Raw genomic sequence first — 72,089 nt, 5'->3', positions numbered from 1 at the left:
CTGTGGATTAGACCAATCTACATCCACAGTAGTGTTTTGTACGCGTGGTATGAACTAATCCACACCATACTTTTTTGGTTCCATATATTTTAGATACATTTTATGAATGATCTACATAATTAATCATAAATATCTAATTTTTGTATTTTATATGATAAATATATTAAAAAAGGCATCAATAAATTAATATTAATAAAAAAATATTAATTTTAATAAATCAATAGTAAAATAAATAAAAAATATATTTCTTAATATTTAAAAACATTATTTTATTGATAAAAACATAAAAAAATAAGAAAAACTAATTAATAGTTTATTAATAAAAATATTAAAATAATATATTTAAACAAACGATAAAATAAATTATTGCAAGATAAACATAGCATCGAAATGATTTATGCATAATAATCCATTTATTCCTGTACTACTTGTAAGACAAGCATAACATCAAAATAGTGGTCAATTAGTTTCCTGAAATGTGAAGTAGAGAGCCAAAGATAGGGTTCTCCAAGGAGCATGTGAAGCAAGACATCAAAGTTAAACTGTGGATGAACCCCTTCTACGAGAAAATGCCGTGGCCAATAATATGGAATGTGAACAAGACCAGTCCACGATATAGTATGAACCGGTTTCATCCACGACCTGCCAAACACCCTGTTCATCCTGTGGCATGGATCGAAACGATCCACCCATAAGATGAACATGGAACCAAATGCCGCCTAAGTCAAGATCCAGCTTGATTGTCGTAAACCAATATTACCGTTCATGGGGTTGTTACATTTTTTGGCAAGAATGGGATCGTCACATGAAACTGGATGGTGACAAAAGTAAATTTATGTATAAACACGACAAAACTAAGGCTGTGTTTGGTTTGAAAAAAATGTAGGAAAAGGTAGGAAGATCCATACAAACCAATTTCATTTGCACTGTTAAGATGCATGGGAATGCAAATTCTAGTACTTCAAATTCTATTTTACTTCATCTCACCACAAAGTGCAAACAATGGAAGCGAAGTAAAACCCAAAGCAGAATTTGCACTCAATCCATTTACGCAGCACAGATGAAATGCACTGCCTACAAACTATGGCTGTATTTGGTATCATTGTCATTTCAAGCTCAAACGTATAGAGAAATAATTTCACAAGAATTATGCAGATCTAATGCTTCAAGAAACATAAAACCCAAAAAATTAACCTAAATGTTTGAGTTAAAACAGTTATCCGCCTTTACACTTCTGTGATGCACAAGTATATATTTATACTGCAGGGTGCCAAGTAAGAGCCAGGTCATTCGATTGTTTCTTCAAATGGATAATTGATGTTTCCCCATTAACCCTTGGCTTATGTTTCTAGAAATGCTTAATAACTGTTTTAACTCAAAACAGTCTCAACCAAACAGAAAATTAATGTTTAAACTCAATACCTAATGGAATTGATGCGGCGGCGTTTAATACAAACAACCATGGTACAAATCACCAACAATGTCTACACTACAAACAAGTCTGACCAATGCAACACCATGCTCCTATCAAATAAAGGAATTATCAAACTATTACGCAAGGCAAACAATGTCCAGTGGTCAAACCCAAAAAATAAATGGCAAAGGGGAAAAAGGAACGACAAAATCCTTGGAGCTAATTTAGATTTCCAGCTACAAAACACAGAAAGCAACCTACCAAGCTGAATTATGGCTCTAGCAAAGGTGTTATTGCTCCAATTCAGGGATAACATTTTATTAGGAAACTAATTTAGGCCCCGTCTGGTTCACGGGAATAGGGGTCTGAAATCAGAATTGAAATGGGCTATTCCGATTTCAACTGTTTGGTTAAATAAAATCAGAATCCTATTCCCATTCTTGCTAAAATGGCATTCCCCCATTTGAGGAAATGGCCATTCCCTACCCCTCCCTTGGAAATGAAATCCCCCATTCCTGCTGATTTCAATTCCCATTCCCATTCCTCTCTGAACCAACCAGACAAGAATAGACCATTCTAATTCCAATTCCAACTGTATACCAAACGGACCCTTAATCAATCCACAAAACTGAAATGGAAATAGCTCAGTTAGGAAATAGGAGATAAGAATTGACCCAAAATGACTTGGTTATCACACAGTCCCAACTCCCAAGGGTCGAAGCTCGAAAGATAATCAGAAAATTGCCCAGCTCTCCAGCAGAAAGGAGAGGGGGGGGGGGGACCCTGACTGGCTGACTCGATGAGAAGACAACTCTATAATAAATACCTTGAACGGCAGCAAACAGGGCAACATGGGAAGCATTAATGTGGGAGAACAACACCTGAACAGACAACTGTAAATCGAAAGCAAAAATTAAAAGAATGGCAGAAGACTGCCACAAGAAGATAGTCATTACATAAAGTCCACCTTTCAAGAGCAACAATTTATTTAGGCTGTGAATGCCATTAACTCAACTGGTGCAGTGCACCATAAACAAACATTCAGGTCACAACAGGTTTTCACCAGTCCAGAGCCCGAGGGCTGAAGCCACTGAACCACCAGCAACAATTAAAGCCCTACTTGGACCATATGACATCTGAAACAGAATCCAATTAACCCCTTGTGGTTGTGGCCAATTCTGAAATTCAAAAAATCAAAATATTTGATGCATGTAATGCACAGGGAGAAAAATGCAACCTGAGATTTTCACATAATATGAAGTTATGAACTCTATATTTAAGTCGAAAAACATAAAAGAATATGACATCATAGAACATAGCTTATCCTACCGCAGCAGGCCCTGGGCAGTTCCGGTCCCCCATACAAGGGGATCATCAAAGCCGTTGCCTACCATTTCCCCCCTTGTACAAAGCTGAAACTAAGTTTTTCTAACTACAATACTACCAGATCATTTTAATAGTTTGAGTCAACACCACGCAGTGGTACTGAACCAGGAAATTAAAAAAAAAAAAAAAGTGGTTCTTTGTATAGCTATAATATGTAGCCAGATATATGGCTTAATAGTTTAATTTTTAGGGCCAATGTCCTTGAGAGCGCAGATCTGCTCCTCGCCCATTGCAGACATGACCGTCACTACGAGATCCTTTCCTTCAGCAAACCCATCCTTAATCTGTATACAAAAAGTAAAGTAAATATGAAAGTTAAGAACTTCAGGCCAGCCTTGGTCAATAAAAAATGCATCAGAAATTTCATTGAGTTGGGTTCAAGGGAGCTGGCTACGAACCTGGGTCAGCAGATTCTCGTCAGTGGGAAGCCTCAAATCATCCTTAGTGTTCCCATTTTCAGTCAGAAGGCTCACCTACACAAGCCCAATCAACCACGGTTGGTTTGATAACCAAGAACATATAAACTAAAACCCAAATAGCAGAACTTGCAAATAAGTAACTTACAAAACCATCTTCAGAAATATCAATCAGCTGATAATCAGTACGATTAACATGGGGAACCTGCAAAAGACAATACGAATAAACGACTAAACCAACAAGATTCTATAGCATCACTGACAAAGTGAGAATGATGCCCCTAAAAATGAAAGCCAAGAGGGAAAAACTTAAGAAAAAAAGAAAACATGGGCGATGTTTTACATCACAGTTGTGGGACGAAGGCACAATATCTTCAAGCTTCTTGCCGTTAAATATATCAATCCCCACAAAGTGACACTTGGCATGACCATGCTTCCCTGTTTTGGAGGTAGAGACCTCAACAACCTGCATGCAGAAAAAGAAAATGAGAAAAAGGCCAGGTGTTGGGAAGGACCATGAAGTTCAATGTTACCCCTTGTACATGAATGGGTTAAATGTGTTAAAACCATCTACAGCTCCATTTCCCACTATAGCAAGGAACGAAAACAGTAAGAATCATTACTGGTATAAAATGTACAGTCAGCACGTAACAAGCATACCTACGAGATGAGAGTGTGATTGCTAGCACGACAAGTAGATTTCAAAAGCCACATGAAGGTGTGTGACATGCACCAAACATCACATTAGAATCAAGTTTATTACAATGGATGGAACAAGTAGACGCATCATACGATGCCCTCAAAGCAAAAGGACCGATCACCACATACATCGACATATACAAGTATGATTGCAATGAAATAATAGATAAAAGCATCCTTACACGAGATGCAGTAATCCTGCAGGGACTTCTCAACAGATGCAGAGCAACCTGAGGAGCTGGATTGCTTCAAATCTGGCTTAGCATACATGGGAGCATCCTTACACGAGATGTAGTAATCCTGCAGGGACTTCTCAACAGATGCAGAGCAACCTGAGGAGCTGGATTGCTTCAAATCTGGCTTAGCATACATGAAACCACTTCAGGATAAGCAAGAGCATAATAGCCAGGATATAAGCAAGAAATGCCCGCTAACTTCCAATTTCTGAAGGCAACCCATCATCTTCATGGTAATTAACAAATGTCAGCTATCTACCCATTTCTGAAGGCAAACCCATCCTCTTCAAGGTAACTTCATAATACCTACAAAGCTAAGATAGAAGTATGACCAACCCATTCATACACCACTTCGAAATTTCCCAAAAATGAGCACCTCCATGGCTCCACAGTCCACCCCCCCACCCACCAAACACCTAATTTGGATCATGTATCTTGCAGACAATTCGTCATAAATCCTCTTATACCTTGCCAAGAAAACTTCCCAGTTCCCACTAAAGGAGATAGAAAACTATCAATAATAAGAAATCCCATAATTAACGAACTTTAACAAGTATTGGCAATAAAAATACCAATATATTTCATTTGCCAAAATACCAGAAAATCAAGCACATTATGAAGTACTGTTCTGGTGGAAACAGGGAGAACTTCAACTGAAATCCCATAAATCGATGGATAAATGCATAATTTTGTACCTGAGGCTTGGGATCTAATCCAGCCTTCACCAGGGATTGGGGGAGGAATACCCCCATAGTATAGCCCATTTGCCTACCAAAATACCAATAGCATAGCATCCATGCCCCGCATATCAACCTCAGGCATAATACATAATTACATACTTGACTAAACACCAGATACAGCATCGATATACTGGATGGCATTAACACAACTAATATCTGATGGGATGTTTTAAATACATTCTTTTGGTTGAAAATTTAACTAATGTGTCAAGAGAAAAGCATTAACAAATTCAACTGATGTGCACTTGGCTTTTGCGCCCAAAGTGCAGGGTACAAAATTTAAACAAAACAAAATCAAAATTAAAATAGTATTAATTAAAAAATACAAATATAAATTTTAAAAGAAACTAAATGTTTTAAAAAGCCTATTGGCTCAAATTAAAATAAATAAACATAGCATAAAAAAACATATTTAAATTGAAAATGTAAACATAAAATCAAACATGATATAAAACATATTCAATCACTCATTGGAGAATCTTGCATTCCTACTTCAAATAACTAACGTGATGTTAAACATCCTGCATTCCTATTTCTACAAGATCAACCCTCCACCTCTCTACCAAGCCCCTTGAAACAAGTTCATGTGATGCCCTAAATTCTGGTTTGGACTTCCCTCAAGAAGCTTGGTCAAAGGTATAGGGGCAAAGCCCCCAGATCAGTCATTATGCTTGAAAAGGCGCAGAACTAGGCTGAAGTGCACATATGGGCTCAGGCACAAGGCATACCAGGCATATGCATTTTCAAATGGGCAGCACCTAGGCCTAGGTGAGGGATGCAGCATACCTTTTAAAATTTCTGTAACAATTAGCTTCAAAAAATAGATAAGAAAGCACAATATAAGCTCATTAAACAGGTCAGTCCTAACTGCATCTAGGATATTAGGAAATGGAGAGTCATGTCCCCATTTCCCATGTAGCCAAGCCAAATATCTAGCTATTCGAGCTTGACTCACCAAAACAATGTTAGACTCAAGCTTGAACTCGATTCGCACTAGACACTTGAGCTAGACTCCGGCTCAACTCAAAAGCTCGTATATTCGAGCTCGGCGAGCTCAACTATGAGCCAAGCTTCCTATAAAAAATAAAAATTACACATAAAAATTATTTATTATCATATATATAAAAAATAAAATATATATAAAATATCATTATACATATAATAAAAAGTATTACTATACATATGTATGTATGTATGCATAAAGCTCGATTAGGCTCATGAGCCTCAAGTAGAGCTTCAACGGGCTCGAGCTCGGCTTGAAGCTTGATTTAAACTAAGCCGAATTGAGCTTTTCAAGAGCTGAACTCGAAATAGCTCGTGAAAAGCTCGATTCATTTCCACCCCTATTCTGTGCTAGTATTTGGAAAAAATAGGAGGTTCCTAAATCAATGGCTCTATTTATAAAAAAAAAATTATGATTTTTCATTAAAAGATAAATACAAGAATAATATCAAAGCCTCCACAACCCCCAACCCCACCCAAAGACAAAAGCACCTAGATACCAACTAAGAAGGTCAAAAGGTACAAGCCATGCACAGAAATACATAAAGTTTGCATTCCAATATGGAAGAATTTAATCCAAAGCACATCCCTCCTCATTGGTGGGTGTGTACTCTTTCCCTTTTTCCTCTATGGCCTTTTTCACATTGAACAATAATTTCTTTAGTTAAAAACAATCATAACTGATATAAATATGAAGACTAGAAGTTCTCTTCTAGAACGTAGCCCTTCAGAACAGAACATGACATCAATAGTGAAACCAGACCAAACGAGGCCAAATTAAATATAAACATCAAGAAGTGTTCTTCTAGAATGGATCCTTTAGAATAGAACACAATTCCAATACCAACACCATGCCCCTTGGAAGAGTCAACACAAAATTGGTCAAGGAAAAGACTTAACCGAGCAAACTTGCAATTCCACAAAGTCCAAGCAACCTGCCCAACCTCCATGTTTACTGATAGATGACCCAGAACAATTTTCTGGAGTAGAACATATCCTTCATTGACATGTCAAACCATGTCAGCTTTGCATTCAAATAACTATATACTTCACCTTAGAAAACATTTTCAACCCACTGGGACAAGTTTTAAAATTTTAATCATCCACCATCAATCATTTCCTAAAAGACATAACTAAAACCCCTGAAGGATAACCACCCAAAAATTAATGTATATCAAGTTACAGTCAGTGCTGCAAGGACATGGACACAAGAATTAAAATCTGACATGTTTCCAGGAATCTGACACACAAGAAGAAAATAAAGGACTCAGAGACATCCAATAGAAAAATATAATATATTAAAATAGGCTTTTCTTTTTTGAATTCTGGCATTTTACACCTAGGGAAAATGGTTTAGAACTGTGTCTTGGCTACTTAATAACAAAAATAAAGCTCATTTTGTACTTTAGCTGTTCATTTAAGCCAACTAAGCAAGGAGAAATTTGGAGAGTCTCAAGAATTCATCAAGTGTCAAAATCCAACAGAGACACTTCATCAATTTGGAGAATCCATGCAACACTGCTTACTACCAAATGAGGGCCATATTCAGAAGAGAAATCTTATAATTTACGCCTTCAACAGAGATTTCTCATTGCCCTCAATCTCAAAAGATGGAATGTAAACTTTCAGACTTTGTCATAGATCTTGGATGAGTTGATCTATACTGTGCAAGAACACACATTAGTCCTAGAAAAAGATAATACATAAAGGTAAGACCATTCTATCAACATGACTTCATTTTTTTTTCCATTTACTCTGAGTTGTCTAATCTGTATCAAATCCAAAACCATCAAACTTGGAGATTTTAGACGAAGTATTAAAACGAGATAAAGTTAATCTGAGAAACAAAAACAATAGGACTTCTAACAACCAAGGGAACTGGATTAGCCACATCCAGTGCTACTGTGAAGCAAAATCAACTCCTACAAAATAATACCATCCTCAATTATGAGTTTCCCTAATAGAAGAACTCAATTTCTTAAGTGAAACAAGACTTTTAAGGTGCCACCAAGATCATAAAACCCTCAATTCAACTCAGCCTCAAAACCAACTATTTAGAGTTGGCTCAAGATCATAAAAACCTAACCAACCCAAACATAATCTCCAAAGAACCAAGAAAGGAAACCTAATTCCTATAAGAATATTTATATAAAGAAAATTTGTTGCAGATATCTTGGATGTAACATAAATTTACTATACCCCTGAAGATCACTGAGCAATAACCAGGAGGAAACAGCAAAAAAAAAAAAAAAGTTATCCCTATTGATCCGCTTGATATAGTAGAGGGATTCCCATATGATATTGTACAGAACCAGAAAAAATTAAAAAACAAATCACAGAAAACCAACTAAAAATAGGGGGAAAAGTGCATGGGAAAGAACAAATCATATTAGGTGAAACACCAAAAACTGGAAAAAACAAAATAAAAGAATAACTATCCGGGACAAATGCATAGTCTAAATGGAACTTAAAAAATTAAAAAGGAAAAAAGGGGGAAAATGAAAAGAAGCATCTATCCATTAATTACACAAAAATCAACCAAAAACACGAAACCAAAATCCAAAAGGAATGAAATCCAGCAGGCAATCAGACGGTAATAAGAACCAAACAAACCACAGCGATCTTGTGGAAACCCATTATACAAAATCAAACTTTTTTCCAGATGAAAAATTAAGAACACAACAAGCAAACAAAGACGTGAACAGAGGGATTCATACATAAAGGATTGATATTCGATACCTTGCATGGCCTGGCCTTGATCACGATGTATCCGTTCTTACGGATGGTTCCAGCTTGCTGAGGGTAGGTCTTGGACGCGCCAGCATCGGCCTTGGACTCAAAGTGATGGTCGTCGTCCGACATCTCTCACTCCCACTCTCCTTTCTCTCCCTCTCTTCTCTCTAGCCTGAACACTCTTCTCTCACCTTCTCTCACCCAGCTGAACGGGAAAAAGGAAATCAAAAGAAGAGGAGGACATCAACAAGGCATCTGCACTTTTTATATATGTCTCTCTCACTCTTCCCTATTCTCTGAAAATTCTTTCAAAGCTTTAACCCTTCACACTCTCACTAGGGTTTCATTTCATCCTCACTACCTTAACCCTAGTTAAGAACTTTTAATCATGACCCTTAATGCCTCAGCCCCCCTTCAATCAACGGCCCAAATTCCTCGCACAAAAGGGCCTCTAAAGGCATTAGATGCTTCGGGGTTGATAGAATAAACTTTTTAGGGGATTAGGGTGGAGAATTGGTAGACGGGCCGCCGTGTAGGAAAACTGTTTAGATAAACTAAAAATCTATATCTTACACGTGGCAACTAACTTCTCAAATGCATGACAAGTTTCAGCCCCAATTGACTTCCTTCCACGTGGCAAAACAAAGCTGCTTTTAAGTGTTTTTAAATAAAACTTACGCAAACTACACGAGCTCTCCGTCCAAGAAAATTGACAAAAGATAAGGTTCATTCCAAGCTCTATTAAGTAAAAGGACTAAAGATCGAATTGGAGGTTCATTCCTTCTTTTGATATTTGTTCGTAGTTGGCAATATGACTAAAGGGGAGAATGTTGGAATACGCTAGATGCATGTATCAATTCCCTTTGGACGCCTGTGCTAAAAAAAAATAAAAATAACTAAAAACATTTGAACGGCTGAAATTGTCCGTTGGTTGGCAAAAAAAAAAAAAATTGAATGACTTATAAGATTATTAACGTTCAGTTTGGGAGGAGTATAAAACATTATATTTTGTATTAGTTTGTATGTATTTATATTGTATATATTTATATTTGTATTTATATTTATATTGTACATATTAATATTTGTATTCCTTCTAAACTGAGTTTGGAAAGAGTATAAATGCAAAAAATATATATATTTACACAATACATATTTGCATTTGTACTCTTTCCAAACTAAGCCTTAATAACAAACCATTTGACCGGTAATGATCAACCCGATTTTCACCTTAAGCAGTGAAGGAATTCATCACCTCCTTAATGATCTATTCACTAAAAGAGATAAATAATAAGTCATTCAATTCAGCCATTTCAGTTATTATTAGAAGTTCTGTATAATCGAATTGAATTCGAAGAATTGGAATATGATAATTGATCAAATTAGATATGACCCAATTTAATTTGATGAATATGTGACTTTTCTTCTTTCTATTTTGGTTATGTAAATAGAACTTTGAACATCATGGCCCATGACCTGGCTAGCCGGGCCAAAGCTTTTGATGAGAAGAGGTTCTGATTCTAATAGTTAACTTTTTTGTTAATTCTAGACCTTTCCTTGTTTAACTTTTTTGTTAATTCTAATAGTTAATGTTATGGTTTATCAAAATAACATAATTTATATAAAATATTTAAATAATTTTTATATTTTTATATAATTAAAACTATTTATATTGTATATAAACTTAAAATAAAATATAAATTGGTCAAATTTAAATCAAATCAAATATTCAATTGAATTCAAAATTCAAATATTATTTTTTAATATTCTTCTGATATCAAATCAAATTCAAATTTTAATTTTTTAATTCAATTCGAATTTGAATATTACTTGATTCAATTTCAATCTATTTACACCTCTATGTGTTATCATGAGAGGCAAATTAGATAGAAATTAGTGTTATTTTGATAGAATAATTATTTAAATAAAACCCTATTTTGACAATGAGGCAATGTAAAGGGTTGGTAAAAGATTATAGGGAGAATGACGGCTCAACTTAGGGTTAGAATTTGTAAGCTTAAAGTACTGTTGGGGTAGGTGCTAGCTCAGAATTGATGTCAATTCACAGGCAGACATTGGTGCATAGTATGAATTGTTGACATTTTGAATGTTTATAGCTCTGCAATAGTGAAAATCAGAAATTTGCATTGGGCGATTCTGTACTTTTCCCAAGATATATAAGGCAATATAGGATCTCCTCCCAAAAAAAGATACATTACAAAGACCCCTTGTATTATGGGATCAGTGACAATGAACCCCCCTGCACTTTTGTTTGCCACAAAAGACACCCCTCCATCAGTGTTCCGTTAACTTCGAAAAAAATTCTCACCTGACTATTTAAAGTTTTCTAAATGCCCAAATTATTCTTTTCTAATTTATTTTACATTTTTCTTTAATTTATGAAATCATTAATTTATTTTACCTTTTTCATTAATTTATTTTACCTTTGATGGACAAAGGAACTCAAAATTGAAGGTCTGGTTCTTGAACCACCCTCGTGATCACAATGTTGTTTCTTTGGTATGTCCTAGTTGGTAAGAGGCTGATGCTTTGACGCAGCAGCATATCACCACCACTCGTAATTGTTGAAAGCGAATGTTTAAGAATCTTTAATCACTAAATTTGAAGGACAAACCCCAGGCTGCAATATTTAATCTTATATTAGAGGAAGCCTATGAAGTAACAACAAAGGCAATAAGGATGACATACAAATTAGACAAAGTCACTTTGTATTGCAATAAGGATGACATACAAATTAGACAAATTCAACACAAAATGACTTTGTGTCGAAGGGACCTCATGCTTAACTTTTACATGTTCTTAGTTCACTCGACTACCTACCTCCCTTCAAAGAATAGCTTGAGCTTTTGGAGGAGTGATAGAAGGAAACATCATAGGTGTTGAAAAATTATACTGATAATTACAATACTGCCATGGATAGTCCCCTACATACAAAATACACATATAGCCCACCCAAGACACACACAAAGACACTTGATTGGCATGCTGGTGGCAGTGGCGTGGTTAAAAGCTTCACTTGTGACAGTCTCCCCCACTTAATTCAATCTATGTCCTCAGAGATCGACTTCAAGTTGTTCAACTACTTTGTCAACAAGAGAAGATTCTATGGATGCTCCACGAACATCAAACTTCCCAAGGCTTGGGTGGATGTTGATAGTTTGGGGGTCCTACAACTAAAGTTTGGATTAAGTGCTATGCGGGTTGCTTGAAGGTAGAACATTGGAAGGTCCAGCTGGATTGTTGAAGTGGTAAGTTGAGTGTTGGTTCAGAACAAAAGAGGATTTGGATTGTTGGAATGTTGGTTCTCAGAAGGTTTTCCCCAAGGGTGGCTTCACCAGGTGCTAATTAAGGTGGTTGGTTTGAGGCGATGAATGAAAGTGGTCCCTATTTGGTTTGGGTTGCACTCACTCTCCGTGATTGGCATGATAGTAGCATGGCCGATGTTGGAGTCAGCCTTGGATCTTCTATTGGTCTTGATTATTGACAGCGAGATAGGAGACTAGGGGTGCAACTTGGGCGGGCCTAGCTCGAGCCCAAACTCGCCCAACTCAGAATTTTACACAGGCTAGGCTTGGATTTTTAGTCCTTGGGCCCAAAAAGTCAGGCTTTTTATTTTTCAAGCTAGGCACAGGCCTAGCCCTTAGGTAGCCTAAACCCGGCCCAAGCCCAGCCCAACTATATACATTTATAGTTTTATACATACATATGTGTATATATGTAAATTTTATATACATATTTACCTATATTTATATATACATATTTGTATATATAAATGAATATATATATGTATAATTTTAAAGTGGGTTCATTGACCAACCCGACCCTGGCCCAAGCCCGAGCCCACCCGAGTGCATCAAATTGTAGGTACTAGATTGACATGTTTTAAAAGTTCGGATACTAAACTATCGCGTTTTAAAGTTCGGATACTAAACTGTCGCGTTTTAAAATTCGGAGACCAAAGTGGCATTAGACCCAGAGTACATGGTACTAGTCTGGAATTTTCCCTTAGAGTTACCTTCCTTAGTTAGGAAAACATATTGATGATCTTTAGATTCTATGGTTTTAGTTTAAATGGTATGTTTTCAAGCCATTTCCATTCCAATAAAAAATTACATCAACCCAAGTGTATTTACCCCCCCCCCCCCCACCCACTCTTTTTTTTTAATATGAATAACATTATATTAGAGTGTTTGGTTACAAAGTTCATACCATGGGCCTCATTCTTTTAAAATGAAAAATGAGCCCATAACACAAAATTGAAGTTGCTTGCAATATGAAAAATAATCATGCCCCATCTTGTTCATTTTCATTCTTTGAAGTAATTATATGCTTTAATATGAATAACATTATATTAGAGTGTTTGGTTACAAAGTTCATACCATGGGCCTCATTCTTTTAGAATGAAAAATGAGCCCATAACACAAAATTGAAGTTGCTTGCAATATGAAAAATAATCATGCCCCATCTTGTTCATTTTCATTCTTTGAAGTAATTATATGCTTTAATATGAATAACATTATATTAGAGTGTTTGGTTACAAAGTTCATACCATGGGCCTCATTCTTTTAGAATGAAAAATGAGCCCATAACACAAAATTGAAGTTGCTTGCAATATGAAAAGTATTCATGCCCCATCTTGTTCATTTTCATTCTTTAAAGTAATTATATGTCAACAGTTATAAACTATCGGTCTAGGTCTACAAAACCACCAGCATAAATGTTTATTGGTGAACTGCCTTGAAAACTTATTCCAATGACATCGATCACTAGCCATCCACTGGTAAACATCTATGTCAATAATTTTGGAGACCTAGGTCGATGTTGTATGATTACTAGGTCAGGTGTATCATATAAATATGTTTTAAAGAAAAAAAGTAATTTAATCATTTTGAACCAAAACAATAATGAAATGACAATTGAAGATAGTATAATTTCTTTCAAAGAAACCTAAACCAATTGAGATTTTGCCCTGCTATACAATAAGCATATATTACCAAATAAGAGTAGTCCAGTCACAAAAAGCAACTAGAAGCATTAATGGAATTTTTTTTCATTATTAGTTATTAGTTACTATTTTGGTTAAGTATTAGTTATTATTTATAATGCATGATCAAACCATTGCCTCTTTATGATTTTACACATAATAAAATAAAACCGAATTAACATATAGGATATTTTAGCCACAAAGACGTGAAGAAATTCAAAGACAGATTCACACTTAGGTTGTGGACCAAACTAGTTTAAATTTACATGAAAGTGTTATTACACTTAGGTTGTGTTTAGTTTGAAGAAAAGGGTAGGGAAAGGTGGGGAAACCTTAGCCAACTTGCCCTTCCCTACCATTTCCTTTAAATCCCATACTGCTATAGGGTCCGTTTGGTTCATGGTGAAGACCAGAATTGAAATTGGAATTAAAATCCCCTATAATCAGAATAAAAATTACCTATTCCTAGTGACTGTTTGGTTTAGACGAGAATCAGAGTTGGATTCTGATCATTAATTTTTGGTTCATTTGGAAGCAATAATTAGAATCAGTTGAAGTTTTCCAGTTTTTTATTAGATTATTAAATAAAAAACTGGGGGTAATTTTTCATAAATTTCTTCAAAATTTTGGAGGCCAATCTTTCAAAAAGTTACCCAAACATTTTAAGGCTAATCTTTTACAAATTTCTTTAGAATTTTGGGGGTTAATCTTTAAAGAAAAAAATTCCTTAGACATTTGGATGCTAAACTTTCATAAATCTTTTCAGAATTTTGGGAGTTAACTTTTTAGAAAAGTTTTTAGATATTTGGAGGCTAATCTTTCATAAATTTCTTTAGAATATTGGGGGATAATCTTTCAAAAATTCCTCAAACATTTGGGGGTTAATCTTTCACAAATCTCTTTAGAAATTTGGGGGCTAATCTTTTAGAAAATTCTTTAAATATTTGTGAGCTAATATTTCATAAAATTCTTTAGATTTTTAGGGGATAATCTTTCAAAAATTATTAAGATATTTGGAGGCTAATCTTTTACAAAACTCTTCAATATTTTTGGGGGATAATCTTTCAAAAATTCTTCAAAGTTAAATTGTTTTAGAATTTTGGGGGCTTACCTTGTAACAGAAATTCTTTAACAAATATTCAATTTTGGAAGCATCGTTCTACAACTTCACTCCCAAAATGAGGGCTAATACCTGAGTAGAATAGTTAAAACACCTGACCCAACTTCTACTTAACTAAGGCCTTTACCTATTGTTAAGCAATGGGATAAAGTGAGACAATGGATTTATACAAGTATATCAACTCGACCAGTCGGGCATAAATCTAAGTCAAATCGGACTAGGTCAGACCAATTATCTACTAATTATTTACAAATGATTCAAGAATTAGAATATTATAGAATAATATTTAAGAACACTGGGAATAGCAAATAAATACATGTGCATTAATTAAGGGCAAAATGGGAAAAATAAATATAAGACATTTTTAAAAGATGGAGGTCCAAAACACTATAAATAGGCCCCATACCCATTGGAGACCCATTAACACCATATGCATTAAACCTGTTAAGGGGAGAGGAGATCCAGATTCTCTTTCTTAGTCTTTCCTCCTCTCTTCATTCGACCTAATCACCACCACCAATCTCAATTTTTAGAGTCAAACCATTTAGCATTGCCTTATTAGAGTTGATTGACTTAGCCCCTGTTTAATATCACTTATAAGAAGTATTTCTTTTAAGAGTTAGGGCCACACATTAAGTGGTTTTATGTGTTTGGTAAAAAAGTGGGTAAGAAGTACTTTTTGTTAAAAGAAGTACTTATTAAAAAGTAATATGAAGTTGCCTTTTTTTTCAACACTTCTTCAAAAAGTACTTCTCCAATAAAATGGGACGAACCAATCCCTAATATTTTCTTGTAATTCCTAAACTACCCCCACACGATGGTTATACCTCCATCTCCTCTCTTTCGAACATATCTACTAGGTAGTGGCGCACCTAGTTACAGGTCCACTGGCGACGATCGGTGGTGAGGAAAAGTGGTCGGCGGACATGTCGTTTTGCCACTTTCTTCTATTTTCTGAAGTTATTCCTTTCATTGAATCATCTTTTTTGTTTTTTTTTAAACTTGAACTCCCTATTGTTTGCAGATCTGCACTTTGGAAGAGAAGAGTCTAACGGCGATAGTCTCACCGTCCAACCATCGACGACAAGAGGTTAGTTCACCAAACTCCTCTCCTCCAAGTTTTTTCTTCTTGGGTTTTCTTAAAACTTGAAACTCCCTTGTTTTTTCTTGATTTTTGTATATTTTTTGACAATGTTTGAATTATTTTTGATGTAAACAATGATGTTGAAATCTAGTATGTAGTCTTTGCCGAGAAGACTCCCATAACTTCTTACTCTACTATGGAGTCTATTTTTGTAATCCCATCATTGAAGAGAGAGTCTATTTCTGTGAAGCATGGAAAGCCAAGGTTGGTATCAATGAGCGACATCTCAATATGAGGAATCAGAGAGTTTAGCACTGATTTTACGATCTTTGCTGAGAAGCTCAACTGCTCCACCTCCAAGAATGCTTCATCCCTTGGCACATAAACAGTGTTGCTACGTTGCTCTGAATTTGGGTATGCATCATTTGTTACATGTTAGACTGAATCTAGAGAAATACCAGAGCAAACAAGTTTCCCTCCATCTACCTTCTTACTTTCGACTTAACATTGATGGTGGAATCTGTTGGGTTTACTCATACCATTGATTTAAGTATTTAATGAATTATAGCTTGTTACTTCTAATACCAAGTTTTCTTGTGAAGCCCTGCTGTGAATTGAAGTACTTTGAGCTGTGAGACTAGCAATAGGATGGTGTGGCTATAATAAAAAAAGGGGGTAAGTAAATAAATATGCTACAAGAGATTGTTATGTATAGGATTTTAACCATTGTCTTTATGCAATGGTGATTGCATGCTAAACCAACTTCTTTAATATTATAGAGCACCACAAGAAAAATGCAGAGTTTCATTATTGAAAACATCACATAGTACTAGTAACAAAAGAGTGTATCTAAATGGAGATCTTGTTTCTCTCAAGTAATTGTGATGGCAGTGCCTATATCATTTGTTACTCTGGTGAGTGGCCCATTGTAACTGGGTGATGTTGCTCACCGTGAATGACTAGGCCTATTCCAGCCACTTGAAGTGATCATGGCAGGATTCCTCTCAGTGTCTGTGGCAGTCTCTCACTTCGTCCATAGGAGCCATCAACTGTGGCTGATGTATGGTGTTGCCACTTGGTCTATTCCACTGATTGGCTCTATTGTCACCATATCCACCATAGCCACTGGTTCCACAGTGATCATCAGGTTTTGTGTCTGATGCCAATACTTGCTGCTCACTAGGTTTTGTGTAAACTTTCAGTTCTTTGGTTTCATTTTTTATGTCAGGTTTTGTGCAGGAAATCACCTCCCTTCTTTTATTATTATTATTATTATTATTATTATTATTATTATTATTATTATTATTATTATTATTATTATTATTATTATTATTATTATTATTATTATTATTATTATTAATTGGGTCCACATGGCGATTCATGTGTGGATCCATATGGGCTCTTAGTTGTCATGATGTGAGGTCTGCATGGGTTCTCAGTTGAAATGTATAATATAACATGTGAAAAGCATTGTATATATGTATGAGTGAAGTGAGGGCTGAAATTGTTATTTGTATCAATATAAGCACTTATGGGGAAAGTACCTTACCAAACATCTCCACTCCAATAAGTGCTTAAAAACATAATAAGTGATTTGGCAAGTGGGTTACCAAATAACCTTAAGTGGTTTTTAAAATAAGTACTTCTAAGAAGTAAACAAGTACTTCTTTTAACAATTACTTAATCATCAAACAAGGCCTTACACAAAGAAGTAATCTCGCAAAAAAATTTTGGTGGGGTTTGTGGGGTCACAAAATGTGATCTTGTTAGGCTCGAGTGAGGTCTGATTGAAGAAAACTTTGGGCATAATATGATGAGGCAAGCTCACTAGCATGTGAGGTTTGGTTATGTAAAACTTTACAAAATGAGGATCTTATAAATGCAAAACGTTTCACTCGGGGTAAGCTTGGGTGTAATGTAAAACTCAGAGTTTGAATTCAAACTTTACTATAGCTTCAAGAGTACACTCGGGGTAAGCTCAAGGAAACCCTATTTGTTTGGTAAATAATGTATTACATATTTTGTTTTAACGTACCCTACTAAGAGTTTGGTCTACCCACCATTAGATCAAAATCTCATTCCACTTGAATAGTTATTTGTCTCTGAAACAAGAGACTATATATTGAGACCCATCTTATTTGATCAATCCAGGTTTTATAATGGAAAAATCCAAAAATCTGTTGATTTGAGATCTCTTTTTTACTTTTTCATAAAGAAAGCCTTTTTTTGAACTCTTAGCTTAGTGTGCCATGTCACTTCTCTCCCTACCCCTGGCCTATTTCTGAATTGCTCATCTTCTTCCCATTGTAGTTCCAGCCAAGCTTCTTGCAAGTCGTTGCAACATCTTCTTGCAATTGTTGTTCTAGCTTTTTTTTTTTTTTGCAGTTCTAGCATCTTCCATATCTTATATCTCAGCCATGAAGATAGAAATATGTTGATGATCTAGGTATGCAAGCTTTGGAAAAATTTTCTTCATCTTGTAGCGAAAATCCCCAACTCATTTAGATTTTTTTGGTAGGCGAAGGAGATAAGTGCAGCCAAGAGCCCATGACTCTGAGACCATCAAATCAAGTTTTAGAGCAAAGGTTCCCAAAAAATGATACATGGTAAGAAGAAGAAGAAGAAGTAGAAGAAGAGACGGAGGGTTTTATTGACTATGATGCTTAAGTATTTGGTATGTGTAATAGATTAAAAAATCTACGCGATTGTTTTTTGAGCTTTGCTTCAATTTTTGAACATGTTGCCTTTTTTATAGGTATTTTTTACAGATCTTTGCATTAGATCAGTGACGTTTCCGATTACTCACTCTATTCTGTATTGTTTTTAATTTTCTGTTTTCAGGCAAGAATGCATATATTTATCAATCAAATTCGAATAAAACTGAATATTTGATTTCCTAATCGAATTCAAATTCAGTTTTTATTTTTAAACATCCATTGAATTCAAATCACCATACCTCTAATCGAATTCAAATTCAAAAATTGAATGTTTCATTTCAAATTTGATCCATTTACACCCCTAGTTCCAAGCCCCTATCAACTAGATCTAATACCACATATCTCATCGAGAGACTGAGAAACACCATAAAAGTGGGACCCACCATGTATGAGATGTGTGATGTCAGATGGTGTTGGTAGGCTGTTGGAATGTATTTTTTGGTTGGTGATCCAGACACATAGGATTTAACCTAATACCAAACCAACCTATGTCACAGTCTTTCAATTGTATTTTTTGACACATTTTAAAAATTCAAGAGCCATTAATTTAAGTTGGAAATTGATTAATGGTTATTGGGTTGACATCCTTATTCTCCTATGCTCTATGTTTATTATGTGTGGGCTTTTTTGAGGAAAAAAAAAGGAAGTACAAAGAGCCTTATGACTTTCTTAATTAGGTGTGATCATGGGCCATGTTTGGCTTAGGCTTATTATAAAGCTTTGTTAAAGTAACTATTTTAAACAAAATTTAAATTAATAAAAATTAGTTTTAAAATTAATAAATTTTCTCATAGAAAAATTAATTCCATAACATTACTATTTTTGTTAATTTTATTTATAATATTACTAATTTAATTGTTCTTTTAATTAATAAAAAGTATTATCATTATATTAACACATTTTAATTAATTATTGCAATTTTTTAATATGACTTAAATGGATTAATATTAGTAATAACAATTAATAATTATGCTATCTAATTAAGTCAATTAGTATTTGTTAACCAAATATATAAGTTACCTAATTAAATATGTAACTTAAAGCATGGGCTTGTTAAATAATTTGTACATACAACTGTTGTATAACATATGGAGCCATGTTGGTCAAACTAATGTTTGGAGCTTGAGTCCAAACTGACCTCACCCGCAAATTTACATGGGCTGGGCTAGGTTTTTAGTCATTGGATTGGGCCTAGGCCTAAATGTTTGGGGTTTCTTAATTTTTTGGGGTTGGGCCTAATCCTAGCCATTGGGTAATGTGAGTCCAACCCGATCTTATCCCAACTCTAGCCTTCGAACTATGTATATGCATACGGCGCACATATAGACATATTGCATGCATACACATGTGCGTATGCACACATACACACACACACACAAGCATACATGTATGTTTAGGTTAAATTTTAGTTTGTGCTTATTTACTAACCCAAGCTTGGCGAGCAAAGCTTAGAGTAAGCTGCACTCGAGTTGGACAAATCTGGCTTGACCTTGGGCCTTAAATTTAATTATTGTGAAATAAGGGTTGGGCTTGGGTTGAACTTAATTACTGTTATTTTAGTTATTGTGAAATTATTTTACTTAATTAAATAAATAAATGTGAAATTATTTTAACTATTGTGATATTTTACTAAAATAATCTAGTAATTTACTTAATTATTTTAATTAACAAAATTATGGTAAGTTCACTAATTTAATAGTAATTTACTATTAAATTATTGTTTTTTAATTACAAATATTTTACTTTTTCAATAATAAGTAACATAAATTATGGTAGATTTTTACAAAGTTTAGTATTTAATTAACTATAATTACTTATTAGTTATCAAGAGTATTTTTAGCATTAATTAATTAATAATAATTAAATATCAACTTTACTTAATTAATTAACTATAATTTTTAATGAATAATAATAATTATTGAGAGTAATTAAATCTATATAATTAATTAATTGTATTTAATTTTGTAATTTTATTATTTATAATTATAATAAGATATTTAATTAATTATTAAATTTTTACTTTACTCTTATTATTTGTCTTTTTGTATTATCTATTTTTCCTTAGGCTCAATTTGGAAAGATTACAAATACAAATACATATAAAAAATACAAGGTTTTGCACTTTACATATTTGTATCTATACTCCTTCCTAACAGAGCATTATTAATAGTTTAGATAATTTTTTATTCATCTTATTTTAATATTTAAGTTTTAACTTAAATTATTTTAAAAAACTTTACTTAAACTACTTTCACAAAAAGTTTTAACTTAAATATTACTATTTTAAAACATTAACGAGAAATTAAATGCATGTATTTGTAAGGTGGATAGAGGTAGAAATGGAAACAGGGGTGGAACTAGGAACTTTTTTATGAGGGGGCCCAATATCTAAGCGGGTTAGGGGGGAGGGGGAAAATATACATGAAGAGTAGGGATTTTCTTGACCATAGGGGGGCCATGGCTCCCTTGGATCCCCCCTCGATGGAAATAAACAGAGAGATATAGGGGGAGGTAACAGACGATATTAGGAGACGTTTTAAGTGGCGGGAAATTTAAGAGAAATTTTACGAAAAGAGATGATTTAGGTGAAGAGAGAGAGAGAGAGATTTTAAGAAAATAGGGGTGTTGAAGTAGCAAGCTAAGAGAGAGAGAGGCCATTTTTGTTTTAATATCAAGTACAAGCTTTATCCTTTAATTTTATTTTACAATTTAGTCTAGCCAGGATGTCTTACAAGTTCATAGATTAGTTTGGGTGAATAGATCTCAATAAGATCTTTCTTCTATAATATATTTGCTCCAATTAATAAGCTGTCCGTATGTTTAGTCTTGATTAATATCAAGTCAAATTAAAGATGATTCACCTTTGTTTCCTACCATTTCATTAGGCTAATGTGTTTTGCCTTCTTGTGTTTCACGTGTTGTCACGTGGTAAATCTTGACTAACATATAACATAGGTAAGAAAGGAATGTAGTTGGTAATTGTTGTGTTCTCTTCTATTTTTTTTAATGTTTATCCTGTTTTTCTTAGATTTCTTATATATTGATACACATCTTATTTACTTTTCATAAGTTTCATAAATTATTAGCAGAAATCAATTGGCCCAATTTCTTTTTATTTTTTATCTTTTATCTGATACCCCTCACTTTATTATTTGTAAATTATTTTCGTAAATTCATTATCTCTATGACTATTATTTTCATTTATTTAATACAAACCATTAGAATAGATCAATAAGTCATTTTCTTTCATTTATTAATCCATTCATTAATTATGTAAGTTATTAACTTAAATTAACCACTCATTCTTTCGTTTCATTCTTCTTGGATTTAGTTATGTATTGATTAATTATACCTTATTGTTTGAAAATTGATTAATACTATTCCTATTGTTTCTGACAATTCACTAATACTTTTTTTATTATTAAGAAAACAAAAAGATTATTTTACCTTTTATTCATTTTCAAATTTTTAAAATAAATCAGAAAAAGGAGAGAGAGAATACAAGTTTATATAATCACTCCCTTCACCACTATTCATTCTCAGCATCATATATGCCCGTTCCTATATCATATCCAAATGAGTTCCAGAGACAATCGATAACAAACCAAAACAAATAACCATTAATTAAAAGATAACTTGCAATCAAACCACTAAAAGAATGAAGAGAGGCGATGAATATAAGTAAACCCTCAAAAAAAAAAAAATTCGGATTCTGATTAAGACAAAATAAATAAATAAAAGAGTCGACCATACCTGTTGTTGTAGGGTCATAGCGAGTGCGAGGTCTGCATCGACCTGGTTGTGGCTCGTGAACGGCGTCCTTAAAGTCTGTCGAGATGGAGCCAAATTTGATTCGGTCTCAGCTTCTGTTACAGAATTAGGGCTTTCTTCGTTCTTCTTTGCTCCATCGCAACCTTCCCTAGAATTCTCCATGCCTTTGAAAACCAAAACCTAAAAGCGAATAGAAATAATATAAAACAAAGAACAGTTGAAATCGAGGGATCGAAAGATTCAATCGTATCAGATTTACCAAAGGATCGGAGAGAACGAAGAAAAAAACTAGGAAGAGAATGAAAACGAGTTCTACGATTGCCATATCACAAGGGTAAATTGGGTATTTTTAAATTTTTACTCAATATATTCTGAATTATGCAAAAGCGCATATGCTTAGTCCATGTTTGGGAGGGTTTATGTTAAAAATAAGTATGTAAAAATAAATGATTATTTGAATAAGCACGTATTTGCATTTGACATCCAACTCTTTGAAATATCTATTTAAAAAAAAACACTTATTTTATATTAGGTGTTTGGTGATCTTTTTCTTCGATAAGAACTTATAACCATTTTATCTTTCATTTTTTTTTTAATTTTTAAAATATACCATAAATTCTCAAAAAATTATCTGATGTCAACAGCTTCAACCCGACACAGCAGAAGCAGTTGTGGAGGATGGAAAAGAAAGGGAGGTCGGGCTCATCATTAATGGTGAATTGATATCGCCAATCGCTCGAACAAGATATGCAACATCGCTGTGCCGCTTTCAATATCTCAATTCTCAAAAATCTGAATCTTTAACTGTAATAATGATAGTGATAATAATTAAAGAACCCACTAATTAAAACAACAGAAAAAGCACATAGCTGAACCAGTATAAAAGCAACTGTTAATTGAATTCCGTAAAAGAACAAACAGGACATAATTTGATTATCGATACTCATTGACAATGGGAAATCAACACAGAATTCTGGTCTCATGGACACCTCTTGAGCAAACTGCAAATCCTCATCCATAACCCCAACAATGCCACCACCATCACCACCTCCATGATCCTCTCCAAAAGACTCATCTCCATCTCCGCCCTCTTCATCTTCCTTTAAACTCTAACTGATTCAAGGCTAATCTCATTAACAACCTTATTGGTAGAGAGAATAGAAAGCCCTGATCTGAAGCTACCACTGATTTTTCCAAAACCATTACGAATGCTGAGAAAGAGTTGGTAACTGGCGGAGGAGCGAGGAAGCACGCCACACCCCATAGCTGTCAGCCAATGGTTTTGCCAAGCTCTGATAAGTTCTCTTTCACTCCCCCTACATGAGAAGAGCTCCTCTTTTTCTTCTCATGCAACCTTTTTTTTTTTCTTTATTTACTGAATCCTCTTCATCCGATTCCTACAAATTGAAGGGATTTGGGAGTGAACTTGAAAGCCAAGACATCCTCAAGGCTATGGAATTTCAGAGAGACCGAGAAAAGAAGAAATAGAGAGATCTAGAGAGAGTTCTTACCTTTGAAGGGTATAATTGGAAATTTCAAAAATAAACGGGGACAGTTTTGATAGAGAAAATTCAAATAAGTGCTTATTGTTTAAGCACTTAAAAAAATTCAAAACTTGCACTTCTTTTTTAAGATTTTATTTTTAAAATAAACACTTATTTATAACTTATCCCAAACATTAATAAATGTTTAATGGTGTGATCCCGGCCCAAAATAAGCTTTTATTCAAATAAGCACTTCGAAACTTGGCCTTAACCCTCATCCATTACTTTATTGTACCATCTGATGATTCAATCTACCATCATGTCATTGATAGAATAACTCTTCCGTCCTCATTTTTTTGTGTTTTAAATAGAGTATGATCCATTGCTTTCTATCCACTTAATTTGCACTTTTATTTCATTTTATTAGATAATGTTGGTCAATGGAACACTTGCATGTATTTGCTCTTGGGTTCCCTAGTATGACTTTGGCCCCATTTATTAGAAATAGGAGAGGGGCGCTTAAGTCCTTCCCTCTTCCCAATTGAAGCCTACCGAGGCTGGTTTAGACCCTTGTCTTTTATAGAGTCACTATCAAAATTAAATCTATTTAACTCAAATAATTGGCGGGCCCATCACCTACTTTTTCCTAATTGATGGGTGACGACTCTAAATTTATCCCAAGTGGGCATTTTCCAAATACTCACACCATACGAATTGTTGTATGCTCTAGTTTTCATCTCATTATCCATGTTTTGATTGATTTTTATGCCATTTGAATTGGTGAATTTGGATTTTATGCAACGCCTTGCTTGTGCTACTGCTAAATTGTCTTAGGTTAATATGTTATTGTGAGAGCTTGGGATTTCTCTCTTTTCTACACTGGCTATATGGTGTGATAATATTGCCACAACATTTCTCTCTATTAACCCTCTTTACCATTGTAGAACTTGATGCAGGAGTGTCAACAGACATAAAATAGAAACTCATCCAACTTTGAATTTGATTATAGGGTCCATATGGCAAAAAGTACAATCACAGATTTTTGGTTTAATTTCAGAATCAATCATGCAAGAGTATCACAACCAAAGTTGCATCATTCATATATCTAGAGGAAAATTTTTATAAATCTAATTTCTAATGCCTTAAACAAAACTCAATTTAGAGTTATCTTAGTGGAAATATGTCCATTTTTATAGAGGGGTGCTGTGTTGGTGACCAGATTTGCTCCTCATAGAAGACTCCCCACACCAACCCCATAACACATTGCAACCATGCATTGGGAACATCTTGCCATTAATAAGGCATTACAACCGTGCATTGTGGGATTTCGAAAGTGCATTAATTCCTTATCCCTTAATTAAGTTCTCTATGCCTTTCCTACTTCCCAATATTGAGTTTTTTAGAGTAGTTAATAGACTTTATTATTATGGTTCACTGTAGGTAAATGCTTAGTAGTTATTTAGCTTGAGGGGTCATTCTGAGCAAGTCTATATAAAACCCTCCAATCTTGTAAATCCAACAATTCAAAATTTAAGTTTGAATATAATTGAGCCACTGGTTTTCCTAGGAGTTCTTCTTTTATCTCTTTAGGGGATTTCTTAAGAGTGTTGAGCTTTAAGTAATTTAAGCATTGCTCTTAATTCTTAGGTGGATTCCTTTGAGTGTTGAGCTTCCCTATCTCTGGTGCCTTTCTCCTTAGCCTTTTGGTATTGAAACTAAGCATATTGCCCCTAATTATCATTTCACAAGGGAAAAGGTAGCTGCGAAGTTCTTTGTTATTTTCTTCATTAAGTCCTACGATCAACCAATAGATATCTTGTGAAGTCAGTGTCCTTCATCGCAAGCTTATGATTCATTCTCCCCTATTGCACCCTTAAGTGGGGATGACTCAGGTCAAGGCCCACATTCTAGTGCAAAGCTCATCATATCCCGGACTAATACACACTGATAGTTCTCAATTAGTTATATGATAATGTAAATAGATAATTTTGTTGTATTTATCCTCACAATTAAATTAATTGTAACCATATCTATAGCTAGATTTTCTCAAAAAATCATAACCCTTTTGACCCATTTCTCTTCCTTGCAATGAAAGACAACCCATTTTGATCTCATTTTCTCTCCAAGATATAGCAATATTGTTGGTATTAGTTACCATCTAACATCTTTTTAAAAAAGCCCACAGTCTCATGTCTGAAATCCAAATGTTTTATGATTGTACTATGCAATGACCCTCCCAAAGTTTTAAAACATGATGCACATGCTGTTAATATATTACAAAAACCTATGGAAAATATCATACATAAATTGAGGTATGTGATAAGTTAATAGTTAAGGGGTATACAGATTTAATTTTATGTCTTACGACTATGCATATATATACACAGTGATGATTCTCAGGTTTGTATGTCCATATTCTCCAAAATGCCAATAACCATTGACATCATCTATAAGTCGAAACTGTGGGTGTGGAAATGGAAGAACGGCCGATTCCATTCTCCTCTAATGTTTTGTGATCTACACTCTTTGGCAACGCTTGATAGAAGATTTGGAGGCCCACAGACAATGACACCCACATCAACATGACCCCAACATTTTGAAATGGATCCAAAAATTTCTGAACATCAAATAAGAAAGGTCTTTTAGTGTAAAAATAATTGTACATGGAGGATTATGTAAATATAAAAAAAAATACCTAGAGTGTTGTTCTCTAAGTATTGACATGCACAATGTTTAATATAATAATCTAATTAACTTTTCCCCTCTTTTCTTTTTAGGGTAAGAAAGTGGGTAAGGAGGAGTTCAATTACTAAAATTATATGCACCCATAAAGCATGTGATTAACGTGTTTCTTTGTGTGGAATGGAAATGAGTTTTTCTTTCTATAAAAGTGATTTCAAAATGAAATATAAATATATACATATTTCATTAGATATAATATTGTCATTTATCAACAATTATCCATAAAGGTAACAAAATAATTGAATATGAAATGATATAAAACAAGATAAGAACCCAAAATATTTTAAGGGGCTATCTAAAGTGGATGTTAGATGTAACTTATTATGGCTTTAGATAAAAAAAAAGAAGCTATGTAATGTTACAAAATCATAATCTTAAATATATATATATATATATTAAGAAGTATTAAATATAATATAATAATTAAGGGACATATGTGAAATTAAAAGAATTAGGAGGCATATATAATATAAAATAGAAGATAAACAACCACGGAATTGTAAAAATAATGCCACCTGTATGATTGGATGTATATAAGGTCTAATACATTGGGAAAATTGAATAAAGAATGTAATTTGGTAAACACACCAATACTTAAATGTTTCGAAGTCAAAAGCCCATATCAAGATTTAGCGGAAAAGAAGTATATAGATATATTGCCTTTATGAATTAATATATTAATAGAAGTAAATGCCTAGGATGTTGGACTAAGTCATAAATATACTTCATTATTGGTTATTATAACACTATCAAACTAAATAATTAAGAGATGCTTAGTTTAATAACTTTACAAAATTTAACCTTATGGCTTTCATATATCTACAATTGGAACAAATATAAATGTCATTAAGATCATTGAGATATCAGTAGTACAACTTTTAATTTTATAATGAGTGTAAAATGCAATATTGGTTGTGCCACAATATCCATAAGCAATTTATATATCAACTCAATAATCAACATTAATAATGTTACATAACTAGTGTTTTTCTATTAAATGTTACATTATTCATTAAACTACATATTTACACATGAAAAAAATGAAATTTCTAAGAAATAATATACACATTTATATGTAGGTTGAAGGCAATTATTATTATAATGACATATTTAATTTAATTATGAAATGAATTCTTAAATTAATAATTTTCAAGTTCTTTATTTTATTCACCTTAAGGGGATATTTATAGTGTAATCTCTATAGGGTGTGGTTGTTCACCCTATGTGTTTTCATGATAACAAACACATTGAGAGTACTAATAATATTAAAAGATAAGTGTGTAGTTACAATAAGAAGATTCTTAAATTGAACCCAATAATACTTATGAAGTAAAAATTAGTCTGAGATACAAAAGAATAAATGAGCCAATTGATGGGATGAATTCTCTCCAGAATAAGAAAACAAGAATAATAAGTTACATGACAATATAAAGAAGAGTAAAGCATTAAGCTTTAGTAATTTTTATATGTTTTATATATTAGCATTTGATGTAATCATTTGCAATATGCTCAAAACTAGGCTTAGTTGTCACTGGCCTTGACTTTACCAAAACCTTAGAAACCAATGGTTAAATTAGTTTTAGGTGGAAATAAGGTTTTTTCTAAACTTTATCTAAGCTAAAATGTAAATTTTATATGTATGGAAGACTAAGAGTTGATTTCCTAACTCTATCTGCCAATAGTTAAAGTTTTGGAAGTTTGTTCATATCCTATAACGGACTGTCTACAAGACAATGGTCAATTACCTATGATAGCCGATGTTGGTGTCGTACTAGCTTTAGCCAATAGTGAAGTAATGAAAAGTGGTATGTGATTATCCTTAATAACCAAAAACTTAAGTGCATCAAGTAGTCGGTGTTAGGCAAAGTGTATGCCCTTAGATTTAACTGATGCATTGTACATATTTTGTTATGGAGAAAAGAACATTAATTTCATGTGTCATTAGGTTATTCCATTGAATCCCCCTTAGTTCATATTAGTATTATATATGAGACTACATCTATTTAAATTATCTCTAATTCTTATTTATCCTCACCCCCAATATTTATCTATATCTATTTAAAGAAATTTTGAATTAAAAAATTTAAGAATTATTTAAATACTCTAACAATATTAGATAATAACTTTAAAATATTTATAAAAACACAAAAAAATAATTATAATAGATCTAATAATATTCACATTATTAATAATTTCGTATTTTTATAAAATTCATCGTGGAATTATGTACTAACAATATAAATTTTTATTTTATGATTTTCTGGATTATTCAATTTAAATGATATTCAAATAATAAAAATTTAAAATTAAAAAAATGAAATACTACTTAAATATTTCAATAACTAAATATCTTAAACAAAAAATGTTCAAAATGGCTAAATAATTATATAACAAAATATTTAAAATTATGAAGTAACTTTAAAATAAATAAAATTCAAATAACAAAATATTTTAAATAACGAAATATCTAACATAAATAGATTTTAAATAGTTAAAATAATGAAATTATGTAATAAATTTAAAAGTTTTTTTAAAAGTAGAAAAATAATTATAACATAATATTCATATTAATAATATAATATTTTATAAAATTAATAACGTAAATATGTTTAATAGTATAAATTATAATTTTATGGATTATTAAATTCAATAAATAATTAATATTTGAACTTTAAATAATTATTTTATTGAAATAACTAATAATATTGTAAATAACTAATTCAACTTATATCAATTAATAATTCTAGAAAATAACTGTCAAAAAATAATATTCATTAATAATTAAAATCTTAATCTATCTTCCTTATATATTTATATATAATAAAATTAATACTGTTGTATTTTCAGTAATTATTTATTGTTTTTGTGATAAATATATCAATAATTACAGACAAATCTACTTATGCATTGTTATTTAATAAAAATATTTATACAATTATTGGATATTAAACTATTATTTGAGATTACACTATTTATTAACCAATTTAATATATTTTTATTATTTATTGTATTTCCATTATCAATATATTTTAAAAAATTATGTATTTTTTGCTATAACTTTTCAATAATTATTGGAAATTTAACTATTTTTATTTATTAGAGATTAGACTATTAATTTAGTTATAATTAAGAGTGTTCATGAGTTGATTCGGTTCAGTTGTAGGTTGTTTGCCCAACCAAATTGACCTGGTCAAGTTGGGGAGTTGGTCACCCGAAACCGACTTACCATTTATGAGAACCAACTCACTAATGGTCAATTTGGGTTAATTTCGGGTTTAGTTGGTCAATTCAAAAGATTTAAACTTAAAAATTAAAATAGAGTTTAAAAAATTATATTGACATTATTAAAAAATAAATTTATGATATAAAAATTATATCATAAATTATATTTAAAAATAAAGTATTAATATATATCTATGATCGGATCATCCGTTTTTGGTTGGTTTACAAATGGCTTAAGTGAAATTACTCCAACTTGATCGATTTGGGAAATTGTTGAACCAAATTTGATTGGAAATACTAGAAAGCTGACCTGGTCAGGTTGGCCATTTTCATTAGTTTGTTGAATAACCCTAGCTAAAATTAATTATTGTTATTTTTGTAGTGTAAAATAACTTATTAAAAGTAATATATAAAATATAAATAATTATAAATTATTTAAAAAATTAAAATATAAAACAATTGTATACTTTTGTGTGTTTATATTATTTAACTTTATCTTAAAAAATCCCCGCTAGTCATCCTATTATGAAAAAGTGTTATAATTAAAAAAAAAAAAGATTAAGGGATCAATGGGAATCAATCCAAGGACTTGAAGTCTTAAGGCCTTCTATTATCAATGGGTGTGAAGATTCTAAATTAGATGTTGGGTGGTGCCTCGAGGAAGAAATTATGATGCACTCTATTACTTTTGTATGCACACGTTTCTTATGAAGACAATAGTGTTGCAAATAGTAGGTATATTCTTTATTTCTTCTTAAGAAAGCACCACCCCACAAATTTGTCTACCAATTTAAGATATTGGGTCAACACTTAAATATTAAATTCATGGTGACTCAGAGGTTTTAGACATGATTCTAGTGGAGAAAAGAAAACTGATGATCATGAAGTGAGGTTGAAACTATCCATTTACTTAAAATGGACAAAATTTACTAATTAATAAGTTACATTAATAAGAATTAAAGTTCTATTTATAATATTGATGGAATTGCAGATTTAGTTGAATATAAGAGGTTAGTTTAGTATCTAAAGTACTCAAGTATGAATAGGCATAAAAAAAGGTGTGAAAAAATAAGAAAATCAAAGTAGCCATGCCTCTAATTTGTAGCATCAACTAGTTGTAAGGTCTTTATAATAATTTTCATACTTTTGTAAACATAAACATAACTATTTTGTGATTTTAGTGGGTATACTCTTTTACTCTTATTTCATAATATGGTTGCTTTACTTTATATGTAGCCATTAAACTAAAATAAAGACTCAATTTGGAAGGAGTACAATTACAAATTTGTAGAGTGCAAAACCTTGTATTTTGTATTATTTTATGTGTACTTGCACAGTACATATTTGTATTTGTACTCCTACCAAACTGAACCTAACGTTCTTCTCATACTAATAACAAATTTAAAATTCATATTTCCAATAGTGATGGTAAAAATATAACAACAATTGTATCATTTTCTTATATAAAATTAATGTTAAACATTTTCATCGGGTTCATCATAACTTTTAACATTACCACTTGACCTATACCCCTCTTAGTTTTGTTTTCTCTACTCTATTCTTTTCAATTAGTTACAAATGTTTAAAATCTTTGATTTACATATTTTGTAAACACAAAAGGTAAGAATTAGCTATATCAACATATCATCTTAACACCTACAAACTAGAGTATCATATTATAATTCCATCATAGTCTTATATTTTAGCAGTATCTATATGATGTCAAAAAAATCATGATTTCCTTGCATATAAAGTAAGATGTATTAGAGCTTTACCTTTGAAGTTTGGTCTCTGACCATATTGAGTTTTTCCTAAACTAAAATGATTTCTTTCACATGCATCAGAGTGTACCATTGGATTATTATACTTTTCTGCATCACCATTTGCTTTATCAACCACACATTTCTCATTGCTTGAACTTCTTTCCCATATATGCCATGAGATGACGACAAGGCCTCCAAAGACAAAAACACTAGTAATCATACAAACCACGAATAGAAGCCCTTTGAACCACCAACATGTTATGCTGAAAGGCTTTATATAAAATAGATCCATCAAACCAAGCAATAGAGCAAAGCCAATTATAGATATGATAATATAGATTCCAAACCATATGTTGTTTCCTGTTCCAACCAAACCAGAAATGCTACTCGCATTAGACATTGGGAAGAGATGAGATTTTGTGATCTGTAAAAGTTTACCCTCTTCCTGCAAATAAGAGAAAAAGATAACATGTTTATATTGTTTTTGTTTTATAATGAATTGAAATTAGCATTTAAAGAAATTTTACAACTATGCATACCAATGTGGGCTCCAACTCTTGTGTGATGTAAGTTTGAAAATCTAGTTGTAACTTATTAGAGAAAGATGGACATATTGACTCCACATCAATAGAAGAAAGAAGTGAAAGTTCCTTTGACTTTTTAACAGCCCAAACAATTACAATTCTTTTTGTCAAACAAGAATTTTGATCCTTGATACGATGGAGAATATCCCTCAAAATTGCTAGAAATGGTGAAATGCCAATGCCTCCTGCAACTAAAATAAGGTTTTCATACCTAAGAAAAAGAAATATAGCTGAGTCATTTTATGATATTTATATTAGAAATGTAACAAAAGAAAATAGTATGGCATGATCAAAATTCAAAAAAAGATCAAATATTAAAAATATAATAGTATTTTAGAAAAATCAAATTATTGTTGTTCATTTAATTTAAGTGGCTTTCAATTTAGTCAAAAATAATATAAAAAACTTATGCTTCACTAAAATTTGATTTTGTTACAAGTTGATTCCATTATCACAAGCTCATGTATTTTTTAATAAGGATATGTCTTCTAATGGGTTATTAAGTGAAGGAGTCTATGAAATCTAAAAGTATTTTATGTGATCATGTAGTTAGGAATGTAAATAGGCATCATCTTCTAATTGCTTCGATTATTCATAAGGAAAATTTTAACATACTACTCCTTACCTATTATGACATTGTTAAATTAAAATATTCTGACTTCAAACCAATTATTATGATTTAGAAAAACTTCAATAAGGTGAGATGTAGGAATATGGCCTAAAGAATTAAAATAGGAATGCCTTACAATGAAATTGAAAGAGTAATCAATCTATATAATTTAAAGAGAATTGGTCTATAGCATTTCTAAATTAAAACATTAGGAATTACCCAAAATGATATACTAATTCATAACCACAGGGGCCTTAGTCATAATAATTTGATAAAGGTCTTTAAGTAGAAAGGTTATCCATCAAAAGAAATTTCTATGCCTATAAAGAATAGCTTGTACTTTAATTGATTTAGTTGAATAAAATATAAAGAAAAGAAGACATACATCAAATGATATGCTGATTCATGCCCATAAGGGCCCTCAACAAAAGCCATTGTCTTAGAATGAGCTTGAAAGGGAAATTCTTCTTGATGTCCCTCAGGAATATTCAAGATATTATCTCTTAGGTTCCTTGTCCACTCCCCAAGAACCTTTATGAGAATCGAAAGATGATATTTACCATCTAGCGGACTAGAAGAAACACTAAAAGGATGCCATTGAAGCCAAGATAATTCCCGCATTTGAAGAAAAATAAAACTTAGAGCATTGTATCTCATATCTGTAATATTGAAGCACAACTTAGAGCATGTATAATACATTAATAACAATAGTCTACTATCCAAGGTTTAAAATGCTTGTATTATAAGAATGATTTATATTACTTTTAGGTTTTGAAAGGACTAACTCCACAGTTCCACATGGAAAGCATGTAGCTGAAATTATGTCAACCGACTTTCGTGATTGCCAGAATCTTAAAAAGCGATCAAGCAAGAACAAGAATATCCCTCCAGCAACTATGCAAAAAATAAAATCTCCAACATGCAAAGCCAAGAAGACAACAAAAACAATATACAATTGATGGGTATAGAAGAACAATTCAAAATATTTCCTTCTTAGTGGATTTAATGTGGTCACCCATAGGAACAACCCAGATACAAGGCTGATAACCCCAGGAAAAATAGCAACACCAATGTCCTTCCATTGAAATATCTGCACAAAAAAAACGATACATATGCTTAAACATTAAACTATTTGTAACACAAATATTTTGAAACCTATTTATGGTGTAGTAAACATTATGGTGTATATTTTTATTGTTTCTCCATATTCGATTCTAATTAACAAAGTTTTTAAAATTAACATAACGAAATATTTCAAATGTAAATTAACAAATATAACTTTGATTTATTTTAGGTAAAACTTGCAACCTAAAAATTAAATTCAACCAAGGAGATAAATACATAAAAGGATAATCCTACTATAGACCAAAGTGTTGCTCATAAGCTCAAAATATATACTAATTATGTTTAACCAGCGTGATAAAGAAAAATATAACTCCTCTATTGAAATAAAAAAATAAGTCATGCAATAATTCCTTATAACTAAGGAAACTCCTGAAGATCCTAGAGAGGATGCTACTGTGCATAAAAGAAAAAGCATTACCAAAACTGGTAAAATATATAGAAATTCTCTTGCAAAATGTTACATCATCGCACCTATCAATACATCTCTTCAGAACAAAACGAGAACCTTCATACTTCAGAACAAAATGAGAACCTCCATACTTTGAGCAACAGAGTTGTTCTTCCATGAAAAAACTCCTTAAATAGTTGATGATGATAAAGATGACTGAAAGCATGCTAATGCATGACCATACCATGAAGAAGATTGGGTGCAAAATTGAATTGGAGTCTCTTGGTGCTGCATTGGATAGTGAGACCAAAATTGATGCAATTCATATTTCTCTTTCCCCTTCATTTAATCAGTTTGTATTGAACAACAATACCAACAAGATGAAAGTCGCCTTTTAAGAACTCAACAACATGTTAGAGCTAAGGGACTGATTAAGAAGGACAAGCCTATAGCCAAGCTTGTAGTAGTAGACAAAAAGATTGGTAAGAAATAGAGGAAAGGGAAAAAGAAACCTCAGAAGAAATAGGGGCACCCCAACAAAAAGTAGAAGAGAGACAAATTGTCCAACGAGTGTCACTTCTATAAACAAACGGGATATTGGATGAGAATATACCCATAGTACCTAGAATCCATTATGAAAAAACCAATTGAAATATCAAAGCTCATGTCATAAAGGCTTATTTGTTGGTCACTTCTGTTTTTTCTTAGTGTATCAACTCAGGTGCATCCACTCATGTGTGTAACACAGTGTATGGATATAAAGAAAGTAAAAGGTTGGGTAATAGAGAGGTGGTACTTTATATGGGGACATCAACAAATGTTGCAACTACATCCATAGGACAATAAAATTAGTTTTTAGGGAAGAACTTTAGTTTTAAAAGATTGTCTTTCCATTCCATAATTAAGAAGAATTTTGATTTTTGTTTCTGAACTTAGTAGTGATGGATATTCTTGTCTTTTTGGTAATAAGATTACTATTAAGTTGAATAATAAAATTATTGTTATTGGATAAATAGAAAATGATCTCTATATACTACATCTTTCCTTAGAATCTAATGTAACTGAACAAATTACAGCCATCGTTACCATGGAAAGAACATATGAAATCATTAACCCTAGTTGCTTGTGGCATTTTAAACTTAGCCACATAAATAAAGACTAAATTTCAAGATTGGTTAAGAATGGTCATCTGGATTTTCTAAACTTAGTAAAACTACCATATTGTAAACTATGATTACAAGGCAAAATGATTAAGAGGCCATTTACCAAAAAATCCCAAAGATTCACAGGTACGTTAGATCATTCATAGATGTATGTGGTTTCACGAACACAAGGGTGCAAAGTGGATATGTTTACTTTATCACATTTACCAATGATTTTTCTCGGTATGGGTACTTATACTTGATGCAACACAAATCTGAATCCTTTAAAAGTTTAAGGAATTTAGATAAGAAGTTGAGAAGGAACTAGTTAGGGAGATCAAATCCCTTCGATTAAATTGATGAGGTATCTCTATATAACTTCAAGGACCACCTCAGGGAAAACAAAATAATTTCACAGTTGACTACTTCAGCCACCCCATAACTAAATGATGTATCCAAAAGATGGAACTAGACACTATTAGACGTGGTTTGAGGTCATGCATTAGAAACAAAATGTCCTACACATGAAAACTTAGGTCTTTATTAGCAATAAGAAAAGATAAATGTTGACAAACTAGAATCTTGAACAACGAAGTGACTATTTGTTAGCAAAAATGCATACTCCATGGAGAATGATTGCATTCTTAGTGACCACCCTCATTAGGAAATAAATATTCAAGAGGAAACCATTAATGTAGTGGGAGGGACCCAAACATCTACATGTATCATTGATTCTACACCATGGTTAAGAAGATCTATCTAAGTGTTCTGACCTCCTATTAGATACAACTATGATCAAATGTAGTTCTTGATGGAATTCAATGATAGTGAGAAGAATCCTTTGACTTATTCAAAATCTTTGTTAAACATAAAACCCTAGAAGTGGGTAGATTCCATGATAGCTAAGATGGACTTGATAAAAACCAATGGAGTCTGGACTCTTATAGATCCACTCTAAGGGGTTAACGCAATGAATTGCAAATAGATCTTCAAGATGAAGAGGGGTCCTGATGGAAATGTTGAAACATATAAGGCTCAACTTGTGGTTATGGTTACACTTATAAATAAGGAATCAACTATAAGAAAACATTCTTACTCATAGCCATGCTAAAATCCATTAGAATTTTACTAGCCATTTCCAAACACTATGACTATGAGATATGACAAATGGATGTTAAAATTGAACTCTTGAAAGAAGATCATACAAAAGAAACCTTCATGCAATAATTGGAGGGCCTTGTTGCTAAGGGTTAGGAAGAAATAGTGTGTAAGCTTAATAAATCCATATATGGGTTAAAGAAAACTGCAAGTTGGAATATTAGGTTTCATTCACCACTAAAAGTGTATAATTTTCATCAAAACCAAGATGAATCCTATGTGTACATGAAGTAGGAGAAAGACAATTTCTCTCATACTTTATGTAGATGCCGTTCTTTTCATTGGAAATGATATGTGAATGTTAATTGAAGTTAAGGTGTGGATATTAAAAAAGCTGTTTATAAAAGACCTAGGATAAGCCTCCTAAGAAGGGTCTAGCACCTTTTAGGTATGAAGTCACTTTCTCCGAGGACATGTCACCAATCAGACCTGAGGAAGTAGAGAACACGAAGAAGTTACCTCATGGCTCTATAGTGGGGAGCTCCATCTATGCAATATTGTGCACTCACCTTGACATAGCACAAGCTGTAAATGAAGTGAATAGATACTAGTTTAATTTTGGAAAGGGACATTGAAATACTATGAAAATATATACTCAAATACCTTCAAGGAATTAAGGATCATTACCTTATCTTTAAGAGTAAAGCATTACAAGTTTTGAGGTATACAAATGCCGATTTCTCAACAAATCCAGATGATAGAAAGTCATCATTTGGATTTATCTTCCTATTAGGTTCAATGGTTGTATGTTGGAAAAATAGCAACCAAGTGTCAATGGGAGATTTTACGACCAAAGCCAAATACATTTCCATGAGCAAGGCTGCCAAAGAGACCATATGGATGAAAAGGTTCATTCTATAGATAGGATTAGTTCTTAATAATACATCTTTTATTCCCCCCCATTGTATGACAAAATAAAGTAATTGCTTCATCTAAAGAGCCTAGAGCACACTTAAAGTCAAAATATATCGAGCATAAGTACCACATCATTCCCAAGATCATGAAGTGTGGGGATGTTGCGATTTAAAAGGTAGTGTTAAAGGAAAATGTAGCCATTACCTAAAACACTACAACAATAATTATTTGAGGAACATGTGGAAAATATGGTTCTACAACTTGTACCTAAATGGAATCAAGTGCAAGTGGACAATGTATGCCTTTGGGTCTAATATTGTTTGTAATTGATATTTATTATGAATAAAAATATAGTTATTTCATATATTGTGTTGTCTTTTTTAGTAATTAACCCTTGAACTAAATTATAGGAATATGTTTGAAACACCATATTAAATATGCATTTTAAATATTCTTAATTAGTGGATAAACTTGGGTAGTCTAATACAGAGAATGCTGACATTCACACACTACCTAAGTGATGGAGTAGATTGTTTCATTTGCCAGGGTTGTGACCCAAAGTGTGGTAATGGATATTTACTTGAAACATTGAATCAAACCAAGCTTTAGATTATTCCTACACTACTTTTTGATAGGTGGAATAGCTAAATTGTTGCTTGTGATCCCTCACTTGATAATGATACTCAGCTGGATATCCAACTAATTTGCTTTTGATATGCCAATTAGTGAGATCCTTGAAGGATCAACATTTAGATATATTGGAGCAATTAAGTTGGGTGTCTGGGCAAGTGATCATTATGATATGATTAACCACTTTGTTGGACACCGAGAATATCTACGAACATGCCCTCTTGAGTGGAAAGTTAAAATTGTTGGTAGTAGGTTTCAAAGGTTGTATGAAATTGTTTTTTACAAAGTCATATGTTTGTATGTATGTATGTATTCATAAATAGTTTATTTTGAGAAAGGTGTTTGCATAATAATTCTTTCCCAAGGTTCACTAATGAAAGGCCGTGACATTAGCTGTGTGTTAAGGGAATTAGCCCTTTCCCAAATCCCATTGTTAGGTATTAATGGTTGAGAGATCATAAAACAAGTGTCTTATTAGCTCCAAAACCCTAATGGACATATAATGGGTTAGGACCTTTGGACTTGGGCTCATAGGGAGGCTAAGGCCCAAGTAATTAGTATTTGATACTAATAATTAAGTATTAGATGCTAATGGTTTGAAATGTTCAAGCCCATAACATGATAGACAATTCACACTTTAATTAGGGTGAATTCAGTCTAGTAGGCCCAACTCACTTAAAGTGAGTGAGAGGGATCAATAATGGTTCGTTCCAATTGGCATGTAGGTCCCATGCTATACAAGAATGTATTATTTCTTCTTTCTTGTCCTTTGAGAAACTAAACACCTATTGAAGTGCTTAGAACAAAATTGCAAGACTTCTAGTTCGACTAGAAACTTAACTAGTTTTGATTAATCAAACTTAGGCTGGATTAGTATTCTATTTGGAACTAACCAAAGCCCAATTCGATTAGGACTTTTCTATGGTATATTTGGGACTTAATACAAGTCTTTAAAAAGACCTCTAGTGGCTGAAAATACCCTACACACGTTTAGGCCTTGTAAAGCACACTATTCAACCCTAAACCCTAGCTCTTCTTCTAGGTCAAGATTTGTATTTCTATTTTTTCCTCCATTGTTCTCCACTTTGAACCAAATTTCAAATGGGATTTTTGGGGATTTCTATAGTAGAAATCAACCATTAAAAGAGGTGTTTTGGTCATGCAAACACTGTTGCAATTTCAAAGGATTTTCTTTTCCAATACCAAAGGTTGTGTCATCTTTAGTTGATTAGATTGCTAGAGAGAGTAGACCAGATTCTTAGGTGTGAACACCAGTCATTCTTGCACTTGTGAGGACTCTTATATCAAGTAAAGTTTCAACCTTCTCTTGGTTTTGGATTTAATTTTATCTGGTTCAAATCCCAAAGTCAATCATGAGGAGCAAAGATAGTTTTCTCTTATGTAATTTTGCTAATATCTTATTCTTTGGTTCTTGATCCCTAGTTTTGGAAAAGGATTGAACAAAAAAATTTGACCTTGTGCTTGTCACAACTATCAATGTCATTTGAATTGTGATAAGCAAAAGACTAACAATAAGGTTCCATCCTTATGATTATCTATTTTAAATGACATGCTTATGTTGTCTTAAATTATACTTTAATCATAAAAGCGTGATCAACAAAAGAGTATCTATAAGGTTCCATCCTTCCTCTAAATGAACAAGGTGAATGAAAGTCATGTTTGGTGCATCCTTTTATGTTGTCTAGTCCTATAGTGCTTCCATAAGAACATTTACCCTCAAGTGATTAAAAGGCTCTTTTTTTTTCTCCTCATAGGGTTTCTAGGTGGCCAAGAATATGTAGAATGTGTTTCCACATCATAATCATTTAATGTTATACTTAGCTTATGTGTATCATATTTCTTATTGATACAAAATATCCCATGCATATAAAGTCTTTTTTTTGTTATATAATCCATACATATAGGGTCTTGAGGTTGAACTTTTTTACTTGGCCCCTTTTATTCATCTGTGTACATAATTAACAATTGTGGCATTAAGTAGGTGTAAACAAATACTTCATAAATATGTCTCATAAAGGAAAGATAGGGATTGTTTTTCAAAAAACATAGAAATTATTAAAAAAACATAAATAAATTATTTAGTTCGACCAAGACTTTCGAATAAGAATAGAATAAAACCCAATCCCATTTGTCCAAAGTTTGTACTTGAAAAGTTGTATAATAAATATAGAGAAAACATTACATAAACATCAACGCTATGAAGGGATGAGAGATTCATCGTATGGACGCCCAAATCTTGCGGAATAAAAGAGCGAATTTCAAAAATTTTTCTCTCCCTTTCAATTAGGAATCGCATTCCCTGTTTAGAAAATCATATTTTCAAGGATCAATCTTGAACTCTAAACTGAACCAGATCTGAACCAAAAGTAGTAGGAGAAGATTATACTTGATACGGAGAAACAATATCTCCCAACGAAGGTGTTCACGCCTAAGGAATGATCCAAAGACTGCTCCCACTGAAGATGGCGCAGTGCAGGATGGAGCAAAATCAGCATTATTCTTCTCCAAGAATTCTGTCCTTCGCAAGAAACAACAGGATGGCACGTGAGCACAGCTTCCTATCAATTCTTTCTCAAAGAACTGATGTCAAGATCGAATCTTGACTTCTCCCACAACTGGAGATCGAACTGGCAAACTAGGTGGTAAGAACAAGGAGGCGGCAAGAAAGAATTCTGTAGGGTTGCTTAATTATTTCTTCTGTGTTTTCAGCACCAAGAGGATGTGAATAATCTCTGCAAAAGGCTGCCGCCCCTTTCTTCTCTTGTAACCCTAAAGGATCAGCTCCTAATCCAATTAGGACTTGCTGATCCAAATCTAATTTGGATCAGACATCCCTTTAGCTGACAAGGATAAAGCCTTATCTTATCTGCAAATTAGATTAGCCTTCTCCTAATCTCATTAGGAGGTTTCTAGATCTGAATCACATTCAGATCTGGACTCTATGAGTGGATAGGGTTAAGACCCTATCCTATCTGCTAATCCATTTCAGAATTCGCCCCATATTTAAATAATTAAATAGCCCAGTTTGAAATGGGCTTTATGCCCATTAAGCTTATGTGCTCACTTAACCTTCCTAACTGCGGCTCAGTTGGGCTTCCTTGTATGGCGTAGGACCCAAGCATTGATCTACACATCAGCCACATGGGTTCGGCCCAGCCTTTGTTACAAGGCTTGGCCGAATACACTGTTATGGACAGTATACCCCCTGAAACCCATCAAATGGGCTCTATGGGCCCAACACTTACCCTAAGTGGTCCCTGGGCCAAGCCACCTTGTATCACCCAGGGACTGTGGGCAGATGCAAGATTAGCCCATCAGGCATTATCCTCAATGGTCTTACACTTAACCTCTCAGCCCATAATGATCATACACTGCCCGACAAGAAAGGACATCTCCCTCGACTGCAAGGAACAGTGTTGCACTCTCTACTTATATGGATCCCGGGAATTAAAACCTTTTGCAAACATTTTAAAAACCATAATATATATACTTTTATATCTTATATAAAATATACTTTGTAAAACAAATCTCAACGATTGAAATTGGCTGCCGGCAGTCTTGGTTTCCATCAGTGAGAGTGCATCCCCGATCATTACCTTTGTCCAACAAAGGGGCTGATCCTGTCACTATGATCACCCACTCAGATGAATTCTCAGACTGTCCCAACATACCCAGGTTTTGACCCCTGCTAAGGATCTCACTAATTAGTACATCAAAGACAGTCCAATCTGACACCTAGTGCAGTATCATAATCGAGTCTAGGGGTCTGGTGTAACTTTCTAGTTTTGCCCATCAATCTCCAAGGTCCAGGGCAATACTAGAAATCTGGTCCAGTTCAAAGATTCAATTAATCCTACATTGTATGTGCCTAGGGTCTCACCCTGGCAGCTGAGACAGGCCACCCCAACCGACTTGGTGGTACAACAGTGTCAGCCTTATCAGGATAGGTCTCCCCAGACCGACCCACTAGCTGTGAACATTCTAAACTAACACGAGTCTCATTAAGTGTCCAATTTAAGGGTATTACACAGAAACATACCAAGGGAACATGAATCAAATATGCACTTTTATTCATTTACAATAAACTCATAAAGTACATCATTCTGATTGAAGCTAAGGGCATACAAAACTGTCCAACACGCTATATATAAATAACGATACCACTTCCAATTATTCTTAAAATGTCATACAACTTGAACTAAATTAGCCAACTTAATAGAAAATTTGTTTCTTAAACCTAAAACTCCACAAACTAAAAATTAGATTTTTCTCAACTTTTCCAAAAAGACAATTCATGAAAATGTCATAATAAAAAAGGATATTCAACATATCTGGAACTCATAAAATATCTTAAACTAGGATTTGGAGCTTTCTTTATCAATGATAATAACCAACTATACAACTCTCTAAGGAGTTTATTATAATTATGCTAATAGCTGAGTATGCCTATTATAACCGTTTACAAGTAAAGTTATTGCTTTAATATCAAATTATACGTTTAAATAGAGATTCTTGAATTATTTGCTAATGATAAAAAGCAAAGAAGAGTAAAAAGATGAAAAAAAGAGAAAGAAAGTTGGTAATGAAAAGAAAGAATAAAATGAAATGGAAAAATTACTAGGCCAATTGACCATATCAATATACTTTATAGTAATGAACATCAATGAAACTTTTGATTAATAAATTAACTAAATACCCCTACAAACAACAAAAGATTTCAATAAATGTGTTCATTACAAATACAATTAGCAACTAAATAAATTAGTTCTTAATATTTAAAATAATCCTATGAATAAGTAGATAGACATTAGACATGTGAAAATCCACCATAAGAACTTACTTCTCTTAAAAGCTTGCCTTGCAATGCCCATGCGACCATATAGAATAGTCCATGTAGGGTAAAGAGAACCATTGTAAGATGTCCCAACCATACATGATATCTAGTAGCTTGCTCAAAAGGAATATCAACAAGACGAAGAAGAATTGACCCTCTTGATATGGGTAGAAATAAAAATACCATGCAAAATAATCCAATAGTTCCCAACCGTAGTCCAGATAGTTCTAACATAAAATAGCTATAAAAGAGAAGTATTCAAAGTATTAATAAAAGAACATAAATAAATTAAATAGTAGAGGAAAGGAACAAGCTATAAAATATACTCCTCAAATGATAAGAGCTAAATTTCATATACATGCAACTCATTTTACTCTATGGATAAAATAGTGATCATTTAAAATAATGTACATTAGAAATAGTAAGAATAACAATAACAACAAAAAATAATAATAATGATGATAGAAACAATAATAGTAATTATAATTCCTAGCAACAAATAAGTATAGCACAATAAAAGATGGCATATATTATCTCGTTCCAATTGTTTATTGGTAGTGATGTAAAAATTATTACACTTCTCACTAAGACTAAATTCCATTTTTCATAAGTACTAAATGGAATATGCTATCACCTTGATGATTGAAACCATTAATTTGATGTTAGTTGTTTTAAATTAAGGCCCCATTCACTTTTTGGTAAGTGTATTTATCCATGTTCTTTTATTTCCCAAGTAAAAAAGGAAATGACCATTTTAACCATAAAAATTCATTATTAAAAATGGAATTTTTGTCCCTTTCAAGTGTTGAAAACTCCCCCACCCCCCAAGTGGGAAAGTTATTTACCCACCTAGAAGGTGGGTACCACTTACCCAGTAAGTGATACCTAGGAAAATAAACTTTCCCTAGTCCCCACATTAATCTAAAAAAGAACATGGGGTTCTTAGTCAATAGGAACCAAAATCCCATTGACCTACTTTCACCCCTCTCAAAATCCAAAAAAAAAAACACCACTTAAATGTGACTTCTATTTCTTTTTATGCTAAACACTCAATCTTGATTACCACATTATCTAGAACTTATAAGGCATTAAAAGCTTTACCTAAAGGTATATAGGAAATCAAATGGGATCTATTTGTTTTCTTTCTTTTTGGAGAAATAAATAATACAAATTTATAAACATTTTCTAGTCAGAATTGCCCTGTTAAACTTTCATTTGCAACAAAGATCCCTTAAACTTTCACTTGGTGACAAATACCCTCTAGCCGTTAAGTTATATGACAATGCATTATATTACCAAAATACCCACCTAAAGATTTATTATTTTCTTTTCCTCACCATTTTATATTAAACCATAATTTACCCAAAAATACCCCTATTTTATCCAAATAAAACTAACTCAAATAACACAAATTATTTCCTTGACATAGAAAAACAAATATCTTTAAATTATGGTTTCATTTCACTAAAATGGATGTCTCTCCTCATCTTAAAATAAGGACTTCACTATTATATTTATAAAGTCAATCAAATCGTAAATCATTAAAAATAAATAAGAAAATGGTAGTTTTGGGATTTAAAAAATTTTTAAATAGCTAAATGAGAATCTTGTTCAAAACTAATTAATGGAATTAAAATAAAATGGTGTATTTGTTAAATAGGCTATGCCCTTAGCTCTAATTAGATTGATGTACACAGGCATTTATGAGTAATATAAGTACATTATTTTTTCATGATCATAATTGGTGTGTTTCTATAAATTACTCCTTAAACTAAACACTTATGAGACTTATGTTAATTTGGAATGTCTTAGCCATTGGATAGACTTTGGGAGTTTATTTAGACAAGGCTAACATTGATGTGATATCGAATTGGTGGAGTAGTTTGTCTTAGCTGCTAACAATGTTTTTGAACTATTAATGACCTTATTGGTAGGACCCTTAGGCCTGGGAACTGTCCAGGGAACCAGTTCTGTTTTACCCTAAACCTGGGAACACGTAAAAAATTGTTGATTGATCAATGACCCATTGACCCAGATGGTCGAACTGTCAACCCATTGACCCGGATGATTGAACCATTGACCTAAAAACCGGTGGCTAGAACAATTCCAGTTCTGGGTCAATTTTTAAAACATTAACTACTAAGTTTAAACCCTAAGCATAGTTAGCGGGTGTTTGGAAGAAACACTGGACCTGAACCAATTTTCAGTTATGCCATGGACCTTGGATACTCAAAGAAGCCAAAGGAGAATCTCATGAAACATGAATAGATTCATGATCCTTTATAGAAAGTGATGGGGTTAAGCAGTTGAAACAATTGATCTCATGCATCTATGTGATTCCCCACATTTCTAGAGAGACAAATAATGTTTCCATTCCTAAGATAGAGGGAAACCTCAAAGATGAACAAATGAAATAAAATGTAGATAAAAGTTCATTCTAGGGTATCCAACGTAAAACAATAATTAGGTCGTGGACTATTAATTATTCATGCAATTTATCAAAAATGGCACACAAACCATTTGCTAAGATACCAGATGACAATAAACTCAAATGATCCCATTACATGAACTGGATACACAACCTTAACCTAGTACTCACATTCAAAAAATTAAATAAATTTACCCACTAGAAGACACCAAAACATCCTAGTGAAAGATCTTCTAAGGCTAAAAGAAAGGAATATTAGGAATGAGAGGAAAAGAACTCTCTTACCCATTGTTACATCATTATCTTATTGGACAACTCAATCTAGAGACAATTTGATAAAATAACATTTTGTAAGGAAATTTTGGATAGTTTAAAGACCATGTATGAAGAGTAGAATCGTTCTGCATGACAAAAGGTCCCGAATTGTTAATGACCACAAGGATGTTTGAGAACCAACTAGTTTTGACCATGTCATGAAAATGATAGGGTTAATAACTGAACTAGAGTCTCTTGGATTCAAATTAGATGATAAAACAAAGACTAATGTCATCCTGAACTCCTTACCCACACATCCTTCAATCACTTTGTCCTCAACTACAATATAAACAACTTAAAAGATAACTTGCAAGAGCTTGACAATATGTTGCAACAAGTTGAGGAACTAATTAAAAATGATAAGTGTTGAAGGAGGCAAACCTATAAAAAATAATAAAAAATAAAACGTAAGGGTAAGAAAGGACCTAAGAAGAAGGATGGCGAACCAAAGAAGCAAAAAGAGAGACAAGTTGTCAAATGAGCGTTACTTCTACAAGTAGACCAGATACTAGAAGAACTATTTTCAATATCTAGAATCCCTCAAGAATAAAGAAGATAATTTTGAAACACAAGTCATCGAGACCAATTAAAATCTAAAACACAACTCAAAAGGACAAGTACTGACAAATTGGAATCCAAAACCAGTCATTGCCTATTTATAGGCTACCATAAGGACTTCATTGGTTATTTCTTTGACAACCTAAGTAAACAAAGAGTATTTGTTGTTCGAAATGCCCACTTCTTAAAAGTGGACTACATCTTTAGAAATCATCATCAAGAGATTATTCTTGATGAAGAGGGCTTAGGGTAGTAAAAGATAACCCACAAGTTCCTTTCGATTATGATCAGGGATAGAAGTCTACTCGGGTGTTTAGACCTCTTCATTCCATTTATGATCAAGAAAGTTAATGGAAACCATGGACATTGAGGAAGATCCCCTAAATTATATTGAAACTTTGTTAGACATAGACTTCTTGAAGTGAATAGATGTCATGAAAGTCGATATGGACTCAATGAACACCAATGAAGTCTGGACTCTTGTAAATTTGCCCCTATAGTAAAAGGAATTGGTTATAAGTGGATTTATAAGAAGAAGAAGGGCCTGATAAAAAGGTTGAGACCTACAAAGATCAACTCGTAATGCAGCAACTAAAAGGCTTTGTTGTCAAAGGTCAAGAGCACATGGTGTGCAAGCTCAATAGATCCATATATTAATTAAAGCAAGCTTCAAGAAGCTAGAACATTCAGTTTGACTCAACGGTCAAACAATTTGATTTTTAACAGAATCCAAATAAACCCTATATTTATATATAAAAAAGACTGTGGGAAACAATATTGCATTCTATGTACTATATGTAAATAACATTCTACTCATTGGAAATGATGCAGGATTGTTAATAATAATAAGTATGATTTTCATAACAATTCTCCATGAAAGATCTTAAAGCAATCAATTGCATTGTTCCAATCTACTTACGTTGACAAGATAGTCAAGAGATTCAACATACAAGATTCATTCATTTTGAACATGGAGTCGCTCTTTCTAAGGGAATGTCACCAAAGACTCTTGAGAAAATAGAGGATATGATAATGGTTCCCTTGAGAAAATAGGGAGCATCATGTACGCTATTTGTAAACTTGACCTAACATAGCTTAGGAAGTTAATGTAGTAAGTAGATATCAATCCAATCTAGGATAAGAGCACTAGACAACTGTGAAAAACATACTAAAATACCTAAAAAAAACTAAAGACTATCGTCTTGTCTTTGATGGTGGTTTGTTGCAAATGATCGACGACATTTGGATATATCTTTATATTGGGATCTTATGTTGTCAATTGGAGAAGTAGCAAACAAGGGTCCTTAGTAAACTCCAAAGTCGATGCTAAGTACATTATCGGAAGTGAGGCTACCAAGGAAGTGGTTTGGATGAAAAAACTCATCCAATAAATAGGCGTAGTACCATCCAACACATCTCCCATTCCACTATTGTGTGACAATAATTAAAGCTCAAACCAAACCATTACTCAAACCAAAGAGTCGAGATTCCACATGAAGTTAAAGCTCATTGAAAGGGAATAACACATTCTATAAGAAATTGTTGATAATATTTAGATTTAGAAGGTAGCATCAACAAAAAAGAGGTAAACCCATTGACTCAACCACTGACATAGTAAGTGTTTAAGAAACATGTGGACAATATGGAATTTAGGCTTATGTCTGATTGGACCTAAGTGCAAGTAGGAGCTATTAATGGTATATGCCCTTAACTTCAATCAAATTTATGTACATAGTCATTTCGGTATGATTAATATAAGTACATTGTTGTTTTACTTTCAATTGGTGTATTTCTATGAACTATTCCTTAAATTTGACACTTATGAGACTTGTGTTAGTTTAAAATATTATCGGCCATTGGATAAACTTGGGAAGTTTATCATAACAGGGTTGACACTAATGTGTTGCCGAATTAGTGGAGCAATTTATCTCAGTTGCTAGGGTTTGACTCCAAGCACAGCCAATGGGTGTTAGAAAAAACACTAAACATGGACTAATTTCTAGTTATGCCCTAGACTTTGGAAACAGATGGACAAAATTAAAAAGTTGCATTTAACCTTAAATTTAATTATGATACTACACTAGGTCTTAGACTGAACTGTTTTTTATGTGCCAACCAATGAGATCTATTAAGGGTCAAATAACTGGACATTTTGAAGCATTTTGGGAACTTACCTGAGTGGGCGATTATAGTAATAGGATCATCACCTTTGTTAGACAAAATAAATATCAAGGTTTACACTTTCTTTGGAGGAAACCTAAACTGTCAATAATAGGACTTCAATGATATTTGGAATCTAATTTGCAAAAAATGTATTTATATATTATATTATTATTTTATGAAAAATGTTTGCAAAAGATTTAATCCCAAGATCCATCTGAGCCAAGAGTATGACACTGCATTTTGCAATCAAGGAAGAGGTCATTCCTTGTGAATAATGTTAATGGGCCAAGAGATTACGTGCGAGAGACCATTATAGGGTTGATTATTTGATGGGCTTCATCTTGCGTAAGTCTATTATCCTTGGGTCTTCATAGGGTGATTGAAACCAAGGATTATTTATATTTAAATATTGGATCTAAACTAAGCTCAAGCCAATAGGGTTAGGGGTTCACTGCCCTTAGGCAATGAATTCAGCCTACCCCTTTCCAGGGGTGAGGCCGAACCCTTATGGACTTATGTGTAACCTTTGTGGGTCATATGCCACACAATATTCAGGCTTAAAGTGACCATGCAATGCCTTGGATGTGAACCATTGAAGGAAATGGACCTTAGGCCTATTATTAATACGATTAATTTAAGTTTTTGTCATGTGACATGGATCGAATATGGGCATAAATATGGATATGAAGAACCCATTTCTTTTAAAGAAGATAAGGCTTATCTAAACATGGATAAGTCTTGGTCCAAATATAATTTGGATAAACTCCTAAAATGATTAGGAGAGTGTGTTCTATGTAAGGGACGAGACAAAGGGGCAAACCTTTCAATTCTTCCCACTCTCTTGCACTCTCTCTTTTCCCTTTGCACTCCAAAACCCTTCACTAAACCAACCACTGTAACGACTGATTCTATTCAGTCCTTGTCTGAGTTCTTAGAAAAAAATATTAGTCATATCAAGGTTCACACATAGTTGTATCGATCCAAGGAGTTTGGAGTTTGGTTTTGCTGAATTGATTTCAGAGGCATTATTGTGTCATCTTTGATAGAAAGCCGATCTAAGTCTGATATAGGGTGTGAACTACCACTCTGGGAGTTGTTTTTGTGGATTTCATATCAAGTACTATCAGAATTTAATTTGGGTTTCAAATCTGGTCCAATTTAGTGCAAAATCAATATAAAAATTTAGATTTCAAATTACCAAGAAATTGGTTCCCAGGTTGGGTTAGGATTTTTTTTTTTTTATAATTCACTCAGCCACCAAATCTGGTTCAGCCATGTTAAATTTGATTTCTAACCTATCCAACGTAAATTTTAACAAAGATTTCAAACTAAAGGAACTAGTGGGATTGATGATTTTATTAGTGGTATTTATTGTTGCATTTCTATTGAATTGAGCATGTTTATAAATAAGGATGCCATAGATGAATAAATCTTTGGTGCTCTTTAATCAATAAAAGACATCAAAGCTCCTAGGCCTATGGATTAAATGCTTTATTCTATAAAAATATCAGGAATATTATTAATGGTACTGTGCTCACTTTGGGAAATTGTGCTCAATTCTAAACTAAATTTTTATTGTTCTCATTCCAAAAATATAAAAACCTTGAAACTATGAATGATAACATTATAGAGTGCCTTTGTTTCTAATAGGCAAATAAATGATAACATTCTTATAGCCATTGAGATAATCTATACCATAAAAGGAAAAAAGGGAGCTCTAGCATATTGGCCTGCAAGATTGACATGGAGAAAGCCTATGATAGGTTAGAATGGTATTTCCTTGAGAAAGTCCTTATGAAATTTGGTTTTCATAAGAAATGGATTGGGTGGGTTATGGAATGCATTAAATTTGTCTCTTACCAAATTTTCATAAATGGTATACAATCTAAGGAATTTAACCCCTCTAAAGGGATCAAACATGGTGATCCTCTTTCGCCGTGCATTTTCATGTTATGTGCTAAAGCTCTTGTGGAAAAACTTGAGTTGGAATTTTTAGAGCATGGTGACCCAATTGGTTGTAAAGTGTAGAAGGATTGTCCTAAGATTCCTATCTTACAATTGGTTGTAAACTGTTCGGATCAGTGGTTTCTTGACCAAATCAAAGTTTTTTTGGCAAAAATCCGGCTTTGGGGAAAAAGGATCGGTTCCCGGTTTTTCCAATCCGACCATCCAGTCCGGTTTGGTTTTGAAAACCATGGCTCCATGTTGGAATTATTTATTGGTTGGATTTATAAGATATAAGAGTTTGTCAAGGATGAAAAATAGACCTGTACGAAAATAATAAAAAAGGTGCCATATTTATCTGTAAATCTTTTAAAGAGTAAGCGTGAAATAGATGCAGCAAAGAAATTGATCCCATAATCAGATTGAAGCAAACCTATCAATAAGATCGTGTGTAGTTTGCTAGAAAATTAGAAACAGAATGTTGAAGAAATTTCTTTACTTTCCCTCAACTTTTTATTTGTCCCTTATTTTCTACCAAACCAAACATAGCCGAAGAAAAAGAGAAGAGAATAGAAGTACCTACCCAGGAATTTTCGTATCCTGTAAATAACATTCAAAGGCTGCTAAATCTACATTTAATGTACTAAAGCTATTAGAACGATCATGGAAAGCAGATGCAGGAGATGCTAAAGAATTAGAGACCTGACCAGAAGCTGAATAGTAGAAGATTTTAAGAAATTAAAGCAATTAGAACATAAATTCACATCCTGTACCATACCTCTTCTCTTTAGAAGGAATCTCGAACTTAGATAACAAGTTCAGATCCTGAAAAGTATAAGCACAAAGAGCCCATATAACATATGCAGTAAAGAGGAGTATTCCTATCAATTCAGCCGCAGAAACAACCCCAAATGGCCCTTCCACCAACACAGGAAATGTCGACAAGCGAAACCTTGGAAATTTTTTAGACCCCTTCTTCCTGCAGATACAGCAGAACGAATCAGAATCGTCTAATAAATTTAGAATTCTGACTAAGGATACATGAAGTGATAGTAGCAGTCAGAATAAGAATTAAAGGAACATACTCTCTGTAATCCTCTTCGCCAGCAGAGACAATTATATATGCGAAGGACAGAATTGCAATGATGAGAATTGGGCCACTGAACATCAGAAATATACTCCCTGCGTTTGGCAATGAGATGCAGAAAGTTGATTCACGACTGTCGATAGAAATTAGACTGAGTACAGGAGATAAAAATTTAACAGCTAACCTGAGATGCCAAAAACTGTTCCTTCTGTGGCCAGAATCCATTTCCGTTGGAGTTTCTGCATGAATTCAGCCGGATAGAGAAACATAATGGTAACCCAAGCAAGGAAAACAACCCACAATAGAACTTTGAGAGTCCTTTTGATCAGAAGTAGCAAGAAAGGTTTCTTCTTGACATTATCAGTTTCTAAAGCTCCAGTCGAAAGAAGAGGTTGATGAGCTGAAAGTTCATCCATGGGAAGAAGGAGAATTCAAGCCCCGTATCTCACCTTTCCTCACCCGCTTACAGTCTGCTTGCTGTTAATTCTCAGCAGCCAATTGTCCTTTAAATACTATCCGAGTAGAACAGATTTAATCCCCACAACCCATTTCTATTTGAACCACATATTAATTAACAACAGACATTTAAATTGTATCCAGTAACTAAGAAAATGTGGACCAGTAACCCATTATCGTTCTTGTATCCGAAAGTTTTTCTAGAGATATCTTGAATGAGAAAGTACTCAATGCTCAAGTCTCTGTCTGAGGTCCAAAGAAGAAGACAAAATATAAAGGGATGATCTCTATTATTTTGTCCTGGATATTAACTACTATTCAATATGTACCACAAGTGTCGAATTCTCGGAATCGGACTGAGTGGTACAAATGAATTGAACGTGAAGAAATTTATTTGACAGATTAATAGTTAATGGTAAGAATTAAAGTGATATGAATAATCTTTCCAATGAAAGCTAGTCGCATAGGAACCAGGAAAAGAAAGAAATGGAAAAAAAAAAAAGACAATTTGTAGTTTTTATATTTTTTTATTTATTTTTTGATAGACTAAAGGTCTCTATTATAAAGCCATAAAAGAGTTTGATACAGGAGGAAGTCGGTCAGGCCTACTACTAGGCCACATTGCTTGGCATGAAATTGAATATTCACACCATTATTTACATAACAAAAAGGTTGGACCCAATGGCCTATGGAGCATTGGACTATTTGTAGTCCTATGAGAATAATTACACATCAATGCAATATTTGTTCTATATGGACTACGAGTACGCACTATCAATACCCTTATTATGTATTGTTGTTTTCTTATAAAATAAACTCTGTTTTGATTTATATTATTTTAAACTTGGTCCATTAGAGCAATAATTGGTTGATAAAATGTCTGAAAAAGCAAGGACTCATCCCAAAAGAGGAATTGTCGTTTCTTTCTATCCATTAGAACAAATTAATTCGTAAATAGAATTCAAATTAACGAGGGAACACTCCAGCTACATAAAAACATGTTTCTCTCTCATCATATTACTCTTCTCTTATCTTGATTATTAATAATTTTAGTTGTGGTAGAACATTACCTTTACTTAGATTGTTGAAGAAATTTGGGCCTCGTGTTTAAATTTGACACGCGCTCTTAGGATACCACCAACATCATCAAGGTCTTTCAAAAATGAGACGGTAACATTGTCTTGTGGTGTAGATACATCGATTGCCAAGGGAGCATGAGATGAGAAGATTGCAGAGCCTGGACCACACATTGGGAGTCCGAACAGATGAGCAGACGATTCCAATGCAGGTCTTTACCCTTTATTAAGGCTCTGTAAATGGCCATTAGCTCTGTCTTTTCGACAAAACCAGAAGATCAATGGAAGGAATTGAACCTTCTACCAAACCAACATGATCGAAATTCTTAGTGAGACAAATAAAGCCATACAAACTTACAGTAGCAGATATCCTTCCACATTTACAGAAGATGACATAATCAATTGTTGAAGGCAATGGCAGGGTTAAAATGGGGACAAGTCAGAAGAGGGTCAGGAAAATAATTCTGGGTAGACTCCAAAATCCATTCCCCACTCATCCACTTCAACCAGCTGCCACAATCAACTTGACCTCAGCCTGGGGTAACTAGTAGCCACAAGGCCCACAACCAAATTTAGGCTACCTCCAGTCTTAATAATTTTATCCACTTCGGCCTTAAAATCATGGGAGAATGACTGATCAGTCCAGTTGAGAATTTTTAGCTTCACCATACAGGGGGAGAGTTCAGATCTGTGCCCCACAACGTTCCACAGCACATCCCCGCCGTGTATTGAGAACATTTCCCGATGATAGTACTAAAACCGATGATATCATTTTCAAGACATGTTCCTGTGGGACATTGTGGAATGGAGATGAATCCTGACTGTGAATTAATGCTAAATCCACGGATAGAATGTGATTTATAGAGGAGCTATTAATAGATTATGAATGACTATAATTCAGAATTCTGCATTAGGCTACAGTGTACTTAACCCTAAAATCATTCCGCTAAAAACCGTGGCCACAATCCTAACCACCACCCATTTCAAACCGCTGTCAGTCCCACTCCTAATGACAGCCAAATTTTTGGCCTCCTTAATTTTCTGTACCTTTCACTCCAAACGGCCATGATTTTATATGGAGCAGAAACTTTTCTCAGTTTTATCATTATTTTTTTTTTTATTGTTAGCCGTGTAATTTAATTGATCATAACCAAAAAATATTATTCACATAGTGACAATACCTTTGGTTTGGTCAGTCTGTATTAACAAAAGTAATCAATTTGTCTTTTAGCTCGGCTTAGCCCGTTTCTGATCCAAGCCACGAGACCATGGTCGTCTGCGGCCCATGCCTGCTTGACCTGTTATCAGTCCGCCTCAACTTGCACCCATCTCATGGTAGTCTACTTCAGCTCACATTTCTCAGCTCAAGAACCTTAGCTTGGCTTAGCCCTTGGCTAGCAACCGCAACTACACCTTAAGTAATTATTACAGTTTTAAAGACATTCAAATATAAGCTTCAATGCAAATTAACAGGCTCAAAGACCTATCTCAATTCCGCTACAACTTGATTAGATTTATGAATTTGGCCCATCCGTATTTCCCTCAAAATATATATATATATATATATCGAAATACAACTTCCACCGAAGTATGCTAGGCCCTACAGTGTCTGTATCAATGGAGTTTACATCCCCGCCCCATGATGTCTCACAGTACATCCCAGACGTGAATTGAAAACATTTCCCGATGATAGTATCAGAATCAATGATGTCATCACCAGAAGATGTTCTCACAGGTACTCTCCGCCTCACAATGCCTCTCAGCACATTCTACCATATATTGGGAACATCTTCCGATGGTGACATCATCGATTTTGATATTATCATTGGGAGATGTTCTCAATACACAACGGGGATGTGATGCGAGGCATTGTGGGGCAGAGATGTGAACATGTATGAATGAGCACTTAAGAAGTATTCTAACAATTGTATGTAAAGATAGTTTTCAATTTTTTTAGGATAGGCTGGGGGTATTAGGACTGGTGTCAGAAAATTTTCCTAAGTGGTTCAAATGTACTCACCAAGAGTATCCTAAACTGGGCCCAAAGCGCTGACGTGGTAAGTGGTAACTACCCAAATTGAATTGCCCAGATTTGTTTTTTGGGTAAATTATAAAATCCCCCTTGTACTATGGGGTTTATGACAAAGATCCCCTTGTACTATAATCATGAGACAAAGACCCCCTTCCCTTTACCTTTGTTTAGAAAGGCCATTACAATATTTTTTAATCCTCGTACTATCCTTGTCTATTTGGATAAGAAAAACACTGTTTATCTTCTCCAACCTCACAATGCACTAGCAGCAGTGGCAGACGGGCGGTAATTCCCTCTACCTCCTTCACATTTCTATCTCCCTCCCTCTCTCTCCTCCGATCTCTTCTTCCTCTTCCCCTTAACAGCGTCTGGATTGAACCCATTTAATTTAATCTTGCTCCATTTCACTTACGGATCGGAATACACCCCTCCACCAGATAGATTGGATTTCTGCGATGACCCATCTGACCAAAAGCTTAAATTTGTGACCTGTGCTCTAGTTCCTGATACTGCACCTCCCCGAATCTCATTTACCTTCCCTGTCCCTCGGCTTTCCTTTGTGAAAACCTTGTTTCTAACTCTCCTAATGCAAAACTCAGGAGCTGCGATGTTTATATAGGCTTCCATGTCTAGACTTCCAATCTGATACGCTTCTGGAAGTGTCTTAAATCAGAGCTTGAGCTCCAGGGAATAGCTTGTTTTGTTGCATACAGAGCTAAATATTCAAATACTCAGAGCCATGAGATTGCTGATAGAATTATTTGCTCAGCCACTTATGGTGTTGTGGTTGTCACGAGTTCAAGCTTTCTCAATCGTCTCAGCATATTCTTCACCCAGAACAAGAACCTGGTCCCCTTATTGTTTGATACAGACCTTACTGAGATTGCTGGCCTTCTCAATCGCAGTTCAGATGATAAGGAGTGGAAAGAAGTAATTGACAGCTTGGTAAAATCACATGAATTCAAGCTGGAGGCGAATGAGAATAATTGGAGAAGTTGTGTATCTAGAGCTGCTGGGATTTTAAGTGCAAAGCTCGGCAGGAAGATTATTGCTGAGAAGGAGATGGAATATTTTGAAGAGTTCCCGTTCCCAAGGAACAGATACTTTTTAGGAAGAGAGAAGGAGATGATGGAGATTGAGAGTGTTTTTTTGGATGTGGGGATTCTTTTGATCTTGACTGTTCCAAGCCAATTATGAAAGGAGAATCAGATGGGGTCTCAGAAGGCTTTGCAGATGAGTAAAGTGACATTCTCAGAAGCAGAGGAGGAGGATACATTAATTTGGAGTTGTGGAAGTGCAAGGAACCAAAGTTAGAAGCATGGATTGAACCGGTAGTACAGGGGGTCTTTGTCTCATCATAGTGTAAGGGTAGTATGGGGATTAAAAAATATTATAACAACTTTTTAGATAGAGACTAACGGAAGGGGGTCTTTGTGCAAAACAAAGTAAGGGAGGTCTTTGTCACAGACATCATAACACGGGGGGGTCTTTGTAATTTACCCTTGTTTCTTTATTTGCTCACTAATAAGCCTCGTACCCAAAATCGGTGGTTGTCGCGGGAATCCAATAAGTGCCTAGATCAAAATCTTAGGGCTCTCCGCTTCTCCAGAAAATCCGGAAGTTGCGTTTCCTACTTCCTATTTTTTTGGTAAGTATGGGAGTATCTTGTGAAGAACGTTTCTTTTTTTAGAAAGCTATACACATGTAAGTTAGAAGGTCGGTTATAACTAATAAAACCCTACGCATAACCAGCCACAGCCACGATCGAACTCCCTCTCTTTCGCTGGAGCTAGAACTCACAACTCTCCTCCTCTGCTTGCTTCGTGCTTTGCTCGCTCTATCCCATTTCTCTTTATATTCTCATTCAAGATTCAAGCCCCATCTTGTATCTGCTGCAAACTGTAGCAACTCACAACAATGATGTGGTGCTCGCACTGTGGAAGAAATATCAAAGCAGACCGAGATCATCAGAAAGGCTTCTTGTAAGTTGCTTCAATCTCTATCTTCTTCTTCTTCTTCTTCTTCTTATTTCCAATCCATTACTGAATCTCTTCGACTTCAGTAGTTTGCAATTGTTTATCTCTTACGTGCATGAGTACTGCTATCGTTTCATGCATCTAATCTAACTCCCTGGTTTTGTTTTGATCTTTCGGCTTAGATCCTGTCCGACATGCGGAAAGGTCCTTGGTGAGGAATTGTTTGTCAGATATCTCAGACGTGTTCGAAGGTATGTCTCTAGTTGTTCTTTTCTTTTTTCTTTTTTCTTTTTTTTTTTATATTTTGTTGGATGTGTAACAGACCAAAATCAAAAGATCAATTCTTCTGGCCATTTAACAAGTTTTCAACTAATGGGTACTAGTTATTACAAAAGAGTACTAATTCCGATCAAACATAAAGAACTTGACTGTCATTTTAATGGGTAAGAAACATTTTAGGCCATGCAACCAGAATTAGGGTTGTCATTTAACCATAAGGTCTCGTATCTGATTTCTTTAATTTGTTGAAGGCAAGACAGTCCATATGTTACCATGGTCTGATCTCTTTGTCATTGGTTTCATCTTTGCTCAACGCCAGAATAGTTCGATTTGAATTGTTCTCACTTCTTTCCCTTAATCGACTGATACTACTCAAAGCTTCCAGGTTCTGTTCAATCTTTTTATCACCCAATATTGAACTGCTCTTAGTAGCCTTGGCCCTGGGACTGAACATGATCAGTTCATCGCGGCGATGGAAGGCCATGCTGAACTGAACCACCCATTCTTCAAGAACTGTAGCTTGTCTAATGAGTTGAGAATAACGAATTAACTGCTCAGCCCATATATTAAGAGTTATTGATGTTGATCGTCAAATATGCTTAGTTCTTCATGCAATGATTTGATTGCAGAACACGGGGAATGAAAGTAGTGAAAAGAGTCGCTCTGGAAGGCAAAACCAGCAGGATTTCAATCACCGAGGAGGCTTCATCAGTCTCAACAAAGTCCCGACGCACAACGGCAGTCACAGTAGGAGAGAATTGCATTGTGAAATCTGCAACAGATTTGTCCACGAATGGTGATCTACACGAGGCCTTTGAATTACAAATTGAACCTTCTCAGGAAGCTCATGATCAGTCCCACTTACAACAAGATGTTCAGTCCATTTTGGTTAACAGAAATAGCTCCTCTGACAACCTTCAATGTTAATCAGATTCAAATCAACTTCTCTCCCTAACTATGAGCAATATAGATTGTTTCAAAGTTATTTCCATTCGGCTAGTTGGATTTACGAGTCATGTATGTGGGAAGAGCAGAACATTTTCTTTTGTTTAATTTTCTTTAAGATTATCTGTACTAACTGTAGAATTGGCTCATTTTATTTGTGGATAGCTACAATGGGCTTTCATGGGTTTATCTATTTCTGGGTTCTGTATCTCACTTAAACGGATGACTGAAAATTCATTTTCTACAATCATCTGAGATTTTCAATTTGGTGCTGATTGGGATTGGACAATGGTAGATTATTTTGAATGGGTTATGATTGAATATGGAATTATTTCTAGAAGGGTATGTTCTCTCCCAAGCACATTTGTCACATTTGACCACTACAAATATTTTGTTAAATAGCTATTTTATTCATTAAAAAATAACAATAACTCATTCATTCAGTCACTTCAGTCATCATTAAACAGCCTCTAGGTTGATTTGGATTAAAGTGGAATTAGAATTCGAGGTACATCTGAAAGGGAGTTTGGTAAAACCCAGTTAGAATTCTGCAGTTTTTGCGGATTTAGGACTTAGAGGAAGCCTGGAAGAGATATATGGTTAATATTATTTCCATTCTTCTTTACTAACAAGTAGAAATGGAATTGAATTCCGAGTTCATTTCCTGATTAATTGCCGACCTTTGACTTTCCGGAGAAGTGAGACAATTAATAAATGATGAGCATGCTATGTGAGTGAGATGCTCCGTACTTTTATGTTGTTTGCTCTAAATGTAGGGTATGTCTGTTTGCTCTAAAGTCTGAAAATGCAATAATTATATTAAGTTTCAGTTTGGAAAGAATATAAATACAAATATGTACAGTGCAAATATAAGGTTTTGCAGTCTATATTTGTGTTTGTACTCCTTCCAAACTAAGTCTAAGAGGTATATTGGTATTGATAAATTTTTTTCTTTTCTCTGAATTTTCAATGTAGAGAATATTGTTCTAAATTTTGAAAATTATCAAATATTCATTTTGACCCCATGTATGAGGATTTTTGTTTGTCTTTTTTGGGGGTATCATTAGAAAACAAAAAGTTATATGATTGCACTTTAAGAGGAAACGAACAACCATTTTTCTCTTAGGTTGTGTTTGGTTTGAAGGAAAAAGTAAAGAAAGGATGGGAAAGGTACCTTTCCCTAGTTTTTCCTTCAAACCAAACATTGTCTTTAAGTTAAAAGATTCCTCTTAAGATATAAGAATTAAGAGGGAACGAACAGATTAAAGTCAGTTTGCATGAGATAGGTGGTCCCATGAAAGAGCTGCTCAAAGAACAATTTTTTTTGTTTGGTTCGACTCCATGGCAGACTTGGAACCCACCCTATAGAGGTCGATTACAGGTTTTTGGAATCGGAACTTACCCTGTGAAAGTTGATTCCAGGGTCTACCCGTGGAATCTATTCTTTGTTTACTATTCCCCTTGAAAAAAAAAACATGTTCTTTAAAAACTTGGTTTTCAATAAATATGATATATATAATTTAAAACTTATATTATCTTTATTGATTAAATTGAGTAAGTTAATATATAGACTATCATTATATGATTCAAACTTATACTTTAAATTTAAATTTTGTAAATTTTGCCTTTTACATTACTTATTATACACATTCAAATATTAACATGAAAACAAACGATTGAATCACTTAAAGTAACTCAATGGCCAAGTGAGACCATGACCAACCAAGGCCAGTTCATTGGCTCAATTTGGGTAGTATAAATCCCTAGACCCTGGAACCAGCCTAGGTGGGGTCGGTTCCAAGAATTTGCAACTAGACCCTATCCTGTAGCACATCAGATGGGGTCGGTTCAAGACCAATTCAAGGTTGGTTCCATTCGGTTCCGGGTAGAACCTACCCATTTTCTCACCCCTAGCTTCATCTATACTACTTATAAGAATGTGAATGAGCCTTATTTTCCGGAATATTTGTTGGATAGAATTTACCCCTTGATTTTGAGTTATCATGGGGGCAAATTTGTATTTTAAAATAAAAGATTTGATTGATATAGTAAACCAAATGAGCAACATTTATGAATAGAAAAGCTAAGACCGGTCCATCTATACTAGCATACTACTATTAAAAGTGTGAATTAGAGTGCGAAATTTTTTGTTTAACTAAAATACCATATTTTTTAATTTGGTCCCGCTCTCATTGTAAGGACAAAAATGTAATTTTAATAACCACTTTTCTCCTCATTCAAATCCTTCACATTAAGTCTCATATTTAAGGTATTAAATCCTAGTAACATTCATTGAATCATATTCTTAACTAGAATACCCCTATTTTTGAATTTGGTCTCTCTAGGGTATAAAATTTAATTTGAACTACTACATTTTCGTCATTCAATTCCCTCTCATTAAGTCTTATATTTAGGATATTAACTCCCATTTTTCATTGACTCTTATATTAATTGACCATATTAAAAAAATAATTGTCCCAAAGAATAATTGTTTTTTATTTATAATAGAAGTAAAATACAAATTTAAAATCAACCCAAAATAAAATTGTTTTCATATTTGGTAGCAAGTCAACAATTTAACCTTTTAGGTTAAATGTGTAAATCCTTGATGTCATAATTAAATAATAATAAAAATAAAAATAAAGGATGAAAACAAACAAAAGTGTAAAAAATACAAAAAAAAAATGTACAAGACATTTGGGCACCTCTTTAATATCGTATATTTATCATATAAAACAAAAATAAGTGTGATAAATAAGAATAAAATTGTAGAAAATTTTGAAAACATATTATTTACTATCATCACCATTATCATTATCATCATCAAAAATTGCCATGTGCAAAGCACATGCATATTTACTAGTAAGCTCATAATGTAGTTTTGTAAGAAACTGAAGTATAGCTATAGGTTGAAAACCTCTTTTCTGTAATAACATAGTCTAAACTTGTTTGAAGCACAAATTTCATTTGCACTGGTGTAAATGAATGAGAGTGCAAATAGGCTGTGAGTGTAAATTCTGGTCTACTTTTGCTTTATAGTTAAAATTGTCTTATTTGTTTGTGAGAAGTAAAATATGAAATAAGATGAAGTCATTCCCACTTCATATGAAAAAGAACGGAGATTAGAGGACAATTATTTGTTGGGGAGTGAAATAGGAAGCAAGATAAAGTAGACCCCCACTCAATTAGAGAGAGAATTGATATAGGAAGAAGGTGGTGCAAAGTTTGTATGCATAACTAAAACGGGTACAAAATTTGCATCTGGTTCAGATTGACATCACAAACAAACAGAGACTAAAAAACAACAAGACTTGCTGCTTCTACTTGGGAAACCGATCTATCAACATATATTTACTTGACTTTGGACCTTGATTTAAACAATCTGTGCTTCAACGGCAAATTAGTATCCCTGATCGATGTTGGGGACATGATTCTTTCACCGGCTAGCCCGCCCGGTGGAGCTGACGGGTAATCAATTTCTAAAATCGACCCATTGGTCTGCATACCCCGGCCCAAGCCCTAATTTTCAAGGATGGAATTGGAGTTGGAATTTTGAAATCTCTCTCGCCCGGTGGGCGGTGGCCCCTTAACTTGAATCGACGTGAATGGTTTTTGTAAAACAAACACGAATTCACATCTGCGCCCCAACAAACGCCTCACAGCCCAACCGTATATTACGAACATCTTGCACTGAACTTCGAGAGATATTCCTAGTGCACGCTGAGATGTATATGTGGGGCGCAGATGTACTGTCAACCAATACAGCGATTGAAAAGACAAGCTCGGACAGAAGCACCCTGGCCGAGGCCGAAGTGCGACGTACGGTTACTGCCCAATCGAGAGTAAAAATCTGGTTGGGATCCCTACACACCCGAACTGGTTTTTATAGCAATATGTACAGCACACCCGAACTCACCAAATCAAAATCATGAAAATCTTACCACATACATACCGACTGAGATTTGCCGCAGAGGCCGGGCATTCCGGTTCGTAATTTTTTGGGCTATACGAGGGTATCCGATTGTTGTTGCCTCTAAATTCTAATCCGTTTGCTGAGATTGAAGATACAAATATATTCGTTGAAAAACATTTTGTATACCCTATTTGTATTTGCACTTCTTTTAAATTAAAATATTGATACAGTGATGGATTATATTGGTATTTGAGTATTTGGATATGTTTGGATACATTGTTATATCGGTGCTTTTAGTGTTTAAAAACCATGATCCATCACCCTGCCTAGTTTGATTATATCTAGAAATTGAAATTCTTAGGTCATGTTTTGGGAGTGCTTAAAAATAAGTGTTTATCGGAAAATACGTGTTTATTTGGGCAGGGACCACATCATTAAGCACTTATTAGTGTTTGAGGAATAAATTAAAATAAGTGCTTATTTTAAAAATAATGACACTTTTTAAACCCAAATTTCCAGCTTTTTGTTAAAGCACTTATTCAATTTTTTCTCCCATAATTGTCTCCAATGAATTTTTAGAATACCAATTATAACTCTTTTACAAAAACAACTTTACACAGACACTTTTATAATACGAAAGTAAAGTATTTTTACAAAACCACTTTTATGAAAGTACTTTTATGAAAACACTTTTTAAAAAGGTCTTTTACATGAAAGCATGTTTATAAAAAATACTTTTATAAAAGCACTTTTATGAAAGAACTCACTTTTATAGAAGTACTTTTACGAAAGCACTTTTATAAAAGTATTTTTACAAAAACACTTATGAAAATACTTTTATAAAAGCACTTTTATGAAAGCACTTTTATCAAAGTACTTTTACGAAAACACTTTTATAAAAGTACATTTACAAAAGTACTTTTATGGAAGTGATTTTATTTTTATAAAAGCACTTTTTACAAAGGCATTTTTATAAAAGTATTTTACGAAAGTGCTTTTATCAAAGTACTTTTATGAAAGCACTTTTGTAAAATTACTTTTATAAAAGCACTCCTATCATAATACTTTTATTTATTCATTTTGGATTGTGTGTTTTGAAAATTTGAAAGAAAATGAAGGACAATAGAGTCACAATTGCTTATTTAAGTGCTCATAGGAGAAAAAGACTACCAAACACCCAATATAAAATAAGTGTTTATTTTTTTAAAATAAACACTTGAAAAAGTTGGATACCAAATATAAATAAATGCTTATTCGAATAAGCACTTATTCTTAACATAAGCAAAAAAAAAAAAAGCTAAAACCATTTGATTAATGGATTTAACCAAAAGCCAATGAATTGGCCCAGTTTCATAAAACCACTTGGGTCATTAATGAATAGAATTTCTCAAAATGCTAATGGGAGGATGCCAACCCTTGACCTATTATATATGCATAATTTTTTATTATTATCAACCCATTTCATTAGTTATGTTTGTCTGTCCCTATTTAATGTATATATTACTTTAATACACGCATGTTTTAAAGAAAATATCAGTTAAGAGGCTACAACTTTGGTTATTTATTTAAAAATAAATAAAGAATTAACCATACTAACCATTTTTCGACCACATTCAAATAGTTTGACCATATTTCAATTTTTGACCCATAAATCTCTCTATGCCCAGTCGGATTCTCTGAGCACTGAATTCAAAAGGTCTTAATTATCTTTCCCAACCTCTTGATCATTAGAAAATAAAAAAATACAAAAAATAAGTATGGTCATATCATACTCAAGGATGCCTATGTTTGGATATTGGACATATATTGATATTTTAATCCTAATATAACAATTCTGTATTGATATTTGAAAATCGGGCACATTTGATATTTTAATCCTAATATAACCATCCTATATGTGCAGGACTGGCCGATTAGGGATGTTGATGGGTTATGGGTTGAATTTAAGTGGTAAATCCACCTTAATCAGGTGGGGAAGGGGCTACCGGCACTGTCATTGGATTGGATCTAGTATTCGATACCAGTCCCAAACCGATTTATCGGCTCATATTTGATGGATCCAAAATCATCCCATTTATTAATCTGAACAATGGATCTAATCTGACCTGATAATATTTAGAATTTATAAATTATAGTTATCCATAATAATAACAATTTAAAACTATTTTAACCTTAATAAAAATGACAATAAAATAACAAAATAATGTTTTTTAACCGAAACTATCTCATATACTATATATGAAATTCATCCTTTTAGACATACAATATAACGAAAATTACAAACAAAAAAACTAAGAGGCCTTATATATTATTAACTATTAAAATATATTCAGTAGAAAGAACCGGTCTCGACTCAATTATTAATTGGGAAAAAAAACCACAAAAGCAGAACTTATATAATTTATTCGGTTCTGTTGGATATACCCAACACATTGACAGCCCTACAAAACTATCTGGTTGATTGTAGCGGAAAGCGGATCAAAGTCCCGCTTTCGTCAAGGTTGGAGGTGTGGGTATGGAGACGGGCAACCTCACCACAATTTTGTAGCCCCATAAAGAGGGTGAATAGAGGTGTAAATGGGTCGTGTCGTGTTGTGTTGGCCCGCGGGCCGTTATAAGTTGTGTCGCCTTTTTCTGTAAAAATTTTGGAGGTTGGCTTGGCACGGTCCACGGCTCAGGCTCAGGCTCGTGAGCCCGTGCTATGCCGTGGACCGGACTGGCCCATGAGCTAAGCCTTGGCCTAAGTCGGGCCATGGATCGGACCAAAGCTATTTTTTCTTTTTATTTAAAAATTTAAAAAAAAATTAAAATTTTAATTTTATATGAATTTTGATGTATGCAATTGCTTATATATATACAGTAATTAAATAAAGTAGTATAAAATTGAAAAAAAAATTATTTATTTTATTAATATATTATATACTATATATTATTATATAATTATAATTTATATAATATAATATATTATATATATATATAATATATAAATATTATGTATATATATATATAAATATATATAATATATATGGGCCGTGTTGGGTCGTGCCAGGCCAAGCAGCGGGCTGGGCCGACCGCAGGTGGCATGACCCGCTTGATCGTGTCGTGTCGTGCCAGCCCGTGGACTTCAAACCCCAGGCCCAACACGACACAGACCATCGTATCGGCCCTGGCACGACCCATGGGCTATCGTGCTGTATAGTGTCGAGACGGTCCAAAATTGTGTCGGGCCGCGAGCAGCATAGCCCGATTTACACCTCTAAGGGTGAATAGGGTTGAAATTCGAATTAGGGTTAGAATTGAAAAGTATGAACCTAAAAGTTCTTTGGCCATGTTTGGTCTGTGGAAATAAGGGTTTAGAATTGGGGTTGGAATCCCATTCCCATTCCTTAAGGAGTGGCATTCCCCCATTTGAGGGAATGGCCATTCCCTGCCCTTTCCTTGGAAATGAAATCTCATTCTTGCTAACTCCAATTCCCATTTTCATTCTTGTCTGGCCAAATAGACTATGGGAATAGACCACTCCGATTCTAATTCCGATTCCAACTGCAAACCAAATGGGCCCTTAGAACTATGCCCTCATAAAAGATGTAGCATGATATATATCATGTATCCTTATAAGGTTAATGCTTTGTGTGAGGCCATTTGGGTTGAAGTTGCACCAACACCACATGACCAAAATGGCAAAATCTATACTACTTTAAAAAGTACTAATAGGCCTTAAAAATTTTTGGAATTTTAGTTTGGACAAATTTTGCCCTTTTGTGTTAATTTTCAGATTTGAATTTGAAGACTCATTTGATATTTGTTGATTGTTTTAAATGAGTTACTTAAATATATTGTAACTGAAATTCATGGAGTGTTTAATTGGATATATTTATCTCCCTTTTAATTAATAATGAATTGCAACTGAAATTTAATGGAGTTTTGCCGAGATGTATTTCTTTATTTTAATTAATATTGAACAAAATCATTGTTATTTGATCATCTTTAAAAGTAGGTCCAATTGTTACTAGTTAATGATTTTAAAATGTGGATTTTGAGTGTGGCTCCACAATTTTGACTATCATTTTTTGCAAGGTTTTAAAAATTGACCCAGAAATGAAACCACTTTGACCATCGGTTTCTGGTTTAACGATTCAACCATCCGGGTCAAAAGGTTTGACCCACAACATTAAATTTTTGAGAAATAAATCCCGTAAATCTTGTATTAGAGTCATATTCTAATTTATAATTTTCGTTCTTGTTGTTCCATTAAAATCGACATTTAAAACTTAAAATTCTATGCTAACACATTAATTGTATTAGGAGATTGGGGAATAGGAGGAGATATAAAAGATAGGGCTGTTCACAAGTCGGGTTGGGTTGGTTTACTGGGGTTTTCCCAACCGACCCGACCTGGTCGGGTTACCTGAGATGGAAAGCGAAACTGACCCAGTGTTAAGCAAAACCGACCTTGTCGGTTTGAGTCGGTTTGGGTCGGTTTCGGTTTTGCTCCTGTACAAAAAGGACATAGAAGCCTAGAAGGAAATATCCATTCTAAAAACTGAAGTTTTTAAGATATTTTCTGAAAATATATTTAAAAAGTTAGAATTAGAATAGAAGACAAAAGTTATCAAAAAAATAGAAAGTCAAACTGTTTTATAGAAAGAAGGCTGAAATTTGTATATTTCAAGAAACTTTCTAAGTTCTAATCTAAGTAAAAAAGGACACCTAATTCTAATTGTAATTGCCTAATTGGTTGCCTATTTGGTGTAAAAGACTATAGAAACTAGGATAGAGACAACTTAGTTAAATAGGAACTAGAAGACTAGGTTAGGTTGTAATTAGGAATTAGGATAGAGACAACTTAGTTAAGTAGAAACTAAGTCGGTTCGGTTCGGGTCAGTTTCGGTTTTCACACAAGAAAATCGAAACCGACCCAAACCATCGGTTTATGAATTTGTACAACCCAAAACCGACCGGTGCTTATGAAAACCCGACCAACGGGTCGGTCGGTTTGGTCGGGTTAGGCCTTCTTATGAACAGCCTGAGATGTGAGAAGTGATAGTGAGAAAGTGTGTTAGAATAGCATAATAGAATAGGGGGTAGGGAGGAAGAGAGAGAGAGAGACATTAATTGACTAAAAACCCACAAACCACTGCCCGGGTCGATTAGTTTAGCGGTTTGACTGCCCAGGTCAATGGCTTTTTGACAAAGTCAACATTTTTTTTCATAAAAAGTGGTCCAACCCAAATTTGGACCCAGAACTATGACCAATTCCCAGGTCAAACAGTTCAATTGTATGATTCAGTCTAGTTTTTAAGACAGTGGTCTTTGGGTTAGATTTTCCATTGGTTTATAAGTAGTTTATGCCCAATCTCAATGTGTTTGACAGGGTCTCATCCAAAATATCCATTTCAAAAAATCAATTTTTTTCTTAAAAAAATTGCTAGATAGGCTTTAAAAATTTATTTCTAAAATTATGAGCATCCCATATTTGGGTGCTCCAATTATTCAATGCATAATTGATAAGAAGGCTCTAAATAACATCACAACTAAAATTAAGAAGTTAGGGTTGGAAATTGAAAACTCCTTTTAAAGATGAAAGAGCTATCCTTATCAAATAACTTTTGAATGTGGTTCTTCTATTTACAAGGCGCTGGCCACTCGGTAAGGTCTCTTGGTAGTTGTAGCTAAGAGACATGGAATCAAATCCCACCTACACATGGGTTAGGGAGTTATGGGTTTAGGGGATGGGCCACCCATGTTTTGTAGACCCATGGAGCCAAAAAAAAAAAAAGAAAGAAAATGTAATTCATTTATTTCAAATGTTGTCCAAATGAACATTCCCTAAAAAATATTGATAAAAAATCCAAAGTCAAATCTTTTGAGGCCCAAGAAAAGCAGGGGAGCAATTGTATGACAAGTTAGAAAAGGCTTTACAAATTAGTGACTTTTAATTTTAGGAAAACCATTAAAAACCCTTGGAGTTTTTGGAAAATCTATAAGAAGTATTTTTCCCCTTTATGCTAATGCTTTCGTATTTGAATTTGAGGGAAAATCAAGTATTTTGTTGATTGTTTAAAATGAGATCAAAATAGGACAAATTGAGCCCTCCATTGTTAACTTCTTGTTGAATTGATAAGATGACATAAATGGAATTCTTCTATGCATCTTAAATAACTACACAGCATGTCTGATTTTTTTTATTACTCACAATATATCTAAATAAACATCTAAATCACAAAACTTAATGAAATGTAATTGTAATTGCATGGAGTATTTAGTTGGAAAATTTTAACTATGCTAGGCACTTGAAGCTATATGTTGATTCAAGGTTTCGAAGACCGACTCAGAAATAGAACCAGTTCGGGGACCAATTTTTGGGTCGTCGATTTAATCATTCGGGTCAAATGGTTCGACCTTTGATGTCATAAATACATTAAAAACAAAAAATAATTATACATAATAAAAATAGCATAAAAATTAAATAAAATACAAGAAAAACATAGAAATTACAGAAAATAAAAACATCATATGAAAAACTAAAACCATCTAAATATAAAAAACAATAAAATACATAAAACATAGAAAAAATAGGGAAAATTCCCGATTAGTACCCTGTACTTTGGGCCTAGTGCTACTTTGGTCCCCAAACTTTAAAACACGATAATTCAGTACTTGAACTTTCAAAATGTGTCAATCTAGTACCTATCGTTAACCAGCCATTAACCATCTGTTAAGTGGCATTTGAAAAAACACAAATGCCCTTCAAGTGCCATTTAATTTTATTTACCAATCATCCAAACGTTGATAATAAATAAACAGTCCCAAATCCTTGCCTCTTCTATTCAAGAAAGTTTGGGTCACCTCTCAATGAGTATTTTGGTGACTCCAACTTTCTTGAATAGTTCTACCAAAAAAAAACTTTCTTAAAAAGTAGAGGCAAGGATTTATGACTGTTCATTTTTTTTATCAACGCTTGGATGGTTGATGAAGAAAATTAGATGACACTTGAAGGGCATTTGTGTCTTTCAAATGTCACTTAACGGCTGGTTAACAGGTTGATTAATGGTAGGTACTAAATTGGGACATTTTAAAAAGTTCGGGTACTAAATTGTCACTAAGGTTGTTCACGGGTCGGGTTGGGCCGGTTTACTAGGGTTTTCCCAACTGACCCGACCTGGTCAGGTTACCTTAGATGAAAACCGAAACCAACCCAGTGTTAAGCAAAATCGACTTGGTCGGTTTGAGTCGGGTTGGGTCGGTTTGGGTCAGTTTCGGTTTTGCTCCTGTACAAAAAGGACATAGAAGCCTAGAAGGCAATATCTATTCTGAAAACTGAAAACTAAAGTTTTTAAGATATTTTCTGAAAATATATTTAAAAAGTTAGAATTAGAATAGAAGACAAAAGTTATCAAGAAAATAGAAAGTCAAACTATTTTATAGAAAGAAAGCTGAAATTTCTATATTTCAAGAAACTTTCTAAGTTCTAATATAAGTAAAAAATGACACCTAATTCTAATTGTAATTGCCTAATTGATTGCCTATTTAGTGAAAAAGACTATAGAAACTAGGATAGAGACAACTTAATTAAATAGAAACTAGAAGACTAGGTTAGGTTGTAATTAGGAATTAGGATAGAGGCAACTTAGTTAAGTAGAAATTAAGTCGGTTCGGTTCGGGTCAGTTTCGGTTTTCACACAAGAAAACTGAAATCGACCCGAACCATTGATTTATGAATTTGTACAACCCGAAACCGACCAGTGCTTATGAAAACCCGGCCAACTCAGGTTGGGTCGGTCCGGGTTGGTTGGTTTGGTCAGGTTGGGCCTTCTTATGAACAGCCCTAATTGTCACGTTTCAAGGTTTGGGGACCAAAATGGCACTATGCCCAAATTACAGGGTAATAATCGGGAATTTTCCCTAAAAAATACAGAAAATTCTAAAAACACAACAAAATGCACAAAAAAAAATACAGAAAAAGGTCTGAAAAATACAGTAAAAAGCATAACCGTCGTCGGTAACGGTGGTGTGCCGATGTTGGGAGAGAGGAAAAAACCACTGGCCGCCATTACAAAAGCCATCGGTCGTCGCTTTCCACTGCGAAAACGTTAAAAACCTACCGATGGCCACTGGCCGCCATTACAAAAGTCACCGCTTATAAAGAAAAATATAAAAACAACTGGTCGCCGCTTATAAGAAAATATAAAAAAGTTAAAAACCTACCGATGGCCACTGCAAATCCTTGACACTCAATCGCTGGTCGTCAGTCATTATGAATCGCCTTGAGTTGCCACCGCGCAAGTCGTCAAAGGTGAGCACCTGAGCGGCTAACAGCGAGAATGGAAAGGGAACAGGGAAAATCGAAAATTCAAGCATGCAAAGGTTTGTTCAAACCCTACTACCCTAGCCCAATTACTTGGAGTTGGGACGTGGGCGTAATTTTCTTTTTTCTTTTTTATGTTTTTCTATTTCAGAAAAAATTAACCCGCAAATTGCTACCCAGGTTGAAAGGGTTAGCAGTTCGACCGCCCAGGTCAGCGATTCTCTAACCTTTTCAACGGTTTTTTAAGAATCCCTGGTTTTAGTTTAACTTTAAATAGAACTAGAGACTGGACTGGTTCCCATTTTTTCTGGTCCAATCGTCTAGCCTGGTCTAGTTTTGAAAACATTGTGTTGATTTGTAAATGAATTACAATTTATTGAAATCTATAAGAAGTGGCAATAGATTTTTAAGGCTTTTAGACTTTTTCTTGATTTAAAATACCCCTCTTTGAATTTGGTCTCTCTCTCTCTCTTAGGGATAGAAATTTTCCCCATCCTCGATGAGACTCGATTTCCCCGACTTAATGGGGGTCGGGGATGGGGACTGAGGTTCCTACCCCACCCCGACCCTAATTATATATATATATATATATATTCAATATTTTCAACCTAGCCAGTCGAACCGTTTGACCTATCACCCGGCCAGGATTCCGGGTCCGGTTCATCCAAGACCCGTCAAACGATCAAAAACCATTCGACCCAGCCAATTCAATCTGATGACCGGGCCACAGCTTACACACTCAATGCATGCAAACTTTCGGAGACCATAACTTTGCACTCCAATTTCCGATTGGGGTGATTTTTTTTTTTTTGGGTAACCTTTTGAGATCTATGCATCCCAAGGTGACCAAGGATGGAGGACAACTTTTTCCCTGGTAGGAATCGGGGACGAGGTCGGAGATTAATTTCAGAATCAGGGTCGAAGATGGGGAATATGATCCCTGCCCCGTTGCCATTCTCTCTCTCTCTCTCTCTCTCTCTCTCTCTATTATGAAGATATAAATTCTAAGTTGAATACTATTTTTTGTTTCATTCCATTCTCTTTCATTAAGTATCATATTTAAGGTTGACTTCCATTCTTTCTCATTGAATCATATGTTTAATGTAATTTTGTTTTTCATCATTAAATTTCACTAATTAAATTCACGAGTAACAATTTGAATAATACAAAAATTGTATATTGAAAATCAATAACAAAACCAATTTTTAAGTATGATAAATAAGAAAATGTTTTATTAATGATAGAAATGGGATACAAAATTTAAAAATGTCTTGGCAATGAAACTACTTTCATGTTTGTTAAATGATAGAATTGGAAGACAAAAATTATAAAAAGAGAAAATTAATGTCTATTCCATCACACTACTAAACAAATCAAATGATTCAATGGTTTGATTAGTTAGGTCACCATGTTGTTGGTCAAGTTAATGTTTTTTTACAAACAAGCAATTTGGTGGATAGTGAACCTAAAATCCAGGTCAAGTAACAATTCAACGTGTATTTTATTCTGTGGACATTTCGTAATACGCATTTATTAAAACGCCGCCATATCATCATCAAATCAGCATTTTTCTCATCATGTTCATCCATACACATTGATATTCACAAATCAGCATTCTGGTCAATAGCCATAGGCTATGAAATGTATAGTCATGAAGAGTTCTTCTATTTGGAATGCCAACCATCAAGGACTGTCCCAAGAGACCAAATTGCCCTTGTCCACATCTGCTCT

At 33.8% G+C, this 72,089-nt stretch overlaps 2 protein-coding genes and 1 long non-coding RNA gene across 3 annotated transcripts; all 3 read right to left on the bottom strand.

Annotated features, from left to right (window-relative positions):
- Nucleotides 1-2,657: 2,657 nt before the first annotated feature.
- LOC104603299 (eukaryotic translation initiation factor 5A) lies at nt 2,658-8,925 on the bottom strand. Its single transcript, XM_010267296.3, has 5 exons — nt 8,633-8,925; nt 3,560-3,682; nt 3,365-3,421; nt 3,199-3,273; nt 2,658-3,084 (listed from the first exon to the last, which is right to left on the bottom strand). The coding sequence occupies exons 1-5, from the start codon at nt 8,753-8,755 to the stop codon at nt 2,980-2,982; spliced, it is 483 nt and encodes a 160-aa protein (XP_010265598.1). The 5' UTR covers nt 8,756-8,925; the 3' UTR covers nt 2,658-2,979.
- A 17,121-nt stretch (nt 8,926-26,046) lies between these two features.
- LOC104603300 (ferric reduction oxidase 7, chloroplastic-like) lies at nt 26,047-51,925 on the bottom strand. The gene is made up of 9 exons (XM_010267298.3): nt 51,558-51,925; nt 51,372-51,468; nt 51,065-51,265; nt 42,885-43,119; nt 33,488-33,815; nt 33,111-33,384; nt 32,071-32,326; nt 31,544-31,976; nt 26,047-26,421 (listed from the first exon to the last, which is right to left on the bottom strand). The coding sequence occupies exons 1-9, from the start codon at nt 51,787-51,789 to the stop codon at nt 26,252-26,254; spliced, it is 2,226 nt and encodes a 741-aa protein (XP_010265600.1). The 5' UTR covers nt 51,790-51,925; the 3' UTR covers nt 26,047-26,251.
- A 16,600-nt stretch (nt 51,926-68,525) lies between these two features.
- On the bottom strand, nt 68,526-70,612 carry LOC148802075 (uncharacterized). The gene is made up of 2 exons (XR_016083026.1): nt 70,259-70,612; nt 68,526-70,132 (listed from the first exon to the last, which is right to left on the bottom strand). It is a non-coding gene; the product is annotated as an uncharacterized LOC148802075 (long non-coding RNA).
- Nucleotides 70,613-72,089: the final 1,477 nt, after the last annotated feature.

Source organism: Nelumbo nucifera, chromosome 2 (assembly GCF_055504915.1).
Source record: "Nelumbo nucifera cultivar China Antique chromosome 2, China Antique-T2T, whole genome shotgun sequence".
Taxonomy (NCBI): Eukaryota; Viridiplantae; Streptophyta; class Magnoliopsida; order Proteales; family Nelumbonaceae; genus Nelumbo; species Nelumbo nucifera.
This window is presented reverse-complemented; position numbering and strand designations above follow the sequence as displayed.

Bases quoted from the DNA above. Each gene is read 5' to 3' on its own strand.
- LOC104603299 (XM_010267296.3), bottom strand. From the start codon at position 8,755: ATGTCGGACGACGACCATCACTTTGAGTCCAAGGCCGATGCTGGCGCG. The intron at 3,422-3,559 runs GTAAAACATCGC...TGTCTTTTGCAG, and splicing joins CTTCGTCCCACAACTGTGAT to GTTCCCCATGTTAATCGTAC. The intron at 3,085-3,198 runs GTTCGTAGCCAG...TTTTGTATACAG, and splicing joins ACGAGAATCTGCTGACCCAG to ATTAAGGATGGGTTTGCTGA.
- LOC104603300 (XM_010267298.3), bottom strand. From the start codon at position 51,789: ATGGATGAACTTTCAGCTCATCAACCTCTTCTTTCGACTGGAGCTTTA. The intron at 51,469-51,557 runs GTTAGCTGTTAA...TGCCAAACGCAG, and splicing joins AACAGTTTTTGGCATCTCAG to GGAGTATATTTCTGATGTTC. The intron at 43,120-51,064 runs GTATGGTACAGG...TCTCTTTTATAG, and splicing joins ATTCCTTCTAAAGAGAAGAG to CTATTTTATGTTAGAACTAT.